This window comes from Phoenix dactylifera, unplaced genomic scaffold (genome assembly GCF_009389715.1).
Source record: "Phoenix dactylifera cultivar Barhee BC4 unplaced genomic scaffold, palm_55x_up_171113_PBpolish2nd_filt_p 000586F, whole genome shotgun sequence".
NCBI lineage: Eukaryota > Viridiplantae > Streptophyta > Magnoliopsida > Arecales > Arecaceae > Phoenix > Phoenix dactylifera.
This window is the reverse complement of record NW_024067986.1, coordinates 127,374-178,907: the sequence shown is the minus strand read 5'-3', so window position 1 is coordinate 178,907 and position 51,534 is coordinate 127,374. Positions and strand designations below refer to the sequence as shown.

General features: G+C 37.7%; 2 protein-coding genes across 2 annotated transcripts; one reads left to right on the top strand and one right to left on the bottom strand.

Moving 5' to 3' along the window:
* Positions 1–7,520: 7,520 nt before the first annotated feature.
* On the top strand, positions 7,521–8,319 carry LOC120106631. The gene is made up of 2 exons (XM_039119615.1): positions 7,521–7,711; positions 7,818–8,319. The coding sequence occupies exons 1-2, from the start codon at positions 7,652–7,654 to the stop codon at positions 8,178–8,180; spliced, it is 423 nt and encodes a 140-aa protein (XP_038975543.1). The 5' UTR covers positions 7,521–7,651; the 3' UTR covers positions 8,181–8,319.
* Positions 8,320–15,160: 6,841 nt separating this feature from the next.
* LOC103711300 (polyol transporter 5-like) lies at positions 15,161–18,083 on the bottom strand. The gene is made up of 2 exons (XM_008797386.4): positions 17,830–18,083; positions 15,161–17,270 (listed from the first exon to the last, which is right to left on the bottom strand). The coding sequence occupies exons 1-2, from the start codon at positions 17,981–17,983 to the stop codon at positions 15,856–15,858; spliced, it is 1,569 nt and encodes a 522-aa protein (XP_008795608.2). The 5' UTR covers positions 17,984–18,083; the 3' UTR covers positions 15,161–15,855.
* Between the last annotated feature and the right edge of the window lie 33,451 nt (positions 18,084–51,534).

Sequence of the window (51,534 nt, the reverse complement as noted above, 5' to 3'; positions counted from 1 at the left end):
TATTGCATAAGTCTCAATCGAATTGATCAAATCACTTGCTACCATACAACACTCCAAAAGCTCCATTCCACAATTATGGGCATGGGCACCACCAAATCGACTACGTCTATCACTCAATCATAATTGAAGACCCACGGTTCGGCAATCACTTGCCGATACCAGATTGCATTTTCCTTTATAAATTTGTTCCTCCTATTCCCCTATCCCAGACTTCATTCCTTCCCCAGTCTGTAAGCCAGAACCAGTCCCTCTTCGACTGCAAGCCGAATGGTTATGATATTTGTACCGACATCTTCCACGAACTCTATGATCGTAGTCTTTGCCAAGGATACGAGTTCTATTTTTCCAACAACTTAGAGGGTGAACGATTTGGTCAGGATGAGTGTTGGGCCGATCCAAGCCCATCGTTTGGATGGAAGTTGTCATTCAATGACACTGGCGACCTTTCTCTACAGTTTGCCACTTACCACTCGAATCCATCGCACATTGACTTGGATTCGGGTTGCTTCAAGCATATTACTAGAGGAGATTCCACGTGTCCTGGCGACGACCAATGCCAAGGTAGATTTCTAGAACCTTCTATTTGCCAAATTTCATGATATTTTTAAGCATCCACAGCATCGTGCCTCATGTGATGGTTGGTAGCAACTTGCTTCAACCAATAAAATTAGTTTACGGAGTTTCAGCTAGAAGTTCAAGGTTTATATTGGTGGCGATTGTGTAGAAACATGTAGATTTTGCTAATCGAAAGCGGGCAAGTCTAAAAGGAAACAGATATTTCTGTTTCGGTAAAACTTGTTAAATTATTTTAGTTCTGTACTGACCTCTGGCTGTTGTGCTTTATTTGATGCTGCAGGAAAAAGCCATACGAAGTGGAAGATTTTAGCAGGTAATGAACATGTTACTCCAACGCAGCTAATCCCTTCAAATGATTTCAGTTTTCCACACATCACGGAATATCATGTGTTTGGTAAAACAATATTTGAAATGTCTAAAGTTAAAGTTTCGGTAGCCGTATCTTGTGATTTTACAAAACTTTACTCTGCCATCCGTTCTTCTAAAACATAATATGAGATTGGTGGACAATGCATCAAAGGCTCCAAATTTATTATATTTTTTTCTAAAAAATGTCTATAAATTGTTTATAACGATCGTAATGCCATAAAAATCCTCCAGTGTTCAACTCGGTTTCAATAATTTATTCTAAATGCTTAAACTACAATTTTTTTCTCATGTTCAAAAATTTGTGAAGCAAAGGAGGATACCATCATACCAATCTGCTTAACTGTGTTGCATCATCCTACTTATGGAAGACAGGAAATATAAATTTAAGTGATTTTTCTTTGAGCAAAAATTTTCTTCTAATCAACGTTTATCTTTTTATTTTGCTGCATCAAAGCCAGCTGATCCCACATCACCATTTAGGTTTGAAAATCCGACGAACACACCCACGAACACACGAACACACGAACAAGAAGAGGCGGAGAAGGAGGAGAACAAGCGAGAAGGAGGGAGAAGAGGGAGGAGGAGAAAAATACCTCAGGTGGAAGAGATCGGGGTTGGTCGGTCGGCGCCGGAGAGGAGGGAGGAGGAGAGGAGGCTTGGAATCCGACGGTCGGCACCGGAGAGGAGGAAGACGGTTGACTAGGGCAGTGCCGGAGAGGAGGAAGACGGAAGCCGGAGAGGAGAAATAGGGGAAGTAGCCAGCGCAGAATGAGGGTTCGATCGGGGTCGGGCGCTGAGTTTTGAGGGATTCTACCCTTAGACGACGCTTATAAGCGTCGTCCTTGCTCGACGCCTCTACGCTGGATATATTCGACGCTTATAAGCGTCGTCTATTCCTTTAAATTTCCGACGCTCCTCCTAAGCGTCGGGAAAAGTTGACCCGGTGGTAACTTTTGCCGACGCTTTTTCCTAGCGTCGGCAAAAATGGGTCGGCTTTATCTAATTTTACTGTAGTGAATCGACACACACCAAATTAATTTTTTTTCTCCAACTTTACTTCATAGACAAAATCTATGGATCGGATGGTTATCATATGGCACAAGTTATTTGGATGTCAAATGGGTCTGTCGAAAAGTCTGAGATAACAAGATTTTTTATTTGTCCATTACATCATAAATTTTAACAGTTTTTGGTCTTTTGTATCATTCAACTTTGATACAAGATGGATCATGTATCCAAGCTGGCGACTCCCGGAACCACATCTAGTAGTTTAATCTTTTTTTTTTCTAATTCTGATTGGATCTAGTTGTATCGGGCACTGGGGATATAAAGGTCCTCTCTGAATGCTCCAAATCTGGTTATACATCTATTTTTTAGAGATCTACCGTGCTTATGATGGATGCAACCGATACAGTTCCTATCAGCCATTAGTATGCTCGCTTAGAGGGTCTGTTCCTTCTTTTTTTTTAAAGTATTTTAGCTTCTTTTACAAGGACTCCTCTCATAGAGAGAAACTTTCAGTTCCTTTTTCTTCATTATCCCAGACCAATCTGGCTAGTATTTTCTGAGGATGATATGTCCTCACCAGAGACTGAAGCTGTAGGACTTCTCTAAAGGGATTTTCTAGTCTCCATAGACCTTCATGGCAACTTCATCATATATAGATCAGTGAATATGGTAAGTGCTCCGTTGAATACTACTCTCCTAACCCTTTTACTTGTCAATTTAGCCTAGTCCAAGTTATCCTTTGTCTGTCCTACTCTGAATGCTTTGCTTTGTAATTGGCTACTATTTGTGAGACGTATTAAATCGCATTAACAGATTTTTTTTATAAGCAATTATGCTTGGATTATCACTTTGTCCCTCTTGATATTTGCCTTGCAATGACGGAAGATGAATCACTTGACATCACCACTGACATCATGGACTCACGAGAGACCAATTTTTTAGGAGTTCGGGCTCTCTCAACCGGATTGACTTCGATCTCAGTCTCCACATATTGATCTTCCTTGAAAGCCTCAAGTATTAGGGTAACTTTTGATCTTTGTGACCGATATTATAGCTCATATTACTCGGCCTGATGATTTTAAGCCTTCTTTACCCCGTCCCCATCTACATCTCCAAAGGCATCATTATCTATCTCCTCGAGTGCCGGACCATGAATTTTCATTATTGCCTTTCACAAGTTTATTAAAATATGTTCAATAGGCAAACTAAAATTCTGTAAATGCATGGTGGTGGAGAGTTTGTTGATAAAATTTTTTGTCATACTGGGTAGACAACGGCATTCATCATCAAATATCCGGCTCTTATACTTTGGAGCAAAACAGTACAACAAAAAGAATACATGGCAATGCAACTGAGCTTCATCTAACAATGTGCCAAAATGCCTTTGGTAAAGTAATGTTGTTTCGTTGACAAATCGACTTTCTACTCATATTTGGATATGCGATGCCCTCATGAAAAGATATTTGGGAAAAATCTAGACTATGAATCCTTAAGAGTTTCAGTTAAGGTACTCTTCATACTTGGGAGATCACATCAAGACAAAGTTTGATCCCTAGTCCAAGCATCTTATTTCTCTTGGATACTGCCACTAACGTAGAGGCTATTTATTTGTGAACCCTTCAACAAGTCGGATGTATCTCTCTCGCCATGTAGTCTTTAATGAGATCACTTTTCTTTTTAAGTCACGACCATCTTTTCGATAAACCCAATATCGTCGCTAGTCCGACTACTTAATTACACTGCTTGCTTTCCAAGTCTCGTGACGATGAAAGCCTATACATCCTCTCCACCATTCCAAGGTCCAGTTTGTATTGTTGCTGTGGCCATTGCACATGGTAATACTAGCTCACCACGAACTATATACATGCTCCGTATGAAGAAACTTTAAGCTTCAACTTCACCATTCCTGAGGAACCTTCTCCACTTGAAGAGCCAATCACATCAATCACTTGAGATGCAAGCTTCAACTTAATTGAAGCACCAATGTTATACATTTGATCAAGGCCATCTAGTGACTACCAGCACTACTAGAAAACACGCGTATAGTGACGACAAATTAGTGACGGACCGTTATCAGTCACTATTTGTGACTAATTAGTGATCGACAGAAATTTGGTCACCGTGGTGTAAACTTAGTGACCGATTAGTAACAGACCGGTCACAAAATGCGCGGGTAGGATGGGCGCCAAAACTTTGTGACCATCATAGATGATAACCAAAATTGCAACCAGACAGTGACAAATTCAGCCGTTATAAATATCGTAACCCAAGTATTTATAAATTTTTAAAATTATTTTTGGCGGTGACAGGTTATTGACAAAAATTTCCGTCACCAAATTTAATTTTTAATTCCAAAAATATTAAAAATATTATTTTTGAGTAAATCTAAATTTAAAAAAAAGATAAAAGGAGGAAAATTCAAAATGAAACTAAGTGTGCCCGCCATTCCGCCCAAATTTCTTCGATAACCCAAATTCCAATCGCTCTCCAGAAAACTCAAATTCCTTCTTCTCATTTTCAAATCTCATGGTGTCGGCCATGACCCATTTGCACCCCTATTGCAACTTTCCTGCAATGGAATTGGATTTTTGAAGAAGGTCTGGAATTTTTTTACCATGCTTTATAGTTCAAAAATATTTTTTCTCGCAAGTTTCGTCCAATCAGCCTTATAGATAAAAAATAGTTTGATATGAAATTTGGCTTGCAAACCGACTTAGTCCAATCAGCCTTATAGATAAAAAATAGTTTATTATGAAATTTGGCTTGCAGACCGACTTAGTCGAGTCCCGAGTTAGGGATTTGGCATCGCGGCTTCCCATCTCCTCTCCTCTCCTCCACCTCCAGCCTCTCCTCTCCGGCTCCCCCTTGCCGACCATTTTTGCCTCCCCGTCGACGGCGACCACGACTACATCACGCCTCCCGATCACGGCTACATCACCTCGTCGACGCCCCCCTCCTTCTTGCTCGTCGGCTAGGGTTTTCAGAACCCACAACTGGTCTTTCCGGAGGTAAACCCTAACCTACCGAGGGTCTCATTATCTCTTTCCTCGGTGCCTGTGTTCATCTCCTTCTCACCCGGGACCAAACTTGTGGCTACATCACCCCATCGACGCCCCCCTCTTTTTTGCTCGTCGGCTAGGGTTTTCAGAACCCTAAACTGGTTCTTCCCAGAGGTAAACCCTAATCCCATTTCCTTTTACCCCATGATAAAAAAATAAAAGAAACGAAGAAGAGGAAGAGGAAGGGGGAAGGAACCTACCGAGGGTCTCCCCCTGTGGATCCGACGTCGCGCTTGATCGTCGTGCCTTTCGATTATATACATGATCTTGTGTTTGCATCTCTTTGTGTTCATCTTCATCTAGTCATTATCTGGCATAGCAACTGACATAGTTCATCTTAAGAATGCAAAGGTGTTCATCTCCGCCTGTGGATCCATCGACGCACCCCTCCCATTTTAATATGCTGGGATTATTCTTGATGCAACTCGAGTTGAAAACCCAATGAATTATTTAACAAAAAAAAATCTTAAACCCATTTGTTAAGCTCTGTTATTATTGTTAAGCTCTGTTTAAGCTCTGTTATTGTTCAATCATGGTCTGTTCAATCATGGTCTATTTAAGCTCTATTTGCAACTCGCTTGAATTAGTAGATTATTATAGACCCATTTGCAGCCCAACTTGCTTGCAACTCGAGTGGAGAGACTTGTCTAAAATAAGCTATGTTTAAAAAATCTTAAACCCATTTGCCAGCTCTGTTGTAATCTTAAAATAAGCTCTGTTGAAAAATAAGCTGCTGTAATTTTGAGGATTGATGGGTTGGGACTCTATAAAGTTCATGGATTTTAATTTCTTCGTCATGTTATTCATTTCTACAATCATTGTTCATCTGCAAGGAAAAATGAAAAGTGGTGGAAAGTGGTGTTGCTTCATGGTTGTGACTTATTTCCAGTGTGCAATCAAGAAGCTGGTCAAAAGGCTTTTTAAGAAGTACCATGCTTTCCTAGCATCAGAGGCGATCATGTATATTGACATTTGTTCTATGTGAAGCAGATAGTATTCCATATGTAAATTTGGATGATTTGACTTGTATTCCTTGTCTTTGTAAAGATTAAATGCTTTTTGAATATTACTGGTATTAGATAAATGAACAGATAACTTATAAAAATTAATTTCTTATGTTCAGCTTTTTGTAAAGATTGAATGCTTTTTTAATGTCAATGATGCTGGGACAAGATTGAATGACTTATTTTTGTCATGCTTATGATAACTTCTCATCTTCATAAATATCATACTAGTTTTTGTTTCTTTTACATTTTTTATGATCTTGCCTTTCGTATTTTTAATGGTCCGGTTTTTCTTATGTTGTTTTCTTTTTTTATCATCTCTCTAATATTTTCTAGGCTTTCTTATGTTGTTTTATTTTTTTGATTTTTAGAGGAACTATGTCAGTTGATCGTAATTGGATGTACCACCGACTTAGTGAAAATGATTATATAAGAGCTGAGTTCTATGATGGAGTTAAAGGGTTCCTTGAGTTTGCATTTACTCAGTTAGAGTATTGTAGTGGTGATAAGATTAGATGCCCTTGTATAAGATGTGACAACCAGAAATTTCTTAACCGTGATACGGTCAATGTTCATCTGTTGAGAAAGGGGTTTACAATGGGGTATTCAACATGGTTTGCACATGGAGAGTTACTTGGTGCAGTTGCTCCTGTAAGTACAAGTACAGTAGAAGCATTGACATCAATGGATGTTGGTTGTGAACATGGTCAGCAATATAGAACCATGGTGATGGAAGCTATGGGTCCAGAAGAGGAACTTCATTGAGGAGTGCACTTGAAGTTAATCATGAGGAAGAGCCAAACAAGGATGTTGCAGATTTTTATTCTTTGTTGAAAGATGCAGAAGTACCTTTGTGGGAAGGGTGTAAAAAATACTCTAAGTTATCTGCTATTAGTCAATTATTAAATTGCAAGTCTGAATTTAATATGAGTATATCTTGCTATGATCGAATCATAAAAATAGTGAAGAATATGTTGCCAGAAAGTGAGAAGCTATCCCTTGATTTCTATCAATCAAAGAAGATGCTTCGGAAGTTGGGATTGGAGTATACAAGTATTGATGTTTGTGAGAATAATTGTATGCTATTCTATAAGGAAACAGAGAATTTGATTGAGTGTACTATATATTATTACTTGCGACCTATATATTGTTAGGAGATATACACAATTCTTCCAGGACAATTGCATCATGTGCATCAAGTTTGGAACAAGCATTGTCAGCGACAGTTGACAACCTCATTAGGAAGGGTCAGAAGCCAAAAGCTTCTGAAAACAAAAGGAGATTTAAATAGAGCCCGTGATAAACCTCCTAATTGGATCTCTAGAGAAAATTGGAATAATCTAATTGACATTTGGATCTCCCCAAAATGGAAGAAGAAATCAGAAGCCAACAAAAACAATAGAAACACCATGAAGAATGGTAGCATCTCTAAATACTGTGGAGGATCAATCGCATTTGTCAATCATGACGAATGACTGGTACACATCTTTATTCAATTAGATTTCTATAATAATTTTTATATTATTGTTCAATCATCTCAAATCAGCCCATTATATGTTAATGAATTTTTTCTTTTCTCTTTTGTAGAAATTAAAGTTAGGTAGGAAGCCAACAATAGTTGAATCTTTTAATCGGATGCATAAGACAAAGCAAGGCATGGGAGGATATGTAGATAAGAGAAGTGAAGCTGTCATGGTAAGTATAATTTTTTTATGATTCATAAATATTATTAAGCTTGCTCATGTTTATCTCTTGTTTGATCCACCATAATATTTTTCTCTTCTTTTAAATCAACTGGCAGGCAAAGTATTCAGCTGAATACTCCAAAAAATATGGTGATGCCTCCACCTCAGATGCTCCTCCACGTGATTATAACTTGTGGTTTGAGGCAACTGGTGTCCCAACTCATAGCCATGTCTATGGCTTTAGTCCCCTAGAGGATCTCACTGGAATTATTGGGCAATCATCATCCTCTTCCACCTCTACAAGTCAAGCTCCAGAGCTGTACACTCATGAAGACCTTCTACGTATTCTTGAGCAGGAAAAGAAAAAATGGCAAGAGGAGGTTCTTCAAAAGATGAGAGAAGAGATTGGCTTTGGACCAAGGCATGCAGATCGGGAGAGTAATGGTGATTCTGGTTCTGCTAATTATGCTTCATTATGATTGTTTTTGCCTTAGATGATAGGTCTTTGCATTCCTAGGAGGAATGAAATCTCTGTTGATCTCTATGACATATTTTTAGACTTTGATTTAGATGGATTTAGAACATGTTGATGCCTATTTTGAATGATATTTTAAATGCTTTTTGCGTTATGTTGAATGCCTTTGCTGTTAATGATATTATTATTATTATTATTATTATTATTATTATGAGCCAATCAATGTACCAAATATACCAGGTTATTAGATTGTGATCAGTGACCAAATTTTGGTTACTAAATTGTTTACCAAGTATTGTGACGAGCAGTCATAAACTTAGTGACAGGATTTTGGTTAATAAAAATTAATTTTGCTCAGAGCATTTGTAACAAATTAGTGACGGTAACCTTGTCTTGAGAGTCAGTAACGAGATTAATGACAAATGTAGTGACAAAATGTGTGACCATGTTTGTGATGATTAAATCTGTCGCTGAAGATTGTGACAGATCAGTGACCAAACTTGTGACCGCATTCTGTGACAAAATCAGTGATCAAGTTACTTTCGTCACTAACGCCGCAACTGGATAGTGACGGAAAATATGTAATTGCTTAAATATTTAATTCTTGAATTTGTAACGGCTTAGTAACGGCAGTTCTGTCACAAAGGTTAGTGACGGGAATCGCCGCCGTCACTGAGAATTTAGTGACGCGTGTTTTTGTAACCAATTCAGTGACAGGAGCTCCGGTCACAAATTCCGTATTAGTAACCGGAAACATGCTATAGTGACGGGAATCTCCGTCACTATACGCATGTTTTCTGGTAGTGAAGGCTTGAGATGGGCATTATGAAGCCCAAAACCACAACTATGAACATGTCCTCTGAGGCGAATTTTGTGAAATTGGTATTCAAACATCCTGAAAGAAGAAAGCACTGAACTGAACTGCATCAAAATAGTGTAAAATGGTCTTTTTCTTTTTCTTTTTCTTTTGTGTGTAGCTCCAACAAATCGGTGTAAAATCCAAAACAAGCATCGAAGTACAAGCAATTATAGTGGAAGAAGAACATTAAAATTTTTGAAAAGAGTAGGTTTTTTCTTTAAAAAAAATGTAAATCGAATACCAAACTTGGATCAAGCTCTGTCTCCCTCTCGCACGCACGCATGAAAACCACCTACACGCCACCATTTGCTATCAAAGAGACAACCTATCAAGATATGATCTCGTTTCTATTGAGCTTAAGGCCCAACCTAACTAAACATGGATCAAGTGACTCCAACACTTCTTGTTGCGAACTTCATGTTAACAATATCAAGCTTGCGGTGTAAAGCTTTAAACTACTTGCTCGCCAATCCTTCAGTAAACATACCTACCAACTAATTATTTTTGGAAGGTGGAAACAAATTGACTTCTTCACTTTAGTTTGATGAACCTCAATATGCATTGTTCTTTCATCAAATACTGGATTCCTTGCCAATCGAATAGCACTTCCATTATCAAAATAAAGGAACAATATAATTAGTCTCTTGACCTAAATCCCTAGACAATTTAGTGAGCCAAGCCGACTCCTCAACTACCCTCTTGATGGCATGATATTCTGCCTCTACAAAAGATAATGAAAAGGCAGACTATATCTTACGGCACCAAAAACAACACTAGATCCCAAACTGAAAGTGTGATCAGTGATAGATCTACATATATCCACCTCATCAGCATAATCTCCATCTGTAAAACCAGTAAACTTGATTGAAGAGTTAATAGTATATAAAATACTATCACCAACAGTCATAGCAAAATACCTCAAGATTCACAAAATTACATTAAGCTGTGGCCATCTAGGACTTTTTATATATTGGCTAACAATGCCAATAACATAAGAAATATCTAGCCACGTGATAGTTAAATAAAAAAAGCTGCCCACAACATATTTATTCATAGTAGGATCACCAAAAAGCCTACATTGTTGTTTGCTCAACTTTAAATTTGATTCAGTTGATGTCTGCATATGCTTGTAATTAGCCAATCCATACTTCTTCAATAAATCAAGAGCATATTTTCTTTGACAAATAAAATAGCAATCATTAAGTTTAGCTATTTCAATTCCAAGAAAATATTTTAATTCACCAAGTTCTTTCATCTCAAATTGTACAAATAGTTGTTCATGAATAGTATGGATCTCATCAATATCATTATTCCTGCCAATCAAGTCATTAAAGTAAAGTTAAACTATCACCACACCCTTATTATTGATCTTCACAAATAAACTAAACTCTGTAGAAAATAGAGAATAGCTACAAAATAATAAATATTTTCTAGGTAAATATATACAAACACATGAAGATGATAAATATCAGGGCCCTTCCCAAATAATTTTTCATATCGAATTAAGATGGTCAATACTTCTCAAAGTTGTTTTTTTAATAACATATATCTGCATGCACCCTACTAAAAATTCACATTTCACATTCTTTGCATGAATTATACCAATAGATATCTATTCTTCCTCGCTGCTACGACATTTTGGTTAGAGTACTTGGGCAAGTAAACTCTTTACGTATACCATAACTAAGTATTTGAAAAATATCTACCACTGCCATCAAGTTCTTGAATAGTCAATTTTTAATTTACAGAGTTTCCAACCATATTTTTAAATTGATCAAACATCACGAACACTTCTAACTTTTCTTTGACAAAATAAATTTAGGTATTTCTAGAGAAATCATCAATAAAGATAATTGCATATCTTATATTAATGAAAGATGGAATGCAAATACTCCAAGTGAGATCATAATGTATCAAATATAGTGGTCGACATGATCTTATTCTGATCTTTTTAAAGGGTAGTTTATGCATCTTCCATATTGACATCTAGTGTGGATAGTGACGGTATTTACTTTTATTTTGGGACATCTATTTTAATCAGTCCTTTGCTTTGCATATCTTGAAGTCTATCTAAATTCATATGAGCCAATCTAGCATACTATAAATTAGTCATATCATGCTTGAGAGTCTGATCCATATAAGAATTGCCAGCAGATATACCATAAGCTTATTTACTTTCCTACCTTGAGTAATAAGCTTTCTAAAAGCTTTAATATTAGCATAAATCTCCATAGTGCTAGGCCCAAATAAAATAAAATGCTTTTGTCTATGGTTTATAAAATAGAAATCAAATTTTTTGAATACCAAGTACATAATAAACATTACTTACAAAAATGGAAAATCCACAAGATTATGTGAGAGATTGATCACCAATACTTTTGATAGGATAAAGTGAATCAACTGGTTCTGATGCGTACTGCGCAAAAAGGCCTCTTTACATTTCAGTTCATTTCGATGAAATCGACCCCACCCCCTGTTCTTAGACGGAAGCCTGGGAGTAGAAAGCTCGAAAGCTAGTCTCCGCCTCTGTATCTGGACAGCCTTTTCTCATCTCGGTGAGCCTTGCCCCTTAGAAATGAGAGAGGTCATGATAACAGTTGACGAGTGAGGCGAGGGGCAGTCGAACACGACCAGGGTAGCTTTGTTAAGCATACCAATGATAGTGTCAGGACCTTCAAAGATCCTGCGCCATGAAGGCGTCACCAGGCGCAGCAGAAATTTTTGAATATCGGGATTGGCGGATTTTTTTTCATGGAAATAAGCCTCAACTCAACATGACTAGTTAATTCAAATTATAGTCTAAGGCGGATTTCTTCAAATTGTTGTAGTGTAGTATTGTGGTTTTTCAGTAAAGACCCCGACGTATAAATATTCACAGCCCAGCTCCGCAAATTCGAACTTGCGTCGAAAATGCTCTTCATTCCTCCGTCTCGTTTCCGTTCATACGTATGAAATAAATTACATTACATATATGGAGTTGGCTGAAATTTCATGTGATTCAGTAAACAGAATATACATTCCGTCCAAAAAAGTCTAGTGCATGTCATGCTCGTAACTTAGGAAGTAGACTAAACAAATGGGAGAAGGCGATTTTTGTACCGCATGCATATAGTCTAATTAAACTCAAAATTTTGTCCAATTTTCATCGATCTCAATTGATCCCTCGTTACTGCCCATAGGATAAGTAATGGGTAGGGATGACAGGATTTGAACCTTTGAATAATTTGGAACCCCAATCAAACGCGCTACCAAGCTGCGCTCATCTGCAAGAACAGGAGCTCGGACTCATAGGTAGTTGCAAATAGTCTCATAATCAGTATGTTCATATGGAGAATCAACTATCTCTCTACAGCTAGTAAGATAATTAGAATACATAAAATCATTAATCCAGTCATTAGCGAAATCAATATCTGTCATATATATGAGAGGATACAACAATGTATGCATACTGACTATCAAGACATCTTACAACAACAATAAAAGCACTAAGAACCTAACTATCAACTTCCTTTTCTCCTCTATACTTTGATGTAGAGAATAAAATATTAAATTGTTTGAGTTTCACCTAGAAATCTTGAATTTTATTACCAAATTTTCTGCATCTATGACAATTCTCCTTAAATTTATGATATTTCCTCTATTTAGGAGTTTTCTCTTCTCAAATTCTTCAACTACCTTTTCTCCCAACTTTTTGAATTTATTATTTATTATTTTATTTTTATTTACGCTATTAGAAAATAAGATCTTTTCTTTTGGAGGGGATTTAGTGAAACCATGCATCCGAGTATTAAGTGTTTCCTGATTAACATATATATTTTTAAGTTATGCTAATGTAGGTTGTTTAGTCCATCCATGAATCACAGACATATAAGAACTATACTATTTATTCAAACCATGAACCAAAAGTCTATCCTATTTATTTGTTTATCATAGCAAGAGTTTTCATCAAGCATGCTAATTTTATCAGACAATTTTTTTCTTTTAAACGAAATACAAGAGTCCTATACACATGCTTGCACGAGTCCTCACAAATAATCATATTTTTTCGAGTACAAAATAGTTATATTTCTCAATCCACACTTACGCTTTAAATAACTTAAAGTCAGTATAACAACCCAGGATCTCACCCAATATGGCTAGCCGGAAGTTATTATTTGGGTTCCTTGATCTTGTATAAGTACCCAATATCTACCCAACAAATAATCGATATGGGACTAAACACACGCCCACACGGGTCCTCACATACTCTTTCCGTTCAAACTCTGACATCCTCGTTAGGTTAAGGGTTCAAATCTATTCAAATCTAATCACAAACACCACGATCGGCCCGTGGTCAGCCCCAATCGATCTGTGCTGCAGTGTCTTCTAGTCCACATAGATTATGGGCCGGGTCCACTCTGATACTATTTATAACAACCCAGGATCTCACCCAAAATGGCTAGCTGGAAGTTATTATTTGGGTTTCTTGATCCTGTATAAGTACTCAAGATCTACTTAGCAAATAACCGATGTGGGACTAAATACACGCCTATACGGGTCCTCACAGTCAGATTGGATCAAATCATTTTCAGATCAATTTCAAATTGGAAGCACACTAGTTTTAATCTATTCACCTGCAAAGAGGTATATTATGTGAATATACAGTATTAAGTCCTGAATAGGTTGGTGTCGATATTTTGGTTAGGCATGTCATAAGTTGAGATTTTGATTAAAAATGTGACAGGTTTTTCTAAATATGCTTAAATGGTCTTGCATCAAAAGAAGAAAGATTGATTGATGCGCGCAGCAAGGATATCCACTACAGAAAAATACATCTTTTCCGGCATTTTTAATGACCTTTACCGACGCTTATAAGCGTCGGCTAAAGTTCGACCGATGCTAAATAAAGCGTCGCAGAAGCATTGGCAATATTTGAGTGGTAAAAAAATTTTCCGACGCTTTCGGAAAGCATCGTAAAATATCAGTTTTTAGCGACGCTAAAAGCCTTAAAGCCGATGCTTATAAGCATCCGCTAATGTATTTAATTTAAAAAAAAAATTATTTTCTTCAGCATCCTTATTCCTTCTTACATCAGAGATCCAGTTTGGCTCAGCATCTACGCTATCAATTCTGGACAACATCAACTCTTCGATTTTTTTTTTCCAAAGACAGGGACAACAACTAGGCATCAGTAAACAAAAGTAAGAAGGAAATCAAGAACTCCAAGAAAGGACAGAACCAAAATTTTGTAGATCAAGTCAACGAAATCATCTTGCATTACTCCCAGGCACCGATTTTCTTGAAGAAAACATGTGATAATTAAGGCAAAGGGACAATAACCATGCACATAAAACTTTATTAAAGAAAGAAAAGAAAAAAAATACCAAGAGGCGGCCATCGAGACCTTTCTTGAACCCTTCCTACGAACAAAATGGAGAAGCCAAAGCTACTACTCTTATAAGACGGTCAATTAAAAAAGAAGAAAAGAGGGTCAGAGAAAAATGATATACCTCGATGATTCAAAATCTGATTCATGGGACTCGGCCTTTGTCCTTTCTGTTTAGAGTATATCTTGAAATATTTCGCCATTACCTGAGGAAAAAAAAGAAGAAAAAGTGAAAGCAAAAGGGGAAAAATAAGAAAAGGAGAAGGAGAAGCAGAATTTTGAATCGGGAGAGGTATATCTCCCGATGAAGGAGAAGGAGAAGGCTTTTACCTGGTGAGAGTGGCGATGGTTTAAGGGTTTCAAGAGAGGGAAGACAATAAGAGGACTCCCGGTGGATTGATGTCGACGCTAGAGGGAGGAGGAGAGGAGAGGAAAAAAACTAGGGCATCAATCGAGAGGGGGCTGATATTTAAATGGATTTGGCCTCCGGCGACGCTTATAAGCGTCGTTGTAGGTCCAAACTTTATACGACGCTTTTAAGCATTGTTGATTCCGAAGCTTTTCCGACGCTTTTTAGAAGTGTTTGGCGTTGAACCAAAATTTTCCGACGCTTCTCCCTAGCTAGCGTTGGAAAAAAAGCGACGGAAAATCTCCTTTTTCTTGTAGTGATCGTTTTATCTATTTCCAAGGGCAGCATCTGTATCATAGAAGTTACTGAATGCCTCGCCAATCTGTCCACGCAACATGAAATAAAAACCATACAAACCGAGTGCATTGCTCTCGGACCATTCGATTAATTTAAGCTAACAGCAGCTGCACAGTGCTCTCCGTGATACAAGGAATGAGAGGTAGCATGTATGAAGCCTGTGCCCACATACCATGCATGCATCTCGAACACCATGTATTCCGCAATTTATATGCACCTGACGATGCTTTGAGATGACAAATAGCTAGAAAAGTAACAATTCCGCTACTCGTCCTGGCATTAGAAACCACGTCCACTTCAAGGTTAACACCGATGTTGATGATGAGAGAAAGCCAAGAAAGGACAAAAAGACGAAAGACAACTCCTCGGTGGACACCATAAAATAATTTGGCTGGCCAAGCTGAGGAAATTTCTAACAAAGCCACTTGCTCACAAAAGATCCATAAACACGATAGAATTCCAGTGTTTGCTTGGTTGACGGCGAAATATTCAAATATCCTTCTCGGATCCAATCTTTTATTTAATTCCTTTCAATCAAATGGAGTTGGAACGCGACATCCATGACGGATCCACCAAACAAGACTTCCAATAATTATGCAATTTGTTTACTTTCCCTTAAAGTAAAAAAGAAAACGTTTTCCTATCCCTATCAACCCCGAAGCCTTGGTTCGCCACCCTACCGCATGCCTCGTGGGCCTCGTTAGAGAATCTCCACGTCTGATAATTTTGCAGAAAACACCCGAAAGTTATCAAGCGTTCCCATTACTCCCTCCCCCAGCTCCATTCGTCATCTGAACTTCTCCGTCCTTCTCTTCTGTTTTGTTTCCAAACAAATTCTCCATCTCCTCTAGAGTCTTCCCTCTGGTCTCCTTCAAGTAAGTAAAGAAGAACACCCATGCCGCCGCCGCGATCCCGGCATACAAGAAGAAGCTCCCACCGATCGTAATGGCCTTGTAGAGTGATATAAAGGTCATCGTGATCACACCACTTGTCACCCGGTTCACCACCACCCCTGCACTCGCCCCCTGTGCTCTTAGCCTCAGTGGGAAGATCTCTGAGCTATAGACCCAAGTTATCGGCCCCAGACCGATCGAAAAGAAGGCGACGTAGGCCAATATCGATGCGATGCAGAGCCCGAGGGCCCACGGGAGGTGCCCATTCGGGTGCTGATCGACGACGGTGAGCCCAAGCCCAAGCCCGGCCAGCGACACTATCATCCCTCCTGTGCTGCTCAACAACAAAGGTCGCCGCCCAACACGGTCTAACAGGAAGGTTGCCACAAGGATGAACAAAGTTTTGGTGAATCCGACCGCCACCGTCGCGCCGAGCAGCGTGTCTTTGTCATGAATTCCGGCTTTTTCGAAGACTTTGGGGCTGTAGAGCACCACGGAGTCGATACCGGAGGCCTGCTGGAAGAAGTGGATTCCGATCGCTGATATCAAGACACGGCGGACTGAGGGCGTTGGCCTCAGGAAGAGCTCCTTCCACACTCCCTCGCCGTGGCTCTGCTTCTGGACCGCGACCACGTCGTCGTTGCAGTCGGCAGGGATGCCGGCGACCTTCTTTATGTCGAGAAGCCGTTCCTCGGCTTCTTCCGGGCTGTCTGAGGTCTTTGCGAGGACCTTCTTGGCCAAGCCGAGCTGGCCCTGCATGACGAGCCACCGGGGCGACTCCGGCATGGCAAGGACGCCGACGCCGAGGAAGACGGAGGGGACGGCGCCGACGCCGAGCATGAGGCGCCACGCGAGGTGCTCCGGGAGCTTGGAGAAGGCGAAGTTGGAGACGTAGCCGAGGAGGATGCCGGAGTTGATGAAGACCTCCGCGAAGGAGGTGAGGAAGCCGCGGGAGGAGGCGGGTGCGACCTCGGCCGTGTAGACGGGGGCGATCATGAGGGCGTAGCCGACGCCGACGCCGGCGACGAAGCGGCCGACCATGAGGAAGGCGTAGTTGGGGGCGAGGCCCATCATGATTGCGCCGACGAAGAAGATGACGGCAGCAAAGACGATGGTGTAGCGGCGGCCGATCCAGTCGGAGGTCCGGCCGGCGGCGAGGGAGCCGACGAGGGAATAGAGGTTGAGGATTCCGAGGAGTATCTCTATCTGAGTGTCACTCACGTGGAGGTCGTCCTGGATGAATATTGCAGCGCCACTCATCACGCCGATGTCTGTGATATATCATCCATTATTTTTATGAAATATTTCTAAAATAATTATTTCTAACATTTAATAAAATTATAAAAGAAAACAAAATAACCAAAACAATTCACGAACAGCAGGAGATAAGTTTAGACTTAGCATAATACAAGTAATAATAATAAATAGATAGCTGAACTCAAACAAATTTTAAAGCTAGGCTAATAAATCAAGCATGAATATTAAAATTTTTAAATTTTTTTTAACCCATCTTAATTCTTATAAGAACCCAGCTTGAATAGCTGAAGTTGATCTTGGCTCGAATCTGAACCGGCCTTGAGCAGCTTTTTTATATAATAAGCCAAACCTAACTGAAAGATATTATGAACTATTGAAATATTTTAATTTCTAAAAATAATAATTCATGAACTACTTTAAGAAAATTATCCTAAAAAAACTTATTTAAGAAAATATTCTAGTAAAGCTACAAGGGGAGGAGAAATACTTTCTTTTGAGCGTTATAAAAGTTTTTGATTTTTCTTTGTTCTTTCGGAGTTAAAAAAAAAAAAAAGAGGAGTCCATGAGACTTACCATAGCCTAAGAGGATGGAGGTCATGGAGGCGAGCATGGCGCAGCCGAAGGCATATTTATTCTTACGGCGCGGCCGTGGGGCGACGGCCTCGGGGAGGGAGTCATGGGGGACCTGAGAAGCCACTTTGGTGGCTTCTGGTTTCTGGTCAGTCATTTCTGATCTCTTTTGTGTATCTCTTGGAAGAAGAAGTGAATGGGGAGCAAGGGAGAGAGGTCTGTAGGGGGCTGGATTGGAGATGAGTTAACGGGGCATGGCCTGTAGCGAAGCAGGCGCTTGAGGGGATTAAATAGGCCACAAGCTGGGATTCGTGTGGCAGCTAGAGCAGAAGGTGGGTCCTATCTAGCCATGGTCCATACCCAAAGTTTTAGATTCATGGCTCATATTTGGATCTAGAATTACCATCTGAACTTCCCATCATTTTGAGTTTAGATCTCACATACATAATTGGACAAAAAATACTCAATCCAACCTAGATCACATTAGACCTAACGAAAATATCAAAGAAAAACAAACATTTGTAGCATCTTAAGGTTTAAAAGAGATCTAATCCATTAAGTGGCCAGGTTAAACTAATTTGAGTCGAAAATCTACCGAGATAGAGCTGGGCCCGACGCAGCCAACTTGGTGGAGCCAGCTAGATTTCATGCATGCATACTGTTGGCTTTTTCTCGAGTTAGTCTTTACTGCTGACGGGGGGGTCAGATATCTTGAGTGTTTCTCTAAACCACTGTAACTACAAATAATCCGTGACTCCTCCTAGACGAGGTTGAGAGATCTTCTTATCTGATAGAACCTACCAGTAAATAGAGGGATTAAATAAAACATTTTCCTGATTCTTAGTAGATTATATGAAGACTTATCTTGGAGTTCTCTCATACCATTGAATGAAGGGGGTGAGTCAAGTAAAAAATTGAGGGGCCACAAGGCTACGTTCGATTCGCTCATTATTTGGTGTCCAGACCTGACGTCAGGCATGGTGTCCCCCTAGCTGCGGCGTGTGAATATTGAAACGTAGCGTGCCTAACTAATGGGCATTCACATGCAATGGAACGGTGTTTAATTGCCTTATTCTATGTCGAACGTCTTTCTTTGCCTGCCAGCTTCCTCCTCCTACATTATTTTGTTGTGAGCTGTGAGTGACAGATTAGTCATCGAGCAGCCCTTTGAAAATCCATCGTCATAAGAGCCATGATATACAGACAAGTCATTAAGCAGCCATTCCAAAGTTCTTCGTTGTAAGAGCCGAGATTAGAATTGCATGTTTGAAGTTTTTTTTTCCCTTTTTTTGCAACGGTAATCTTATTAAGAAAAAAAAAAAGCCAGTAGAAAGATGTTTTTTCAGATTTTCTTATCAATATAGAGAAATAAATAAGTTAGATCGGACCAGATCATAAGTGACTATGACCCATTTCGATTTTTTTTTCGGGTTCTAATGTTGGACTCGGACCCAACCCAATAAAAAATCGGATCAAATCAGGTCGGATCGAGTCCATGGCTACAATTTTTGATCCAACCGATCATTCGGATTGAATTGCATCCATGTATAATTCGGTTCCAACACAAAAAATTCGGATTCGGAATGGGTCCAGATTGGTTCCAGTTCGGATCCGGATTTATGCTCTCTGTTCAAACTGCACCCTCTTCTCTAAGCTAATAGTAGAACCCCAAGATAACTTGCTATCCTTTTTGTGCATTTTTGTCTTCCAAATTACAATGGATGCTTCAATTTGGTTTTTAAAGTCGAGGACTTTGTGGTCCGTCCAACTCTTGAGAGTCAAGCATTTCAACAATAATGCTTTGTAGGTTGCATCTCCAAGGCTTGACCTCTCATTTTTTTCATAAGAAGAAAAAAGCCCAACTCAGGAAATAGATAACATTAACAGATAATTAGAGTGAGCATGCTTCTTTTTCTTCTGAGGATAAATAAAACTAAATAATACTAAATGAGGATAAATAAAACTAAATAATACTATCTCATAGGTAGGTTCCTCTAGAAATTGAACACATATTGTTAGAAAGGAAAAAAGATTGGTTTTCTTGCTAATTAGATGTTTAATTATCTGGTATGCAGACTGATGGTTCTTTGGTAAACTTCACTAAAAATGATAGAGGGCCAAGCATAGCATTGAAAGATGTAATTTGCCATCTAAATAATTTGCAAATAATTGAAAATGATATAACATAATAGTTCTTTTTACTATTTATATATAATTAAAGTGACAATTGGATTGAAATGCGAGAGTCAAAAGAATAGGCACAAGGATCACTTAGGACAAAAGCATGACCTATCAGTATCAGTTACCACCCTAAAAGGTTGTGGGGGGAAATATATCAAATTCTTTCAAAAAAATTCTTGCACAAATAAAATAAAATGTTGTATTCAAACTTATAGAATATAAAAAGGCATCAGAAAAAAATATAATTTGAGTAAAGTCTAATTACACAAACGGTTCATGGGCCCAAATGGATTACCGGATTTAGGTCAAATTGGATCAGATTGTAGGGTTGGAAACCCAAAATTGCGTAAATTTCGAATGGATCAGGTCGAGTCATGTCAGAATTTAGACAACCCAGATCCGACCTCGAAAATAGAATGGCTCCAATTTTAGAACCCAACTCTGCCCCACAGGTACTTTAAAACTGGTTAGATTGGAGCTAAGCGAGTTAGGCCAAGTCGGGTCGGGTCTAACCCGACCCGGCCCCATAGGTCTTTTAAAAAAAGTCGGATTGCGGATAAGCGGGGCAGGTCGGATCGGGTCACGAGTCAATCCAACCCATTTGCAAACTTAACTCTATATAAATAGGCATGATCTACTAAGTGTATAGTCAATATGAGACTAAGCGTACGCCCATATGGATCCTCCCATGCTTTCTTCATTTAAGTTATAGCATCCTTGATCGTCTGACTAAATATCTAAATCTATTTAAATCTAATCCACCACGATTGACCAATGATCATTTACAATAGATCCGTGTTGCACTATCTCCTAGTCCGCATAGGCCATAAATTGGATCTGGTCTAATACTATATGTCACAACCTAGAATTTCATTCAAACAAGCTTCTTGAAAGGTATTATTTAGATTTCTTAACCTTATATAATATTCAAGATCTATTCAATATATAGCTGATATTGGATTAAATACATATTCCACATGGATCCTCGTATCTTTGGACTGAATGACTATACGGTATATCTTCTCTTCATAACCGCTTTAATTAGGATTGTCCAGGAGAGGTGTTATATTATAATTGCCCACTTGTATACGAAAAAATTATATGAAAGCTTGGACTCAATTGTCGTTTACAATCATTCCAAAAAAATTACCGTTTACAGAGAGGATAGTGTTTATTTTAGCACTGTGGATGGCAGATTGAGAGCTGACACAGTATCAGTTATTTATTAATGATGAGGGGTAATCAAGTCCAACACACTGTAACTCAAGCTTGATTTAGTTGGACTTGATTGGATTTATCAAGAGACGATATAGAAAATGTCCGTTTCTGACAATTGCTCCAGCTTATTTTTTTATTATTCAGTGCGAAAGGAAGTTGGTGCAACATAGGAGAGCAAAGTCTATTTTAGCAGTATGCCGAAGCCGACATAAGGTCAATTGCATATGATAGGTACGTTGTTAAATACTTATCGTAGATGGAGATTAACCGAGTCCATGCATAATCATGTGACTCAAGCTTGGTTTAATTAGATTTGATTTTTGTTAAGTTAAAATCAAGACTAACATATTTTGTTTGCTCGATCTGACATGTAATTAACTGCATTAGTTTCAACCCTAAATGTTTTGATTACAATTCTCAACCAATAAATGTTTGGTTTGATCAAATTGGGTTAGCCTACTCCTTTTTCTTTTCAGCTATTGAACGACTAACATCATATCGAGGCAGAAAACATTTTTATGTGGAAAAATCTCACCATTAACTATGATTCTTAGATGTTGATGTGGTTTTGCATGAGTTTCATGTAATTAAGTTACATGGTTATTTGAATCCTACAACAAATTGCTATATATCAAACAATTAATAATACATGTAATATTTCGAGCCAAACCATCCGTGTCGAACAAGTCATATGGTGCTATTGAAAAAATTGCACCCAATCTACCAAAAAAATGCACCCAACATGGTTCTCACCTTCACATCCATCCTATAATACATACTCATATTGTAATTGTGTATTCTCGGATCCTGCTAGTCGATAGCTTACATGCTGATACCTTGAGCTGTAGCTGGTAAAACGTGCAAGAACAAGTAAAGGTTGGGTCTCTTGGAGTTAGACAAGTTGCCTTTTTTTTTTTTTTTTCCTCTTTTTGAAGAAAGACTACATGTTATACTTCTCACCGACGTCGACCTAGCTTATTATTAATTAATTGAAGGTGTGAGAGAAAGGATGTTTCAAGCTTTCAACATATGGTTGTAGTCCAAGGTGCTAGCGATCACAAGTCAATTCTGAAGTTATTGTTGTAGGAATTCTTTGGTTCTTCTTTTCCCAATAGTCAAGAACATGTAGTGTCTGGTGGTCCATTATTGGAGATATCTGGTTGACGAACAGCCGACGACTGACAGCCTGTGGTCTGGCTAGCCGATGGACTAAATTGAAATAGAACTCAAACAGTGATAAGGGGAATGAGTCTCTCTCTAGCATTTCTATATCCTTAAATGTTATAAGTATCCACCCCTAGGAGCACCCGTTTGTACACCCTCAAATCTTAAGATGTTTCAAGGAGTCGTCGAATGGATTCCTTGTGTTGGGTGGAGAGAAGGAGGTGGTCGATAGAATGCACGGTTGACTAGTATGGGGGAGGAAATCAACAAGGTACTGTCATCTTCTGGTCCCTTCTAACCATTAGGGCTCATTTGGTTCCCGAAAAAAGAAGAGGAAAAAGTGTGGTCAACGGGAAAGTAATGAGATGCCTCTTATTTGGTTGGAGTTTTTAAAGGAGAGAGATGTGAAAGTTGTATTCCCATGGGAATATGATTCCTACATTTCATGGGAAAGTTATTTTTCCATGAGGCGAAATCACTTTATTTTTATTTTTTCTCAAAAAGGCCCGTCAGCATTAAAGAAGCATTAAAGAGGCATTAAAGACCTAATTTTTATTAAGGGCATAATAGAAATTATACATAACTTTTTCAGGAAAGTGGATGGCCAACCAAACATAAGCACTTTGAAAATTTGTCACTTTCCCATGGTCAACCAAACATGACAAAAGTACTTTTCTAGGCATCCTCTTCCTAGAAATTTGTTTTCTAGAAATCATATTCCTAGAAGGAAAAATGTTTCCCGCGAACCAAAAGTACATGCTTATTACTAGAAGTGTCCATCAGAGCAATGGTAAACTCAAGGAATATGCTCGATCTCTCCTAAAACCTCCTTCAGATGTGTTCAACTCATGATTTTGATAAAGTTCAAATTTTGGCACTAGATTAACAACTAACCTAGTGCTAAAAAGCGGATCGTACACCTTTTCCTTATGAGCTTTTGGAGCCTTTTTTTTTATCCTATATGGATGATCAGATCTGTAAGGATCATGATTGGAAATTATTTGATCGTCTTTCTCAAATAAGAGATTGAAAGATTTTATTAAAATTGTTCTTTGTACTGTAAACACTACAGAAAAAGAGAATTTTTCCAACCCTTTTATGCGGACGCTAGGTAAAAGCGTCGGCAAGTTTGGCACAGGCGCCAATTTTTGCCGATGCTTTGAACAAGCGTCGGCAGGTTCTCGATGTGGACAATGCTTAGATGCTTATAAGCGTCGTCCAAGGCCGGAGCAATGATGACCTGAAGGTCTCTTATCTCCTCTCTCAGCCCATCGACCGACCTAGCCCTAGCCCTCTTTCGATCTCCTCCTCTCCGGTGCGAAGCCCCGATCGATCGAGGTCCTCCCTCCTCTCCGGCGCGAGCTCCGCCTCCGCCCTCCTCTCCGGCGTCGATCGACCGTCCTTCAAGCCTCGATCGAGCTTCGCCTCCGCCCAAAGATCTTCTCCTCCTTCCTCCTCTTCGGCTTCGTCCAACCGAGCCTCAAGTCTTGATCGGGCTTCGCCTCCGCCCAAGGATCTTCTCCTCCTCCCTCCTCTCCAGCATTGACTGACCAACCTCAAACCCCGATCGATCGAGATCCGCCTCCATTCGAGGTATTGCACTATATTTCTTCAAATTTTTCACTGAATTAAGATTTGTTAGATTGTTAATCCGCATGCTTCTTTCATAATACAAGGCTCTCTCTCTCTCTCTCTCTCATGAATTGAGGTGTAGACATTCAAATTTTCCTTCTTTAATTTGTTCTCTTGTTTCGCCTTCGCCCGAGGATCTCTTCCTCTTCTCTCCTCTCCGGTGCCAACCGAGCAGCCCTTGTTCTTCTAACTGGGGTTCTTCGGAGGGAAAAAAAAGAAGTTTGGGGGGGGAGGGGGGGTGGTTACAAAATCTGAATTAGCCTTTTGCTATATGTTATTGTTATCCTTTGCTATAATCTTTAGAGATTATCTTGATTAGATCTGTATTGCAATTCGGTGTTGGAAAATATACCTCAAGTTCAGTAAAAATGATTTGGTCAGGAATCTGATTTTGCTTAAGTTTGCCTACTGGTTTAACTCCTGCTTTGTGATTATCTTGGTTTTTCTAGGATTTTAGAAAACATAAACTAACCTAAGTTTCAATAAACCTCAAATAGATTATAGATTCAGGTAATGCCGACACTTTCAGAAAGCGTCGAAAAGAAAATCTCCCAGCCCCACCTACCCGATGCTTTTGCAACGCTTTTGAAAGCGTCGACACGAAGAGTACCGACATTTATAAGCGTCGGTAATGACTCTAAAAAGTGCCGAAAAATGTTAGTTCTTTTGTAGTGAAAAGCAAGTGCTTCAAATCATTGCTATTTGACTCATTTTTATATTAATAATTATCACGCAACATAAGGAATTAGATTTAACACCTCGAAAACGTCTACCTACATGGCACCCACTAATCAAGTATGTAGACCTTCACCTCCAAATATGGTCAGATGGATGCTAACGCGGAACTATTTGTAACAATTGTTGTGATTATTTGTTATTGGCTAGTGACAAATAAGATGGCTCCTTTTAATTAAGCAGCAAATGATGTGGATCTAACTGGAAAATTAAATTCAGCCATGCCATGGGTACCAAAAAGCATCCTACTGCCGATGTGTAGTATGTTGCGCATCTCTAGAAGGTGTTGTGGTGGATGGGGACATGCGCAAAGAATATCATGACGAATGCATGTAGCGGGGAAAGACCCATCATGTAAACTATGCTTGAACAAAGATTTCGTTTAAATGGGTCCCAAGTTATGCCAACCAACACGACATGTGGATTTTTGAGAGTATAAGGTTTGCCTCCATGAGAATGTTATTTTCAAAAATTCTTATATGGCCAGGTGGATAATTATTTTATATTTGATCTTTGACACTGCTTACAAGCATGCACAAAGCAAATCTAAACACACATAAAGGAACCAATTGTTAAAATGCTTACTGCGTATGAGCTCAACATAAAATCGCAGCCAAATAAAGACATAAGCTCTATGTCCTCCAGACTCCAGTTTTTATCACTACTGAGGCCACATGAGAGAGAGAGAGAGATAGAGACTGAGTTGGTGAGAGGCCCATTAGCAATTTCATTCTTATCAGGGATCAGGCCACCTTGCACAGTCTCATCTTCAAGGTCATCAAGCAAGGAGTAATATATGTGGTTGGGTTCATGAATCATCCGCCTGTCATAACCTTACACATCATCATATCTTAACATATCTTAAATCTAATTATGCTATATTAAGATGACAGGCTTGCAGACATTTTTCTCTACTCCATTGACTCCTTGCCTCAAGCTCTTCATCCAAGTTGATCTTTTGTCTCCTTAATTCTGCTTCATTGTCTCAAGTACTACATCTTGAGCTCCATCATTTCAATTTTATACTCGAGCACATTTCCATTCATAATCACATCCTTAGGCCATGTTACAAGTTACATTCATAACGGCTTTTAGAAGAATTGTTTTGGTCAGTATTGGTTGAATACTATCATTTGAAGGAGCTTCTAAACACCAATTAGTCTAGCTTCTGCTTGTGATAATCCTAAGTAGAGATGGACTTCTTCGAACTTGCTTACTGTGAAGTCTTGCTATTGATTTATCAATTTTTGGCGGAAAACTGGAGAGTATGGTCCAATGCCATGGAAAATCAAAATTCCTAAGGAAGTAAGGATGTTCGCATGGATGGCTTTTAAAGGGAAAAATTTAACAGTAGATAATTTAAGAAGATCATGTTCTCATCCATCTTAGTGTGTTCTCTGTCAGGAGGAAAAGGAGTCTGCATTTCATCTTTTTTTTTTCTTTTTTTATCATGTTGGTATGCTAAATAGTTGTCGGAATATTTCAAAGGCATGGTTAATTAATTGGAAAGGAAGAGCCTCATCTCTGGTTTCCTTTTAGTGTACTAGTTATACCACACATGTGGCTACAAATGGCTGGTAAAAAATTCGAATATGCATAATTTAAATAAAACTTAAATTTAAAATATCTAAAAATAATCAAATCATAACTAACTAAAATCTAATGCATTATATCTTATTTTAGGTTCTTATGTGTCTCTCTTTCTCCTCCCTTGAAAATTTTTAGAGTCCATATATGCTAATATACTGTTTTTAGAAGTTCTAGAGTCCCTTATATAGAAATCTAGCAAATTTTAAACCTTTTAGTAAGTGTTATTTTTTTAAATCAAAAATTAAAAATTGTGCCACTTTTATATAGTTTGAGTATCTAAGGATTTCTAGGAGAGAGCAGATCAGGAAAAAAATTGATTGGGTTGGGATATCCTATTTGCTATGGTGTGGTGAAAAATTTAGAAAGAAAGGAACTCTAGGATCTTTAAGTTTGAAGAAAAATCTTACAAGTTATTGTTACTGGAAATTGGACCCGGGGGCAACCGTCGGCTGAGAAGGAGGAGCTCCGCTGCTGGAATGGCGGGTGGCGGTATGTCAGCGAGCGGCGTCCTCCAGAGGACCTGCAAGAAGCCGGTGGCCGGGGTTTCCAGCGTCGGCCCTCCGATGCTTAAGTCAGAGGGGGCAAATATGGGGGAGAAAAGAGGAAGATGTTTTTCCGGATTTCAGCATCCAACCCCCTCCCAAGATGGAGGGGTTCCCCTTTTATAGAGGGGTATTGTATTACCTGTAAAGTGACGGGGCAAATTATCCTCTTTGTTATAATTGAGCACGATCATGTGCATTAATAGCGTCGTGGGAGATCAGACCGGAGTCAGTGAGTTGTCGTGGGAGATCAGAAGTGGTGGAGTGGTTCAACTGCCTGTCGTGGAGGGCTTGCGGTCCATAAATAACAAGCGCATTGATTGTTGAGTGAACCGGAGATCAGAAGAGGTCATACGCTTTGATGGTCGAGTGGTCCGGAGATCATCTTAAGCCATGCTCATTAATGGTTGAGTGCGCCGGAGGCCTGCAGAGGCCACGCGCGTTAAAGGTTGAGTACGCCGGAGGCCTGCAGAGGCCATGCGCATTAATGGTTTGGCGGTAGTATGATATGGAGACTTGTCTGGAGTTAGGCTCCTGAAAGGGGTTAAGCCGAGGCCGAACACTTGGGTGGGACGTTTCGGAATCTAGCATCTGGTCGGATGCCGAGCCGAGCTGGTTGCCCTTAAGTCGGGTGCCTCCGGCCCGGGCATCGCTTGGTCGGCGCCTTCTGGTCGGGCGCCGGGCCGAGCTGGCTGCCCTTAGGTCGGGTGCCTCCGGCCCGGGCGTCGCTTGGTCGGCGCCTTCTGGTCGGGCGCCGGGCCGAGCTGGCTGCCCTTAGGTCGGGTGCCTCCATCCCGGGCGTCGCTTGGTCGGCGCCTTCTGGTCGGGCGCCGGGCCGAGCTGGCTGCCTTAAGTCGGGCGCCTCGTGGCCGGGCACCGGGCCGAGCTGGTTGCCCTTAAGTCGGGTGCCTCCGGCCCGGGCGTCGCTTGGTCGGCGCCTTCTGGTCGGGCGCCGAGCCGAGCTGGCTGCCTTAAGTCGGGCGCCTCGTGGCCGGGCGCCGGGCCGAGCTGGTTGCCCTTAAGTCGGGTGCCTCCGGCCCGGGCGTCGCTTGGTCGGCGCCTTCTGGTCGGGCGCCTGGCCGAGCTGGCTGCCTTTAAGTCGGGCGCCTCGTGGTCAAGCATCTTCCAGATGATTTGGGTTTTTTCCCAATAGTTATTATCCAAAGTGGTAGTTGCAATTTGGTTGAATGATTTTCAGTTGTGGACTATAAATTTCAAAAGAATATCTGAAGCTCTTAATTTTGCTCTGGTATAGTGCTCAAAAATGGATCCTTTTTTAGGTTCTCCATCTTTTTCTCACAAAAAAAAATTGATACACATTATAAGACTCAAAAATTTATCAATCCTCCTCGTCAAGAAAGACTATACCAAATAATTGAGAAAAGCCCAAGTTATAAACCAACTAACTTGGATTGATAAGATACAAAGTGTTGTGGGGCATGTTTGATAAGTCATCACAAATCTCTCTTTTTTTTTTTGATAATTAGCAAGGGTGGGAGCCAGGCCCAACACTAGAAAAAGGACAAATTTGAGTTGTTTGTATGACATTAAAAGGCTTTACCACCCCAGGTAATTAATTGGCACCATCAATTGTCCATATTCACTTTGATTTTCTTTTTTGTTTTTTGGCTGAGATATGATGGCTTGAGTCACCAGCAATCTGGTTGGGACCAAAAAGTTAAAAGGCATAGCTATAAATTAATTGGTTGCATGTTGTACGATTCACACATCAATGTTGAATGGGACTCCAAGCAAAAGCCATGTAAATGAGACGGGAACGCATGAAGTTTGAAAATGGAGACGGAGAGAAGAGATCGCCAGTACATCACTATCAAAAGATCATCTTCCAATCGCTTCTACTTAGCTCGTTTTGATGGAAAAAGGCAAGTCAGGCCAACTTTGATGTTATTTATGCTCCGTTCAATCATATTAGTTGGCTTGTGAGCCATGTAGGCATACCAAGTTTCAAGCCAGGCCTGAGCTCTATTCATTCTGGCAAAAGTTAGCTAAAAAACTGTAACTTGATGGACTTGACTTGAATCTAAGCTGAGCTATTCATGCACTGGCTCCATTCCAGAGTTACAACCTTAATTATAGATTGATTTCTGACCTTCCCGTCTAAATTACACCATTTCTGCAAAGCCATTAGATAACAAGAAGAGAGATATATACTAGTTCTACATGCACCTTTAGGCACATTTGCATGGGCTACACATGCCTTACATTCTTGGTGGAGAAGGATGTGATTTAGTTTTTGGGGTAAAGAGAAAAATGTGATTTATATTACATGTAATGGCTTTTGCCTACATTATTTTATTCATGGAAACCAATATGAGGATCACGGATATTTAAGAATCCTACTAAAACAGCCGGCTGAATTCTCGACCGAGACAGCAACAGATTTGTCTACCATAAAAAAACAAAAAAATGAATGAATGAAAGGACCCAAAAGATGTCATATATATGCACTGTAAATCTTCATCTGACCATTTCAATACTAAGCAAGTTCAGAACAACTCATGTTTGTCTCTTGCACCAAACTCTTAATTATATCACGTGTTGAAAGGTCAGTCCTTGCTATAATGCCATCCAAGCATATAAATGCTAAAATTAAACAGTTTCCTTGTAGTGACAGATATAGTATCAAAAGCATAGATATAATATCAAAAACCTATATTGTAATTCGTAGCCCAACTTGGTTGCAGTCAATGATTACATGTACAATGCCAGACTAATGTTTTGATCTTTTCTGCAAGGCATCGGGTCTTCTCTTTCTTTGTTTGCAAGCAACGAACAAATCAGATCATAGTAGTTTGTATTTCCAATGCCTATCTTAAGCAAAACAAAGGACATCATTAGGTGAGTTTATATTCAAGTGAGTCCCCACACTAACAAACTAGGCCTATTCAATTAAAACCCTAATTATGATGTTGCTTGCAAGTTTTAGCATTACAAGTCATTCTAGAGAATGGATGGATGTTAAAGAGTTCATTATATGTGTGACCTTCAGTTTCAACGTTGCCTTCAAAGATTATTTTGTCAAGAATCGCCTTCCAACAAATAATGTCTTGATTTTTTTTTTTTTTTTTGGTAAGCTACCTACCTTGGACTATTGCAAGGACATGGTGTTACAATTTCAAGCACTATGTGCAGCCCAAATAGCTTAATTTGCAAGCCCTCCACAGCGTCCCTTCTATGTGCATTATGTGAAAACACCTCGATATATGCAACTTCCATAGTTTATGACTTTTAGACCTCAAAAGGGTTTGAATCCATTAATTTCTCAAAATAGAGAGTATTACTTCGCTAAGCCCCAGTTGCTTGCTCTGTTGTGCTGCTACTTGAGTATGTAATTAACTTCTCTCTAATTCTCTTTTCAGAAGTTCCTTGAGGCAAAGATGTTACTCACATCTAATGATTTCAAACTCATACAATGCCTAGGTATGATAAGCACCAAACGATGAGAGTACTAATTTCAAAACATATTTTGAATATAGAACAACTGTTAACATAATTTTCCTTCAAAGATGAGCTCTTTTTTTTTCCATCTGTTGGTCGTTTGTGTTTCAATGATTGGCCAATTGCATGCTCGGGAACTTGAATGAAGCTTTCACTATATTTAAAAAGCTCAAACATGGTATGGACCTATGTATAAAATCAAACATTAATATTTATATAATCCCAGAATTCGAACTGAGATATTTAGTATCTGTATGTAATTCCAATCCATAAAAAGAATGGAGAGAGAAAATCTTCTTTCAGAGAAGAAGGAAAAAAATAAGGAGTAAACTTGTTACTATCTTCCTTTGTTCTGCAAACCTGCCATGTCAATTCACTTTAGGTGGATGTGTTGGTTTCAAAGAGCCCTAGTTGACTCTACTTCTTCCTTATCTTTGAAAACCAGCTCTTCTTTCGAACTAGCTTTCCTTATCTTTGGAAATTATGTGATCCCGTGCGGTATTGCCATGGTTAGCATGCTTACTATTCTAATAATTTGTATCTTTTACTATTCTGCAACGTCCATCCCTCTCAGCAACAGTTACCTCTATTTAAAAACGTACCATATAGAAAAGACAAGGCAATTCATTTATAACTATTCAATGCCAACTCGTACCAGCAATAATAAACAGCAACTTTTAAAGAAGTACGAAAGTGAAAAGGCAACAATGATACAAATGATTCCCAGCTAACTCCAAAAGCAGAGAAATAAAGATTTAGTAAATAAAAAGCCAATATTTTTCTTTTGGTAGATGAAAGCGAACTACATTGCCCACTACCAAGCAACTTGTCGAAGATGCTTAAATATCCTAAGTTTGTTTGTCAAAAATTATTTTAATTTTTTTGCCATCCACATCAATAATAATATAAATGTAAGGGAACCTATTGACTCAAGAAGAGTGATTACTTCTAAACTTTCTCCCAATATATTATGTTCTAATAGGATAAGTATTTTGACAACTCGGAGCCTGACCTTCACCACTTTGTACTCCAATATTTCAACGCCGTAGGGGTTGGGCCATTGGAATTTAGTGACCATCCTGATCCCGGGGTCCAGACTCTTCTCATGGACCACGAGGAGCAGCAAAGAAAGTTTTTCGCCAATGCGCAAGGAGGAAGCATGTGGATATGGGCCTCTCGGACAAAATTATTAAAGCTTTTTTTGTGGCATTTGGCAACTTCAAAAGTTCATAGATTCCTTTCGCCAGTCAGAAATGATGGCCTGCTTACGTTGGTCTTTTCAGGGGTATGGAGCTATCATTGTCCTTTTCTGACTCAATAATTGTTTCAATCTTTTCCTTTAATCACAATATTTTATTCTAGTTTCCCTCATATTTTATTCTGAGAAAAACTTTCTCTAATATTTTAAAATGAAACTTTTTTGTTAAATACAAGCATGGAAAAGCAGTGAAAGATACTGCTTTTTTTTTTTTCCTTGCACGTGGTTATCCTTTGATTTTTGACTTCAAAATTGGGATTCTTCGCACCTGTTGCAAGAAGCCACCAAAGTTGAAAAGGATCCAGCTTTATCCAATGTTAGCCCTTTTTTCTTCTTTCACAATGAATTTGACTAAAGATATGTTTGAATAGCTATAAAATCATGATGTATTTGGATATGCTAGAAAATTATGATATTTTAGATTTTTAAAATTATTAATCTTGTTTTTTTGTTAATGTGGATAGTTGGATTGTGCACTGAAATTTCAAAATGATTGTGAAATGAAAAAATAAAAAATTCTATTTTAAGTAAAACTTCTCAAGTTCATATTTTTCTCTCCTAATTATCTTCAGTTATTTTCACTTTAAAATATCTCTGGAAGATCCTAAATTTTAAAATTCAAAAAATTTAAATTCATGAAAATATTGAGTTTTAATGCTAGGGCCTCCAGATGTAGCTTAAGTATGGATATCTTTATGTATGTGCATATGAGATATGATTATGCTATAATTACCGTACATGGATGCAAATACATATGTTATCATAGAGTAAAGTTATTTTTTTAATCTAAAAGATGACTTATAGAGATTATTTGGCTAATATAGCAATAGATTCAGAGGAGATTCGAGTTTGGACCAATGATTATTCTCCTGTGGACCGTACCTATGACATGGCTGATGCCTATGACATTGCTTATACTTAAATGAAATCACTATCCTTTTCTAAAATAAAAAAATCTGAAAAATGCATTTTGGTTTTACTTCTGGCCATATGATTGTTTAGTTTAGACTCTAAAACAACCTTGCACCAGTCAAGAATTTGAGAAGAATCTCAAAAGAAATCATTATTGCTTCAATGATCAAAAAAGTACATTAGAGGAATATTTATAAGTTCTAGAGCTCTTATAATAAAGAAAACTCATAGGGTCCTCCAAAATCTAATTAAAACTTAAAATCTAAAGCCCTAAAACTTCCTCACAAAATTATCTCGACAAGATTGGTTTCTAGAAGCAAGTTTCATTCCCACAATAAAAAGACAATCATCTAAGGCTTCAGGTAATAATTAGTTTACCATTTAATGAATTTTGATGGTTGCATCTTCACTCTCTCAACTTGGAGGCTACTTCAAAAAAATTAAATGCTGTGATGGGGCTCCGACTAATAATCTTGGATAGTCTTGATTTTTGAGTCCTGGCAAGGGTCCACTGGTGTTCTTCTAGATGAATTTCTTCAATTGGTGATCTAGGTTTGTCGAATTCTTCTAATGTTTAGTTGGAAACTATCGGATGCATAGTTCCATAGTATGATAGTTGAATGTCATCATGGAATCATCTTGGGCATGCCTAGGTCTATAATGACCCCTTGAGATTAGGAGTTGTCTCCTTGGTTGCTTGGTGCCCCTTTGATTCGAGTGTTCTAAACCTTGCTAGAAAGCATTATTGGTGTTGGAGGCCAGTGGAGGACTTTGCTTAGGGAATGGGCCTTATATGGCTAGCAAGTGTTGCATTTGCTTTGCATCAATACCGCCCAACTTGACAAACTTCGACTTGTGATGAAGCTTGATTTTCTTTGTTGAACCTGGTGGCTCTTTCAGTGCAGGGTAATTAACATTTTCTTCCCATTTAACTCAAAAGTGCACATGTTGGCATCCCATTTGAAGGACAAAAGCCACCTTTGGTTCACAGAAAGGGCTGAATCATTTAACTAGTTAAACCTTTAGGACTTGGGGTGCTTCTCAGTCTTCAGACGTAGCTTCATCACAAGGTCCATGGAAGCATCATTTATATTGATAATATTGTCGATTATAAGAGACTCTTCGTCCATAGCACTCTACATTGTTAAAAGATACTTTCATGCTGCCAATCTTCGACTCTGTCAGCTATGAGGAATTAGTGCAAGACCAAGGATGGATATTCTTCTCCTTCAAACATGTTTGGATCCAACACATCTCCTTTGTCTTCATCAGCATCTTGGGAGTCTTTTCTTTGGTAGGGACCTCATAAATAGGCTCTTCTTATTAGTAGTAATTGAAACCACAAGTGGGCCACTGGCTAGCAAGGTGAACTATTATTCTGGACCTGAAGTACTACTTGATCCATGTTGGATTTGTAGAGAGAAACTCGAGGTTGCTTAGGTTCTTTTACTGCTTATGGAGTAAGTTGGTTTGGCTTGGATGTGTAGCGAGGAGTTTCTTCATGCTGGCAAGTAAAACCCTAGGCTCGAGTGGCTAGCTTTCTTAGTTGAAAGGTAACCACCACCTCCAACTAGAAGGCTTGTCAAAAGGCTTCATACAGATCATGAGGTCCGTTAGCTGTATAGGAGCTATATGTGAGCTGTATATGAGCTGTATTCTTAGTTGTATATGAGCTGTATTCCTAGCTATATATGAGCTATATACATAACTACCTTCAACTGTAAAAGATAGGCTATAGCACTATTTGATGTGTGGAATGAAGAGCAAATACTTCTCTCTCATATTCTTTTCTCCCTCTCTACGTCTCTCTCTCTTCTCCCTTTTCACTTTACATGGTATTAGAGCATAAATGTTATCATTGTTATGATCCTATCGCCAAGCGACTTCGTACATCCCAAAATTCAACATGTCGGAATATACGAAGTCGTTTGGCGATAGAATCATAACAACGATAACCTTTATGTTTGATATCATAACCAAGAAAACAACAAAAACGTGAGCGTGGTTCAAGTTTAGTACGCTCATGTGAAGGAAGCAGAACAAAACAGGCACAACCAAAAACTTTTAGAAAAGAGTAATCAGAGACCTTCTCATAAAGAAGTTCATATAGTGATTTATTTGAGATTGTGGAAGAAGGTACCCGATTGATGGTATAGACTGCTGTAAGAACAGCCTCTTCCTAGAAAGACTCAGGTAAGTACCCAAGATAGACACCCTTCTAGCATATTTAACCTCTACACTCTTCTTTCTAAACAAATGTTAGCTTTAAGTTAGACATTTAATAAGTTCCATCACTACACTTCATCAAAGGCTACAAAATAATCTAGAATCAGGTATTAATGCTATCCAGTTATAGTGCACCCCCAAGGACATGTTATTGACCGTTATTACTGTTATAATGCTTGTTTTTGCCCTAAAAGTATGATTTCAATTACTTTTTGATAAAATATGATTTTAATTTTTTAATATTATAAAGTTACTACTATAATGGTTGTTAAATGGTGTTATAATAAAAACTCAAAAGAAAATAATGGCATCATTTATCCAACTATTATTCACTGGACAAAACATTATTCTCTTTTTAGAATATTTTTTTTTCAAACCATACAATTTCTTTTGCAAAAAAAATAGTGTAAAAAAATATATTTTAAAAAGAAATAAAAAAATAACTAATATTTTGTTATAGTTATTTGCATTATAACGGATCACAATTAATATATAAAATTAGAGGGCTTGATTAGAGCTATCATAAAGGTGAAAGTGGGTCGGATTTTGTCCGTATTCCCGATGTAAATCTTTGAGTCCAAATGGATTTGGATACGGATCTAAATATTTAGAGAGAAAAAAACTCAGATACAGTCCGGATATAAAAATTTTTGATTTTTTGGAGTTCGGATTCGGTTATCTATACATATATAATAACGTATACAGGACTCCTGCCTCATGAGTCCTAGTGAACTCGATCCGCATGCTTTCCCAGCAGCTTTCCTGACCGGTGAGAAACATCGGTACTAAGTAGCAGAATCCTGTATTTGGTCTCCTTTTTCTCTTTGTGTGTCCATTTTGATGATTTATAGGGTGGGATTTGGGCAGTTTGTGGGGTTTTAATCCACGAGGTAGCATGGATTTATTGGGGTACCAGGTAGCGGAATCTTGCATTTGGTCTCCTTTTTCTATTTGTGCGTTGGTTTTAATGATTTATGGGGTGGGATTTGGGCGATTTGTAGGGTTTTAATCTGCGAGAAAGCATGGATTTACTGGTTTGGAGGGATTTTTAGCAGGGGTTTCCAAGAGAAAAACTACGAATAATTCAAGATCTTTTTAACAATTTAAAAAATATCGTACTAATGCTTTCAAGCAAGAACAGGCGTTTAGAAAGATGGTTGCTTTGCTATCTAATCTCATCTCTTGATTTTCTTAATTCTCTCTTTCCCTCAATTATATCTAAAAAAACATGAAACAATGATTATATCAAAATAAACAGCTCTTTTTTTTTATGAGAAGAGGAAGGAAGCGGAGAGCTTCCCCCCTGAATTATTACTATAACTAAAATTTAGAAGTTTTAGAGATACAGATTACAAGCTTAGGGATAGTTTCAGACGTTAGAAAGTCAAGGAAACATTCAGAAATTCCCAACACCCGAACAGGAACAATTCAGGTACACATGTCTGTTGCTAATTCCATGCATCCTGATGAGGCAACTTCACAGTTCTTCCCTTGGCTTCTATCCAATTTTCTCTAAAATCATAATTACTTTTGGATTTTGGTTTCTCTCATCTGTGTTGTTAATTGACTAGAGGATTGGTAGTTCTGTGATTTGCAGCCACCACTCTGCTTTCTTCGACAGTGGCTTGACAATCTTGTAAATCCTTTCATCCTTCTGTACATATTTTCTCTTCTTAATAAATTTAGGTGGCTTCTGCCTTCCCTTTCAATTTTCATCAGAAAAAAAAAAAACAGAAACAGTAAGATCCTCCATTTTAGCATGAGTGCATGGAGGAGTTTAGCAACAGTCTGGTGGCTTCATTTAGTTGATCATATTAAATGACCCACGCTTTTGTTCGGTGAGTTCCTATCAACAATTCGTCATGAGTCTATCTTCATTGGCCTCATATTAGGTTCATGAATTCTTCTTATTGTTGTTTGTTATTTTCTTCCGGATTTTCTAAGAATAAGTTCATGTCTAAAGTTAAAGCATGAAGTCACAAAGTTTGGTGACTAAACATACACGTCATGGCACAACGTATATAAAGCTGAAATTATAACACTTCTAAGTTGAGTATGAGAGCATTTGCATTCACATGAATTTTGATGGAATGAAAATCCAACTGTTTAACTGTGACGGTACTATTGCCCTCGGTTTTTTTTTGAAGTACATGTGGTGCTTTGCATGAAAATGCATCTCTTTTCTAACGTCTTTTGTAGATTAATGTAATGATGCTTTGCGCATGTATATTCTTTTCTAATGTCTTATGTAATGTTTTGGAGCTTTTTTTTTCATATTTATAGTGTCCTATTTTAATCAAGGCGATGCTTTCCTATATATGTGCAGTGCATGATCTATTAGTGTAGATTCTTGCGTCGTTATAGTTTAATGTTTATTTCTAAATATATTTTTGCATCGTTATTTCTTGTAATTTAAATGCAGTTGTGATCCAAGAGGATCCCCATACTTGATGTGGACCACTATGGCCACTACAAATAGGGCTAGACAAGGTCCAGGAGTAAGATCCACCATATCAGAAAGCTAAGTACAAGCCAAACTTCCGAAGACCATAACTTAATCAAACAACGTCCTATTGAGATCATTCTTTTTTAAATTAGGTAACTTTTCAAGATCTATGACATAACGTCACATCCTTTAGAAGGTGGCGCCTCTAGCGATCAGATCCAAATTCTATTTTTCGAAGCCTGAAATCGGTCGATCAAGCCAACAATTTTTTTTAGGTAAGATTTTGACCGAGCGTATCTTCCAATTCGAGAAAAATCAACCAGAGCGATAGCAAGTTATTTAATGTAGAAGTTGAAATCTATATTCTCAAGAATTTTAACCTTTTCGAGTTTATTTTTATTGGTCCTATCTATTTAAAAAAAAAGAGCTCTATTAAAACTAAGAAGAGGAATGCAATCCGAATTATGCAAAGGCAGGTCTCATCATTGTAAATAGAGGTTGTGTATCTCAATTTTAAATCATCAATAAAAAAAATAGGAGAACTTAAACCCTACTTTTACAATTCTTCCTAAATTTCTTTTGAGAGACTTAAGTTGAAATGGTTGAGAAAATTCTTTCTTCTCCCCGATCAGATCAAGTCGTTATACATCTTGTCTTCTTGTGGGACTATTAAAGATGCAAATAGTAAATTAATTGAGCCTACAAACCAAACTGAGGGGAAAAGTAAAAGTAAAAGGAAAAGGCTAACTTTTAAAATTTGGATTGATTTTACAAAGTATGAAGTAGAAAAGAAAGTAAATGAAAAAACTATTAAAATAGAAGTAAGATGCAATCATTGCAAAAGAATATTGAGTCGAGCTGGTAGATTAGGGATAACACATTTGAAAAATTTTCTTTCTAATTGTCATCGATTTTGGAAGAATATTGATGTTAAAGGCCAACAAATGTTACAAACATCATTGAATAGAGAGGATGGTACCCGAAAGAAGCTTATAGAGAAGTTTGTTATGCATCAATACCCATTTTCTATGGTTAAGCATGAAGGATTTGTTGACATGATTAAGTCTTTGAGACCATCTTTTGAGTTAAAGAGTAGCATACACTACAAGAATAAGTGTGAATGGCGATGGAAATTTGCCGACGCTAGATAAAAGCGTCGTTAAAAAATAAGACGTGCAAAATTTTGCTGATGTTAGAAAGAAGCGTCGTCTTGGTACTAGTTTTCGACAACGCTTCTTAGCGTCAGCAAGTTAAAACTCTTTTTCCGACATTTTTTTTAAGCATCATAAAGTTATGAAGCTTAAAAGCATCGTGAGAAGCCAAAAATAGGATGGTGCTAATAAGCGTCGTCCTGTTATTGGCTTCCAACGATGCTTTAAATTGTCGACAAGTAAAAATTGGTTTTCCACATAATCCGAAAACCCTAGCCCAACTCGGCCCGGCCCTTTCCTCTCACCCCTACGACTGATCGAGCTGATCCTCCTACTTCTCTGTCTCCCCCAGCCTCCTCCACCTTCACCAATGTCTCCTCCTCCAACTCCACTCTGCCGCATACCTCAACTTCCTCCTCGAATCCCTCTAATGGCTTGCACCTACCTCGCAGCCGACCACCTAGCCCCGACCCATCGCCGCTTCTGAGAAGCCCCTCCCTCGTGGTGCCAGCACCGGAAGCCGTCGGTCGATTGTCAGTGATAACCTTCCTAGTATGCCCCTTCCTCCAATTACTTAAGGCTTCCTCTTACCCTATGGACTATGAGATTTATGCCACCCTTTTCTATGCAAGTTCTAAAAATTGATACAAACTTGAATTATTTTTTTTCTCTTTAATCCGTGTAAGAAGAATCTTCTAATGAAATTTGTCTTTCGGCAGGACCATCACCTTTTGATCCTCTTTTCACACAGGCAAGCATATCCAAACCTGTTTACATAACAGTGTCTGCATGATAACAGCTCTAAAGCATGTATAGCATGCTAGATGAATCACAGCCTACTATATTTGTGCATGTATTTGTCTGCGCATGTGTATTTGCATGTATCAGCTATTATACACACATATACAATACATGTGTGTGAGAGTAGAATAGACTCTCAGACTCAGCAAATACTGCTGGAATATGATGCTTCAGAGTGTAAGCTAGAGTCAAAAAGCAAAAGCAAAGCTCATTAATTAACCATAACCAAATTGATGGAATCAGGTTCATGGAACTGCTAATTTAATTCATAAATTACATAGGAGTCCCTAAGTTCACATTGTTTTTAACTCATATCTAGACAGACCTGCTAGCTTTAGAAAAAAATCACAGAATCTAAGGACTTCAGAAAATAAGTTTGTAGTATGACTATAACTCTCTATACATGACCAATCTATAGAAAACTAACAAGATCAAAATATAACCTAGTTTAGACTTGCAATCTGCAATGGACATTGGATGAATTGTATTTTTATAGACTATCCCAGATTTGTCGATAATTAACTATAAGTGAAAGGCTTGAACCTCCTCATTATAAGGCACAGACCTTTCCGCTACTCGGTCGATGTGGGACTAAAGTCCGGGACCCCCCACAACAAGTTAAAATTTCTGTTTGATTTTATCTATCATCTGTCCATTAGCCCTTTTAGGTCTTATAACACAGCTCTAAAGTGCATACCCAATGCAACTTCTTCAAAATAAGGAGTTCGAAACATATACATAAGAGAAAAGCTTCAGATTTGATGCAATGTTAGAAATGACAAAATGTATGCCCAAAATTTGTACTCTAATAGAATGTATGAGTTCAAATTTGTACTCTAATAGAATGTGTTCAATGAAGAAACACTTGTTTTGTACTCTAATAGAATGTGTTCAAATTTATAATATCAAATATTTAATTTTGTTTATTTTTTCAAGATAAGTTGAAGTTTAATCAGTATTATAATAGAATGGACAAAAGTTAGATAAATAAATCGAGATCCAGCAAAAAATATTTAGATGGAGTTTAGAATTTTATTAAATTTGTTATTGAGAAAGCTAATATAAATGGAAAGATTTTATGTCTATGTCGAAAATTTGTTAATTGTTCTTCTCTCGTTTTAAAAATTGTTGAAGAACATTTAGTATGGAATGATTTTCTAAATGATTATACTCAGTGGGTATTTCATAGAAAGTACATATTGTTGTCTCCATATAATCAACCCTCCTATATAGAACACATCTCTAGTTTTAGATCCAGTAACATGCAAAATAATCTTATAGGAGAAGATAATATAAGGGGTTTACTCAGAGATACCCTTGGATAGGGTATTGGAAATTTATAAGATTCCACTGGAGGATAAAAAGTAACTGAAATGGTTGATGAACATGTTGAGAAACCTATGCATTTATCTAATGATGAGATAGCTCGGTATTATTACTTGGTGAAAGATTGTGATCAAGAACTATATCTAGATTGTAAGAATTTTTTGAAGATTTTTTTCTTGTGCATTTACTCTATTTAAAATATTTTAATGAATGGTCTAACAAGTCTTTTACTATGCTGCTTCAATTATTAAAGGATGCATTTCGAAAGATGTTACTTTGTCATTATGTTCTTACGAAGCCAAAAAACTAGTAAAAGAATTAGATCTTGGATATGAGCAAATTAATTCATAGTTGTTCAAATGACTATATTTTATACCGTGCTGAAAATGTTAACCAAGGGTCGTGCCATATGTGTGGATCTTCACGATGGAAAAAATATAAAGAAGATGAGGATGATTTGTTGAATGAAGTAGATGCTACATGGACTAAAAAAAATGGGCTAAAGTCCTACGATATTATATTTTTCTCTCATATCTAGATTGAAAAGGATGCATGCATTATTGAAGACAGCTTTGCCGATGAGATAGCATAACGAAGGTCATATAAAGGATGGAATGTTAAGACACCCAATGGATAGTTTAGCATGAAAAATATTTGATGATAGGCATTACAATTTTGCTTCTAATGTTCGTAGTGTTAGGCTGGATTTAGCTACTAATGGGTTCAATCCATTCCAAATGATAAGTTCAACATACAATATTTGGCTGATTGTTTTGATTTCTTATAATTTACCGCCATGGATGTGTATGAAATAGTCTTCACTTATTCTGTTAATGCTTATTCCAAGTGATAAGGATCCAAGTATTGATATTAATATGTTTCTGCAGCCTTTATTAAATAAATTAAAACAATTATGGGAGGGTATAGATGCATTTTTAATTTAGTTGTGCAAAATGGACTGAAAAAAAGTTGATGTGGCCATTAAAAATATCTGAAAAATAGTGAAGATCGTTAGAAGCTCTCCACTACAATTAGAGGAGTTTGAGAAGAGGGCTAGAGAATATAATATGAAGACATGTATGGCTCGTTTGGTTCGCGGGAAAAGAAGGAGGAAAAGTGTGGTCAACGGAAAAGTAATGAGATGCCTCTTGTTTGGTTGGAGTTTTCAAAGGAGAGAGATGGAAAAGTTGTATTTCCATGGGAATATGATTCCCACGTTTCATGGAAAAGTCTTTTCCATGAGAAACATGGAAAAGTTACTTTCTCATGAGGCGGGAATCACTCCATTTTTATTTTTTTCCAAAAAAACCCTTCAGCATTAAAGCAGTATTAAAGAGGTATTAAAGACCTAATTTTTATTAAGGGTATAATAGGAATTATACATAACTTTCCCAGAAAAGTTGATGGTCAACCAAACATAAGCACTTTGAAAATCTGTCACTTTCCAATGGTCAACCAAACATGCCAAAAGTACTTTCCTAGGCATTCTCTTCCTAGAAATCTGCTTCCCAGAAATCATATTCCTAGAAGGGAAAATGCTTCCTGCGAACCAAACGAGCCTGTAGAGGTTTGTCACTTGATATCTCTAAGACGGTGGAACTCTACATATATGATGCTTAGGGATGCTTGCTATTATAAGGAGGCCTTCAAGAGATTGCAATATTTTGATCCTTATAAATTTGATATATATCAAATAAATTATCAATGGAAAGAGATAAAAGTATTTTGTCAAGCTTTGAAAATTTTCTATAACATCATGGAGCTTCTTCAAGCATAACATATCCAACTGCAAATCTTTTTTTCAAGAATTTTGTAAAATCCATTTGTAAATTGTTGATGGTGCACAAATCCTAAAGATTTACTTTTTCTCTCTATGACATCATCTATGAAGAAGAATTTTGAGAAATATTGGCAACAAGCTAATCTTGTAATAGTAGTGCATTCATTCTTAGATTCTCACTATAAAATGAAGATGGTAGAATTTTATTATTCTCAGATTTATTCTCTGAAAAGAGAAAAAGAGATAAATAATGTTCTATAGTGAGTATAAAAGAAAATTCCCTTCTTCTTCTATTCTAGTTACTCATGATATTGGTTCATCGAGAGATGACGGATATATTTCTAATGAATTTAATAAGATGGAAGAAAAAAAAGAAGGTTTGCATAATTATAAAGGAGAGTGCACAGCAACAAGAAGGTAAATAAAATTGGATTATATATGGAGGGGCTTGTATGTCTATGAGTTGAAAATGATATCTATGATATTTTAGGTTGATGGAAGTCTAATGGTGCAAAGTATTCTTCCATAGCTTAGGTTGCAAGAGATATTTTAAAATTTTCAATATCTACGGTAGCATCAGAATCAACACTTAGCACAAATGGACACGTGATAGATGCATTCTGAAGTTCATTATTATAAGTATGGATGAGCATGCATTCATATTAACAAAGGAGAGGGTTGGTGATCATTTGGATTTCAATTAAGGTACCTATTGTCTCTGTTTTTTGACAATATTAGAGTTTCATGATCTACTTCTTACTTTCAATGGACCTCTCGATTATGATTATCTCTTTAGATTACAATATATATTTACTAAAATCACACTTTTTTATTAATTTATCCTTTATGAATATATCATTATAGTTTTTATTTTTGAATTTGCTTTCAATGAAGTTTTTCTTGCTTTTAATGAATGCATGCTGAAATTATAATTTTTTTATAGAAAATAATATTTATGATTATACTATTATTGTTAGTTTTTATTATTGTATTCTTACTTTTAATGAAGTTCTTTTTTTTTTTTGATTACAACATCTTGCTTCAATTAATACATGTTAAAAGTGCACTTTTTAAATTGAAGCTATCCTTTATGAATATGTTATTATTACCGATTTTCATTATTGAATTTTGTGCAAAATCTAATTAATATCCAAACTAGTATTTGATTTATATCCATTTTCGAATTTAAAAAATATGAATATGATTTATCCAATTTTTATCTGCATTTATTTATAACAAATGTAGATATACTTAATATCTGATTCTTATCGGTATCCATTTAGAATAAATATAGATATTAATTTTTATATCCGTTTAACATCGGCATCTGTATTCGTTGAAAAATATGGACACAAATATGAATATAATAATATCCGATTGTTATCCAATCCGTTTTCAGCCTTAGGTGATCAGGTATTCACACTACAAAAGAAGGAATAACTCCCGGCGGTTTTTTTTGTCTCTACCGACGCTTATAAGCGTCGGCGAATTCCCAGCCCACGCTTCACAAAGCGTGGGTCAGACGTCGGGCAGGTGGGCGTGGGTCGGGTTTAATCCGACGCGTCAAAAAAGCGTCGTCGGTCTATTCCGACGCTATTAAGCGTCGTTCCTTTTATAAGACTCCGACGCTTAAAAGCGTCGGCGTACCTCAATCGACGCTTCACACCGTAGTTTCCGTTGGGCTATGCCGACGCTTAAAAGCGTCGGCCTAATCTGCTTTACCGACGCAATAAAGCGTCGTTAATGGCGTTTCACATTCCGTGCCAGTTCGTATTTCCGACGCTAAATAGCGTCGGCAATGGCATTTTAAAAAAAAAAAATTGTAAATGCAATTTTTAATTCTCTGTATACATTAATTTCTAACAAAACACATACACTAAATCACATAGATAACAAAATACACAACACAGACAAGAACTTTTCATTCAAAATCTCAATATTATCACATTTGATTACATTGTACTTCAAAAACATTCTAAAAACATCCATCTCAAATTTCTAAGTACACAATCTACGATGTATCAAGAGTCGACGGCATCATCTCTACGAGTAGATGAAGTATCAGCAACCTACAAGAAAAAAAATACTTTAGAAACTAAAAATACGAAAGTCATCACGCTAATACAAGAATACATTATAATTATATAAAATATTCAAATATATTTAGTTATGTACCAGAGGAGCAAATCTCTGCAAAAAAGATGAAATATGGTCAAGCTGATCCTGCAAAGATTGTATCTTCAACTCTTGGCTCTGCTTCAACTCCGCCATATCAGTCATATGACTCTGCCTCATCTCCTCTATCCTTGTCTCATATGACTGCTTTATCTGTGCCATCTCTGTCTTCAAACTACAAACCTCTGCAGTGCTAGTACCTTGTCTGGCATCTTGGGTATATCGGCTCACTGCAGACAGCTGAGTGGGGGTAACTCTGATACCGTAACCCCTCACGCGACCATAACGTTCTGGGCCCATCAATTCGGCATAGACCTGAGCCTCGACGCGACTGGCCGCGTCGGATGATGATGACTCCCCGACGCGCTCTGAAATAAGATTTGTAGCTCTTTCCTATATCTCTCTCAAAAAACAAACAGTCACATTAATAATTTAAAAGAAGTAAAATTAATTAAAAAATTATGATAAAATAAAAAATGAATACATACAACTATATCTCTCGACTCGTCCCGGACAAAGCTGCCATCTCGGTGAGTGTGGGTCATCTTATAAAACTCTACCTCACCAGGCTCCCTTCCATGCTCTACTATCTACACATACGGAAAGTATATGGGCAAACTATATATCATGATACGTGCTATATGTTAGTAGAGTTTCAAATAGTTTCAAAAGAACTTACGAATTCATTTCTACGTCTCGCATAACTCTTCGAGCCTGAAGTATGAGGAACTGCTTGAGATGCTCGTGCAGCTCTACCAATATTAGAATATGTCTGCCAAAATAAAAGCACACAGTATAATATGATTCAATGTATATATTTGCAATCTATATTAATAATAAAGATAATAGAAGATATTGAAACAATATACGTGACCTGTCCTCTTTCAGAAAATCAGTAATGAACAAGCTCCCTCCACTGCTGAGGTATACATCAGGAGGAGTCACACGAGCAACCTCCTCCTCTGTCATACCCTCGCGCTTGAAGTCCGTCTTCAATTTTGCTTTATATTCTTTCCATTTGCGATTGAGGGACTTTAGCACCCAATCATGGCTCTCTGGAGGGAGTACAAACTTACCCTACAACAAGATTCAGAATGTTATAATAATATTAAACATCTAAAATAAAATTATGATACTAAGCAAATTAATATACAGGAGGTGTCGAATTAAAAAGAATAAATTCAATTCATTACCTGTATAAGTCTAAGAAGCTCAACCTTATACGAAGGAAGCATGTCATTCCACTTCGTATAGTTGAGTGGACACAGCTGACCCTTGCATGCAACCGATCCTAAAAAGCTTGATAGTAGACTTCCAGCTCTATTGATGGGCTGCCCCAATTCGTTGCATCGGATGATGATCTTCTCACCCGGAGGAAGCTTCCACACATCCTTTGCTTGAGTGGGTCCCCGTCTCGTCCTCACTGTCCCTTGTCCATCTATTCAAATTAAATAAAATGTCTTAAAAAGTTGAAGACAAATATGAACATAAAATATGAACTTTAAATCGAATTATCCTGGATCCGGAGCTCATCCTCCGGACAATCAGCAGGAGGCTCGCGCTGAGATCCTGACTCGTGCTGCTGGTGATCACATGGCTGCTGGGACTGCTCAGAAGTAGATCCCACCTGAGAATGCTGGAACTCCACATCTCTAAATCGTCTCCCTCGGGGCATATTGTTACCTGGTATGCACAAAAAAGAATCAATATTTGGTTAAATGATAAATTTATACTAAATAAAGGGCTAATAAAAGAGAAGATCAAATTTTACTCTAGAAGATCGCCAGAGATATCTTTCTTAGGACAATATGACACCAACCAGCCATATCAAGCTGATCATCACAATCATTCTGATTTTTAAGGCATTTAGAATATGGATCATCATACAACTATATCATCTTCAAACTTCATATGCATATCAGTCTACATGTTCAAACTTCAAAGTATATGCATATCAGTCTACATGTTCAAACTTCAAAGTATATTCATATCAGTCTACATGTTCAAACTTCAAAGTTTTTCTTGACCTGAAGTCTTTGAAAGATGTAATACTAAATTCAATTTGAAAAAGTGGTGCAAAATTTGAAAAAGATGGAACACTTCACTATTGAAGCTGTGGCTGGAGGATGTACACGGGCTTAATGAAGCACAAAGACATTGATGGGTGGTGCCAAGGTTTCCAAGGTTCATGCCAATTTCTTCATCAATTTCAATGGATCCACTTCGACAGATATGCTAGGACTGATGAACCATGTCAAAGAGAGAGTCGATCAAATGGTTGGGTTGGAACTCAAAGAGGAAATCAGATATATTCCTTACAGAACTCAAACTGTTTAAGTGTTTTTCCTTTTTTTGAAATTATTTTTGGACATAAATAATGTCCCCCAGATTATATATATATATATATATATATATATATATATATATATATATCGATCTATCTTATGTTGGTGTAATTTTTGCCTATGCCTGCAGTTCTGATTAAATGTGATGACAACATTACTTGATTTTTCAACTGCGATATTACTATTAGAATTTTTCTTTAAAAAAGAATCTGTAATATCTATAGCTTGATTAGCTTCTTTCTGGATATCTGCATCCAAGCTTTGCTTCCATAAATATTTCCAGATCATAATCACTAGATTGGATTGCAGCAAATTGGTGCACTCCTACGAGGAACTGAAAAGCAAGCACTATTGAAGTTTGCCGATTCAAGTAGAAATTTATTAAAAAAATCTGGCATTACAAGCTTAAGTATGATGTCCACCATGGTATGAAATGGCATAATTTCAGATGTCCATTATTCTTCTGAATTGATAAAAAAACAATGTGCAGTTAAATTTAAGCATCAGTGTGACTGATTTGACATCTTGGTCAGTACCTTAGTGATGGCATGAGCAGCAATTCCAATCGGACAGAAAAGAAGGCACAAAGAAACCGAATGCCGAGTCTCCACCTTGTTCTTTAGACCATCATGAAATACCTGCCTGGATGACAAAACACAGTGTGCCTTAAGAACTTCTATATGGAAAAAAGAATGTGCTACTATATACTTAAACAGAGAAAATAGGAGATGATGATGATAGCACAAAGACATTGTCTCTTGATGTTGGCAGCCGCCTTGGAATATAAACAAGCATTTACTGTATTGGAAACATGCGACGATAACTATAATGAAGCACCATCGACTGAGGACTGGAAGAAGGTAGAGATTACATCTTTCAAAGACTACTAAATCAGAAATTAGAAGTTTTAAGAGACAAGACAATAGATGTTCTTAAAGTACCAGCAACATTTGAAACTCCAACTGCAAGGACCGATTCAGGAATGGAGCCAACTTGTCCTTTCAAGTTGCTCATAAGCGCATCGAGCATCGAGCATCGAGCTTAAAGTCGGTTTCCATCCTTCTCAAAAAGCTCATAAGCGCATCGAGCATGTTGCTCCCATCTATCCAGACCTTCAAGCTGATGGACACTTAATGCAGCTGCACAGAACTCATCGAAATCCATTCTTCTGTACTGAAGAGCACTAAGCTGGCAAATGGCAATATAGTTTTTTCTTTATAACACAAATAGTAAGCTGAGCAATATAAAGGAAAAAACAAAAACTTCTAACAATCAAACACATACTGAGATCAGAAGATCTTGTACATGGGATTCCTTCATTGCATCAAACTCGTTGGCGCATTTACTTCATCAGTTGGCACAACATTATAAGGCATACACTGAGTATAAGTATCATCGTCCTCCTCTTCCAACTTCTTTCCCATATCATACAAGTCCCTAGGTTTCGTTTTAATAACAAGAGACCAATTTTTATCTTTTGAGTCTTGCACAAAAAATACTTGTCGAGCTTGAGATGAAAAAACAAATGGATCATCTTTCAATAACACACCAGTATGTATCAACCTTGAAAAATTTACAAGTGTGAATCCATTTATGTCTTGCCTCAAACCTCTAGGTGAGTTTATATCCACCCAATCACATCGAAATAATACTACCTTAAAATTTCCATAATAATCCAGCTCATAAATATCTGTTAGAGCACCATAATAATTTTTTCCGTCCGCCTCAACTATAACTCCACTATTTTGGGTTTTTCTAAATTTCTCACGCTCTTTAGTATGAAATTTAAAACCATTTATAATGAACCCAATATATCTGTTGACAATATTATTCGGACCTCGAGCAATGACTATTAACTCATCAGAACAATGCTTCTCCATCATCACTGGTACCTAAAAAAAATTATGGAAGTAATGATTAATTTCTCTCTATAAAATTTAAAAAAAAAGCTTAATATATGAGACATCTAACCTGTTTGGAAAGCCATTCTGAAAATAATTCAACCAACCATCGTTGCTCAATCCTTGGTGTAGGACGAATGTTATGGTTGAGACTTCGCTGAGCTATTAAAAATTCTCTACACAATCAAGGTTATCTTTAATTAAATACCAATATTACATTCTCCTGACATGACAGTAAATTTAGATTTCAATTAACCGTACTAACCTGCAAGATTCGGATATTATATCACTATGAAGTAAGACATAGCGATGTGCCTGTGCCAACGATTTCTGGTCAAGAACAACACTTTCAACTTTTCCCAAAACTCTTCCGCCAGATGAGAACTTGTAAACATCTGCATTCTCTATGATATCACAATTTCTTTGAGGTCGATTGAAAACCGTTTCAACACCTTCAAGATATCTCGAACAAAAAGTCAAACACTCCTCAGCAATATATCCTTCAGCAATCGAGCCCTCGGGATAGGCTCGGTTGCGTACATAATCTTTTAAGCGCATAAGAAACCTTCAACAATAAATTTTTAAAAATAAATATCAAAATCAAACTGATTATTAAATAATTATATTAGAGTTTAGAAAAATCACCTCTCAATAGGATACATCCATCGGTAGTGAACCGGGCCACCAAGTTTAGCTTCCGCCGCTAAGTGAATGAATAGATGAACCGTAATAGTAAAAAACCTAGGAGGAAAGATCTTTTCCATATTGCATAGTGTAAGTGCAATATTAGACTCCAATTGATCAAGCTCCTTAGGATCAAGAACTTTGGAACATAATGCCTTAAAGAATGATGATAATTGAGAAACAATTGCAAAAACTTGTTTCGGTGTTGATGATCTTAAAGCCAATGGAAAGATATCTTGCATCAAAATGTGACAATCGTGACTTTTAAGATTTGAAAGTTTTCGCTCTTTGAGATTTACGCATTGTGAAATATTCGATGAGTACCCATCAGGAACCTTCAAATTTTTCAGAACTGTTAGAAAAAGATCTTTCTCTTGAGTAGACATTGTATAACATGCAGGAGGTGTATAAAATTTATCATTGGCAAGCTCTGTCGGATGAAGCTCTTGTCTTATGCCCATATCTTTCAAATCAAGATGCGCTTTCAAGTTATCTTTGGTCTTCCCATCAAGATTTAACAATGTTCCAATCAGGTTATCACAAACGTTCTTCTCTATATGCATCACATCAAGGTTATGTCGAAGAAGATTATACTCCCAATAAGGTAAATCAAAGAAAATGCTCTTTTTTTTCCATAGTTGTTTCTGTGTAGATGCTGTCATTGAGTCACCATCATTTCCCTGACCATATATGTTGTCTTCATTCTCAAAAAAGTTGTCAACATCCTCAGCAACCTCTGCTATTAATCCTTCATTCATTGTGCTGCCAACATGCTCCCTCCCCCTCTTCTTTGAACATTTGGCGACCTTACCCGGTATATAATTGGTGTCATGCATTTGTCTGAAGACTTCAGTTCCAGTTGGTGGAACAGGGGCAGATCGCAACTCTATGGTACAATCAAACAAGTCTTTCTGAAATCGAAATGGATGGTTTGCTTCTAACCACCGACGATGGCCCATATAACAGAACTTTCCTCCATGTTTTAACCAATACGAATGGGTTGATCTCCACAAGAAGGACATGCAATACGCCCCTTAGTGCTCCAACCAGATAAATTAGCATATGCAAGAAAATCATTGATAGTCCAAATAAGAGCTGCACGCAATTTGAAATTTTGTCCAGCAAAAGCATCAAATGCATCAATACCCTCCCATATTTGTTTCAATTCCTCTATTAGAGGCTGTAGAAAAACATCAATATCATTACCTGGGCCCTTGTCACCTGGAATAACCATTGATAGAATTACTGAAGACTGTTTCATACACATCCATGGTGGCAAATTATATGGAATCAAAACAACCGGCCAAGTGCTGTATGTTGAGCTCATCATTCGGAATGGATTAAACCCATCAGTAGCTAAACCTAGCCTAACACTGCGAACATCAGAAGCAAATTCGGGATGCCTATCATCAAATGCTTTCCATGCGGGACTATCCGCTGGGTGTCGTAACATTCCATCCTTTGTACGGCCTTCGTCATGCCATCTCATCGAGAAAGCCGTCTTCGGTGATGCAAACATCCTTTTCAATCTTGGTATAAGAGGAAAATACCTCAAAATTTTAGCCGATTTTTTCTTAGTTGGTGCAGCATCCTTTTCAGTCAACGAATCATTCTCGTCTTCTTTATGTTTTTTCCATCGTGAAGTTCCACATATTCGGCACGACTCTTGGTTCTTATTTTCACCACGATATAAAATGCAGTCATTCGGACAACTGTGTATCTTCTCATATCCAAGATCCAACTCTTTTATCAGTTTTTTGGCTTCATATGAAGATGATGGCAAAGTAACACCTTCCGGAAATGCATCCTTTAATAATTAAAGAAGCATGGTAAAAGACTTGCTGGACCACCCATTCAAATATTTCAAATGTAATAAATGCAGAAGAAAAGAAATCTTCGTAAAATTCTTACAACCCGGATACAGTTCTTGATCACAATCTTTCACCAAGTTATCATAATGAGCTGTGTCATCAGAATGTATAGGTTCCTCAACATGCATGAACTGATCAATAACTGCACGCTCATCTTCTCCTACAGTTCTGATACTATGTCCAAGAGCATCTCTAAGTAGGCTTCTTATATCATCTTCTTCTACAGAATTTTGTTGCGTGTCACTACATCCAAAATTGAAGGTGTCTTCTAGATCGGATGGTTGGTTACATGAAGGTATGAACTCTCCATG

Bases quoted from the DNA above. Each gene is read 5' to 3' on its own strand.
- LOC120106631 (XM_039119615.1), top strand. From the start codon at position 7,652: ATGCATAAGACAAAGCAAGGCATGGGAGGATATGTAGATAAGAGAAGT. The intron at 7,712-7,817 runs GTAAGTATAATT...ATCAACTGGCAG, and splicing joins AGAGAAGTGAAGCTGTCATG to GCAAAGTATTCAGCTGAATA.
- LOC103711300 (XM_008797386.4), bottom strand. From the start codon at position 17,983: ATGACTGACCAGAAACCAGAAGCCACCAAAGTGGCTTCTCAGGTCCCC. The intron at 17,271-17,829 runs GTAAGTCTCATG...GATATATCACAG, and splicing joins CTCCATCCTCTTAGGCTATG to ACATCGGCGTGATGAGTGGC.